Raw genomic sequence first — 72,089 nt, 5'->3', positions numbered from 1 at the left:
GTGTGAGCAGGTTGGTGTGTGTCTTAAAGTACAAGCTATTCCCAGAACAGTTACATGTGTGTGTATGTACAGTATACATGAGTGTTTGTGGGCGTGTGTATTTTCATGTGCATTTACGCGTGTGTGTGTGTGTGTGTGTGTGTGTGTGTGTGTGTGTGTGTGTGTGTGTGTGTATACAGTCCCTCCAGGCTGTGGTAGACTGTGCCGTAAACAGCCTACTTGGCACAAGGCAATTGTGTGACTAATTGGGACTGAGGCAGACTGCAGTGAATAAAATACTTCCCCCTCTTCCATCATCACCATCATCATCTCTCTCTCTCTCTCTCTCTCTCTCTTTTTCCTCTCTCTCTCTCTCTCTCTCTCTCTCTCTCCTTCTCTCTCTCTCTCTGTCTTTTCTGTCTTTCTCTCTCCTACAAGCTCAAACACACACATTCATGAATCCCTTAAATACACAAAGATGCATTTATATTTTTTCATTCATTAATAGTGCTATGTTTTCAAAGTCAACAGAATAAAACAGAACCCTACTGAGCTCATACTTTCAGTAGGCCAACCACACTCAGTGTGTGCGTGTGTCAATGTGTGTGTGCTTGTGTGTGTGTGTGTGTGTGTGTGTGTGTGTGTGTGTGTGTGTGCGAGAGAGACCTCATGTCCCACTTCATTTATGCCTCTGCGTTTTTCTTTTCTTGATCATTTCCACTGACACCAGGAAAATAAATCCATATTACATATCCCTTTACTTCATGATAGCTGGTCATTTATTCAGCAGCAGCAGCAGCACAGTAAAGACTCGCTGTGTTTTGTTTTTCATCTCTGCATGTTGCTGTATGTGTCCTGCATACCAAATGCTTTCCCTTGATTTCCCAGGCTCTCGCTCAGGTTCCTTTTGTATTCAATATACCTTACTGGACAGAAAAAATGGTTTGTTGCTTTATCAATATTACTAATCAAACGAGAATATCAATATCTTTCTCTGCCTCTATCACTCACTTTGTTTTTTTCTCTTTTTCCCTCCTCCTCTCTCTGCCTGTCTCTCTTTTTAAAAATTTTGACAGTAGAATGCATTATGTAAGTGTAAAATGTACTGGCAGGGGTTCTTGCGACCAGATGCAGAGTGTTCAAAAACACACAGAGAGGAAGGGAGCGAGGTGAAACAGACTGAAAGAGAGCAGATGCATGTATGCGTGTGAGGAATGCTGGATTGGTGTGTGTGTGTGTGTGTGTGTGTGTGTGTGTGTGTGTGTGTGTGAGAGAATGTGTGTGTGTGTGTGTGTGTGTGTGTGTGTGTGTGTGTGTGTGTGTGTGTGTGTGTGTGTGTGTGTGTGTGTGTTTGTGGTGGCCAAGGTGCAGATGGCGGATGTCAATGTTGAAAAATTCATGATGCCATGTTTCGAGATTCCTGGGGGATATCTTGTTGTTCAACTGGCCTTACAGAGCAGGCAAGCACCCACACACAAACACACACACAAAAAACACAGACACACACACAGACACACAAACACACACTCACATACAATACATACTGGTACTATGAGTCCTCTGTGCGTGTGTTAAAAGATATAGAATCAACGACAGAGTTGGATTTTAGAAACCTACAGAGAAACACTGATACAGAATAGAGAAATGAAATATCTTCTTGTTATTTAGATTTTTTTTCTCTTTGTTTTTCTCTCTAAGCTGAGACGTTTTCCTCAGCCTCTCGGGGATCTCTTTGTCTCACAAAGTTGCTAGATCCATCTAACTCTCAACATTTCCGCAAGAATAATATGTGAGTTTTGTACATTTCCGACAACTATAAATACACTGACTTATTCAACTAGTGGCAGGATGTTTGAGTATTTCTTTCCCTAAGTATATGCAGATTGCAGACCTCTATTTGTATCAAGTTTTTGAGTATTGAGTGTTCACCTTTCAGACTATGAGAGTGCAGTTCATGATATGCCGGTATCAAGTGGTAATTAAACAATATTCATCATTATCTCTGCAAAATATTAAGAAGCCAAGTACATAAAACTGATAAATTATGAGATCGGTAAATGTTTTTACATACCTTACTATGATAACTCTTTAGATGCTGCATGTGTATTTTTACGGTAAATACACAAAACTCTACTGGCTCATATGTATGTTGTATCGTGACAGTAGCAGAAATAAGAAATAAACTGGAGATCATAAACGTACTTAAATCAAAATGCAAACAAATATTCAAACTAACAGGTACTAAAAGTTGTGAAACTTAACCAAACTGCAGCAGCGAGTAACAACCAAAGGCTAACAAGCTAAAAGACTAACCAGCAGCACTGAGTTTACTATGACTCCAGTACGCGATCGAATCTGCGGAGCCTTGAAGCTTCTACTCAGGCTCTTCAGCATTCTTCGGTGTACGGGCTGCAGTTCAGCATGTACGGGAAGTGCTGAGTGCAGAGTCCGTCACCACCTGCACTGCTTAAAGCTAAACTTTGTCGCACAGTACTCAAGTGAGGTTTTAACACCAATTAAGATTGTCATTTATTTCATTTGTATGGCTGGCAGTTAGTTTGGTAACAGATAAAAAGCCATATAGGCAGGAGAAGGTAAAAGATTTTGTCGGTGTTGGACTTTAGAGAAGGAGCATATGGCTATTTCTAAAAGACTAGTTCAGCCACTTTTAGCCTTATATTCAACTTCAAACAAAATGTATATAAAGGGAAAAAAAGCAAGTTTATCAGTTCTAAAGCAGATGATTTTGGCTAATGTTGGTGACAGTAGATATGGTATGTCCAAAGCCACTTTTACAGCTAGTGTGTGTACCACAGGAGAGTACCATTGGAATAAGTAGAGAATAACATGATATATAAGTAGAATTATTAATTGTAACAATAAATAAAGTAGGTAATCAGTCTTATTCATAATTTTAAATGTAGTCTATAATTATTCCAGCTGTAAACTCCATATTTCTGATGTATAGTATCTTTGTATAAACAACAATTTTTTTGAAATTCTGCTCTTTGGTACCATGCTACCGTGTTAACATGCTGATTTTTAGCAGGTATAATATTACTATGATCACCAACTTATGTTTACCATGTTAACATGCTAATATTTGCTAAGTATAGCTGAGGCTGATGGGAATACCATTAGTTTTGCAGGTAGGTGCTCAAATATTGGACAAATTAAAATTTTGACCAGATGATGGCTCCATATGGAAAGTCAGGTAGGCACCAATGTGCATACATTTCATTCTGAAGGGGACATGAATGTGTATAGCAAATTTTGTGGCAATCCACCCAAAAGTTGTTGAGAGATTTCCTCCAAAAACCGCAAATGTCAACCTCATAGTTGCACTAGGCAGATCTCCAACATCATCAGGATTCATCCTCTGAATACTAGGAACGTTTGCACCAAATTTCATGCCAATCCATCCAGTAGTTGCTGAGATATTTTGGTCTGGACCAAAATGGCGGACTGACAAACAGACCGACACTGCCATCCATAGAGTCATGTCATTAGCGTGGCTAAAAATCAGCAAACAAACAAAAGAGGTACAAAAGAAGGGACAGAAATAGAAGAGAGGAAGAGGCAGACAGAGGTGCTTTTCTATCGTAATGCAGAAGCTCAGCGACTTTGAGCAATTTCCTCATGACATTTCATTGTTTACAACCACAACACATTTTTTCCTTATGTTTGATATTTGTATTTATACGCATGTAAAGGATAGAGAGCCAGTGAGAAAGAAGAGTGAAGCTGGGAGGATAAGTATACATGCTTTCCTTGCGTTTGAACAAAGTGATCCTAACCCCCCATTACACACATTAGTCCATGGCTGCTCCCTTGACACAGTGTTTGTTGAGTGAGGTGTAGTACACTTTAGCGTGCCAGGACCATTTGAGCAAACAGAGCGATCCAAGCCCAAGTGAGCGGGTTCGGACTCTGCAGTAGGTAATGGAAACTGGCAGTGACCGGCGTGACAAACCCAAAGCCTCACGCAGAGCTGAATATGAGCCTGAGTTCTCATTACAGCCCCAATTTCTACTTTTTTTCTACTTTTTAGTCAGCCACTTCAGCTTAGTGTGTTAAGACAGAGTAGTTTATGACAACATGGCACAGTAGTACCTTATAAAAGTCAATGTAATGTTATTTGCTTTGGATCTATTTGGCTGTCTTCTTGACTTCTTTATCTCAGTGTATCTTGGTTCTCAGTTCACAGATCATCAGGATGTTTTCTTTGTGTAATGAATATATAAAAAGGCATTTTTATGATAATGTTTTGTCTACGAAAATATAGGCTCCAATTGTTGCTCAGTTGTTTGGTGCTGTTCTGGAATAAAGATTTTTTCTTTTTTTTTTTTTTTTAAAAAGGTCCCCTGGTGATCATGTCATTTTCCCTCTTTCTCTAGTGTTTGTTCTCAAAGGATGAATGTAACTTAAAAGAGTACAGCTAATAGGGGTTCAGTGTCCCACATTACCTTTCAGCTGACTTGCATGCTCTGATCTCTCTGTCCATCAAATCCTTGCTGGGTTAAAGGCCCAATTCGTTGTTTCTGACCCAATTACCAGAATCCATATGGTCTTCATTCTAGCTTTGAATGAGATATTCATCCTTCAGTGTTGTGGTGAGAAGGGCATTATATGCTAATCAACAATCAGGCTTTTCACCAAGCTGCTGCACCTCATCTCAGAAAAATTCCAGTTTAATTCAACCTGGAGCATTTCCCATAAATGTGGCCAAAATTTACACTCCAGGCGGCTACTTTCTGCATTTGTTGGATTCAGAGACAAACATTTGTAATGATTCATGTAAAAATCCGCAACTTGGAAAAGCTGTAGGAGGTTTGTGCAGTTTGCCCCAGTTTGTATATTGTTCTGCACGAGTCCTCGTTTCCCTGAATCTCTACAATGGCAGTGATAAATGCAAAGTTGTCAGGATTCATAGAGCCACAGTAGCCACATTCATAGGAAAAATGCAAGGTTGAAATAAACTGGAATTATCCTTTAAAAAGGAGAACCAAAGTGCTGCTGTGTCCTGTAACACCTTCACCTCTCTGACAAAGTTCATTCTCATCTTAAAGTGGTCCATCGACCTCAGTGCGTCACTGGCATCCTGAAAGCTGAGTTTGGCCCTTAAACCGGAATACTGCAAAAATACACATAAACCTCCCCGCGGAGAAGCCTTTGGCTCGTTCTGAAGCTCTTGCACACGTGTTATCAGCTTCTCTTTACATTTACTTTACGTGCAAAAAACGCTCACGCTTTCCAGTTGTCTCTCAGCTTTGAACTTAATGGAGGTAGAGATAAAAGACACAAGATATTTTTTCTACTTTGTGGTGCCTACGCCTTGATATATCCTGTCATGCACGTCTGCACCCAAACAGGCACACATCCAGCAAATCTACACATATACACACAAACTTTTGCACATATGTGTGAACGAGCATAACTGTACGCACACAAATAAATGCACTTACGTAAATAGAGGTCTAGGTTTACACTATAGAAGTAGCAGCACAAACATGTACACACACGCAGACAGGAACACATACTCCATGTCTGTGTCACTGCAGGCAAATGCTCACACATCACTTGTCTATTTACAAACAGGTACACACAACACTACACATATGAACAAACACTCACACGCACTCCACACACACACACACGCAGAACTTGGCACAATGCCTGGGCCATGTCATGCCAGTTAAGTTCAAAAACTAAAACCACTCCACCTGGGCTTTCCACCCCAACCCACAATATTTACCCTGTCCTGAACTGAGACCAAACACATAGACACACACACACACACACACACACACACACACACACACACACACACACACACACACACACACACACACACACACATACACAGAGTTTAATCCGCCCACACTTGGCCTCACACATACCTCTGACATTCCTGTTCTCTGTGGCAACCGTATCTGTGACAGTGTAAAATGAAAGGAGGAAACCGGTATCATCAGGAGCTGACGGATATGAAGTGAAAAGAACATGAATACATGAGGGAAGAATGAGGTAGTTGGAAGTGAGGAAGGAAAGGATGTAGAGGGGAAGGAGGGATGGGGAAGGGAAGTGCAGGAGTCAAAGTGTCTCAGAGAATTGAAAGGAAACACAGAATTTTGCATTGGGTCTCAACAGAGCCGACCCGACGCATATGCGAACTAAACACCTGCTTAGGGCCCCCCATGGCCACCAGAGGGCCCCCAAGAGCGCTTGAATCAGAGCCAGATGGCCCTACACGCTCACTAGGCAAGGGCCCTGCCTCCCCCGCGTGTCAAAGCAATGTTTACAACTTTGATGAGAGGATGCAGGGGAACTATCCTTCTGGTCATGAGAAGAGAAAAAAAAAAAACACCATGAGGGTGAATTACAGGAACAGCAATCAGGTAAACTGACTCTTCAAGTCTGATGTCAGCAAATAGCAGTAACGTTAAGTGGATGTGCTAGCTTGCGTTGCATCGCTTGGTCTGCCTTGCTGGCCAGCCACTTCCAGGGCTGTGTTCTGTGACTTTGTGCCTGACAAAAGTGAGAGTGAAATACAGCAATTTATAAGATTTGAAAAACGCCAACGCGTAACGGTGTTTATAATCTGCAGTTCAGAAAAGATAACAGCGTCACGTGTGAACATTCATCCATATGGGTGTGCACAAAATGAAACTCGCCCTTTCCAGCAGCAACCTCTGTGGGGAGAAGCCCAGACAATATACAGGTGTGATGGCACTCCTTATAGGCACACATAATTTTAAAACAAGACAATGATTATCTAGTCTCTCAGTAAAGGTTTAGTTACAACTCTGGACTGATGTAAGATGGAAAGCGATGGATTGACATGGACTATTGTTTAAATATTGAATTTAAAATGTTAGTTAGCTGTGCATACTGGGCAATATGGGTGCACGTCTGTCAGTAAATAATAACCATCAAATTTATATTTATATTTGAAAATAGTTTGCATGGCTCCCAGGTCAGGCAGGAGGGCCCCTTAGCAGAGATTTGCTTAGGGCCACACGGAGGTCAGGACCAGCTCTGGGTCTTAACGACTAGCCATTTCAAATCCATTAGTGGGTGAAAAGTTTTCAGTTAACTACCAACAGTGAAATCTGTGGATTATCCAAACACATTTGCCTGTTTGGTTTTTTTTAAATGTACTTTCCGCAAAATGTCACAAACAAAATTCAGGCACACATGTTAGTGGCAGATACGTCACATTTTTCAGCAAATTAAACATATCTGCATCTTGGAAATCTCTTTTTTTTTTAAATATTTTGGGTGAATTGACCCTTTAAATAACCTGTTGGAATAGACATTTTTGCAGATAAGTGGAGCAGAGCAACCTTGTCTGGCCAAATGACACCATCTGGCAGGAAGCTGGGACATCATGGTCAGCCAGGGCGAGTGTGTGTCGAGTGTGTGTGTATGCATGAGTATGTGAGCTTCTGGATGTGTGTGCATCATAGAAATTGTGTGGGAGCGGTGTGTATGCAAGAGTGTGTGTAAAGAGAGGAAGGGTATTAATGTGTTAAAGATTTTTATGTGTCTTTTTGTATGAGACTTTGATAGGAAGCGATGCTGTGTGCCTGGCCAGATGAGTTTCTGGCAGCAGACATGGGATGTGCGACTAAAAACGTTTGTGTAATGTGTTCCACATCCATCACTTTGAAAAGTGAAACTCTTAACAGATCTTAAAAAAAGACATAAACTTTGGATTTTTTTTCAGAAAAACTGAGTCCACAAATGAAAAAGTATGTGTTTTATATTACTGCATTACTGTATGTGAATACTACTGAGTAAACCTGTATAAAATTTGCCTCCATTTTATGACACATCGTCCTCAGTGACAGCAGTGTTCCCTGGGAGAGTAAATGTCAAAGTGACATTGAGCGAGCATCAAGCCAGTCTGGGCTCTATGTGTGTCTTTGTGTGTGTGTGTGTGTGTGTGTGTGTGTGTGTGTGTGTGTGTGTGTGTGTGTGTGTGTGTGTGTGTGTGTGTGTGTGAGAGTGAGTGTGTGTGTGTGTGTGTGTGTTAGTGTGTGTGTTAGTGTGTGTGTGTGTGTGTGTGTGTGTGTGTGTGTGTGTGTGACCTAGTCTGAGCGTCCCTTGGGACTGGAGCTGGCTGGCTGACTGTTCCCAAGCTGTCACCAGACATTGACTCAGAACGCTATACACTCACCATCCACACACTGACTCACCGAGCCCTATGCATCCATCCATCAAATTCATAAACACATTCAGAGAAACTTTGAATTCCACACTCAACTGGATTAAATTGGTCTCAGCTCCCTCCACTGAATTATGTTAGAAAGCAATTTTTTTCAAATCTCTTACATGGTATGCCCAGAATTGGATTTGTTTTCGGGAAATATTTGCTTATTGAACTCTCTATCAGGAAGCATTTGGTCCTATTTAGGCCTCAATGATTTAACTGGCTACACTGTGCATTCAGAGCAAAGCAACCACGTCGCTGTATTACTGTTCTCTTTGCCTGCATCTGCTAAATGACTGGCTGTTGTAGTTTGTCATGGAGTTGCAGAGTAGAAGGGATATTGTGTAACACACACAAACTGAATGGCTGCTAACTGCACTGCTAACACTCATCATTAACAGCATGTCAACATGTCTTGGATTTTCAGCTCTCTGAGCTTTTTTCAGCCTCCTGTTCTGCCTCCTGTTTTTGGGCAACAATACTATGAGCGGCTGCGATGGCCTCAGTGTGCTTTAAATGAGGTGCTTACAGTGTTACATTGTTTCAAGGATTCATGCTGGAAACAAAACCAGTTTATACAGTGTGTCCTCCAACCACATCTGTAAAGGAAAAGTGTTCAGACATGCTGAGACAACAAAAACACTGAAATAATTTACAAAAACTAGGATTTGATTTGAACAATTGAATGTCAGACTCGCAGGCAGAAATTCAGCACACTCCTACAGGTGATTCAACAGTAGATTCAAACCAGATATACCAGTACTTTACTTGAGTTTTTCCATCGTATGCCACTTTACTCTTCCTGTATATAAAATAGTTCAAACTAGCTTCACCTCCAGCAGGTACAACAGTAACATGCTGCTACACACTGATGCTTCAATATTAACTAGCTATTGGTGTCACACTGTATATGACAATATATCCGAGGGACAAAACCAGTACTTGTGCTTTAATACTTTAACTACATTTTGCTGCTAATACATATTTACTTTTCCTTAAGTAGGATTCTTCTGGACTTTTACTTGTAATGGAGTGTTTTTTTTTATATTGCTGTATTGGGAATTTTGCTAGAGTAAAGGATCTGAATGCTTCTTCCAACGCTGAGTGTTCTACATTGAGTATCGGCTGAAAGCAACCCAAATTAGTCTTGGTTTGGAGCTATAACAGTGGGTCAACCAACAGACCATACTCCAACAACATAAGACCGATGAACTAACACACATACACATACACCCAACTGTCAAATTTAGCTGCCACATAGCCAATCAGAGAAAGAGATGAAAAAAGTTGTCCTTTGACTTTTTTAGGTTAGCATGTAGAGGTGGGGTCCATGGAAACACTAGATAAATTATTCTAGTTCGTCGTAGTTCAGTTATTTACACTGTGTCAAATTATACAGGTTAATGTTGATTCTACATCTCAGAAGGCGTGCTTGTCTGCATTCCTGGCAAGCGAGTTCATGCTTTTCAATGCAACTCTTGTACACAGCCACAGACATCCAAAACATCAGCGTGTTCTCGGAGGATCATATGTTCCAGACCTCCATGCTAATACTTCAGCATCAATAATGTGACTGCGCTAGAAGGCGGTTATTACCTTTTGGTAGTTTCCCCCCACCCCACATTACAGGTAAGCAGCAACATATTACTTCCTCTGCTTGGCCTTATGTCTTTTTTGTGTATGGCTGTTTATACCTCCAACAGATGAAGGAGTGGTCATTTGTCTGTCAAATTAACATGTTATTTCTATATCACTTTGTGTAAATTTAACTGGTCTCTTTAGCACGGCTTCATATTCTTATTTTTCCAATTTGTGATTTTGCTAGTCGTCTATTCATACAACATAGTGTTTGTTTAAGTGTTAACACTGCGCACAGAACCAAACCAGGGACATGTGGATTAATTTTGTATCAGTGGCAATGGATAAACCATAAAAGTGACAAAAGGAGCTAATCTCCCCAAAAACTTGATGTATCCTTTTTAAAAGTGTATTTCAGAGTCTAATCCCAGGCCTCCTGTTCTCCCAGAGATCTGTATTGGTGTTGTTAAAACTCAGCAGACAGCACTGTACAAATATAGCTGAGTAACTAGGCCTACTGCAAATAGAACAGAACTGAATTTAATCAAATCAACACAGCATGCTCTATGTTCCAACATTCACCCTCTGGCAGCAACCCTCCTCCTGCTCCCTCTTCCTCTCTCCCTCTCTGTCTGCTCCCTGTCTGACTCAGTTTCTCTCTCTTGCCTCCTCGCAGACTGTGAAACACACATGAACAAACACACATTTAACCACAAAAGCATTACCTTATATCTACACTTTACCCCCCCGTCTTAACCAAAATCTCTAGCCCAAACTTTCCCTTTTTTTTTTCCTGGATATTTCTGACTCATTTCTTTGTTTCCTTCTCTCTTTCTGCCTCCCGTTCCTTGTCATCTGCTCTCTTTTCTCTCATTAGCCAACTGTACTGTGTGGAGATCTATCTGTCTAATAGCTACATGCAGCTAAACACACACTCTTACACACATGCAGACGCAGACTGCGCCCTCTGCCTCCCACAAATATATCATAGTCCCCATCAGCTGGACTAACACATAAAGTGCCATGAGTCATCACGTTAATCATTTTCAGCTTTATCATCGACCAGCTTTCTGCAGGTTGTAATTATCGGATGATAAATGGTGTTTGGTGGTATTGTCAGAGTATTTAGACAAAAGGGAACATTAAGCTGCGAATAGAGCAGCAACGGGACGCTGATGGCTGGTCTGCGTCTCCAGCGACACACAAGGATAGTTTATGACAGGCTTGTGGTAGTGGTAGCGTGTATATGTGTGTGTGTGTGTGTGTGTGTGTGTGTGTGTGTGTGTGTGTGTGTGTGTGTGTGTGTGTGTGCGTGTGTGTGTGTGTGTCTGTGCGCCCGCATGCATTTGCTCTACCGCCTCAATTACGCAGTAGTCAGTCAGTCAGCTATCCGACCGGCCAGACGGGGTGAAGCAGCAGGCTGGTAAGCAGAATGAACCGCAGTGGCAGTGCAAACAGACCACAGTCAGACCACATCACAACCACACAGCACCCTGCCATTTGCAGAGCTGCATATGGCCGTCTGCAGGGAGGGAGGGAGAGGAAAGAGGGAGGGAGGGATGGAAGGGTTGGAGGACTGGTCGGATGGCGGAGCCAAAGACTGAAGAAGGAAGAGTGACAAAGGAAGGGGATAAGCGAGGTAGGATGGGAGGAAAAGTCAGGGAGAAAGGACAAGAGGAATAGAGTTGGCAATAGTGATGAAGTGCTGTTGAGAAGGTAAGAACAGACTGTCAAGGGAGAAAAAAGAGGAAAGATGAGCAGAAATGCAGATTGGAAGGAGGCAGTGATTTACACAGACCAAGAGCCCAATTTGAGCATTTCCTAAAAAATTTAGCTTTCCATCTTCATCCCATCTGTTTAAAACCTGCTATTTTTACTAATCAGAACTGAGTAATTCAGCTGACAGAGGATTCACTGTGGAGAAACAATTTTTCCTAACAGCCACCCACATGCAGTCCTTAACGTTACATTGTACAGGTAACCACAAAACGCTAGCTATCCGGGCATGCTACCAGTACATCATTTTTAGCTCTCTGTTTAGCCCTCACATTGAAACTATGTGTTTTAAAAGATGTGTATCTAAAATGAAAGGCTGAAAAATACAAAACAGGTGGTTTAGATTTGGTTTATCGTGGATTTAAAAATATATGGTGCAGGGTTGTGTTTATGCATTTCTCTCCCTGTTGGCGTCATCGAGAAGCCAATCTGGAACTTCCTCTAAATAACCTCTATCAAAATCACAATGACATTTGTAATAATGAACAATGACTAAAGATGCAGCTTCAAGGCATAAGCTTACTCAGCAGTGTGTTGTATCTAGATAAGGGTGGTAAATTTTCAAAAAACAATCAAATAACATTGTTAATAGAATGTTTGTCTTTTTAGCGGGTTTTAACAAAAGTCATTTCCAGTGGAGTGGTTGCGGCAAGTTGGCTCTCTATTTGTTCCATACTAACCCCTGCCTGTGTTGCAGGATATGGCAGTTTTCCACCCAATTTGGCTTCTTTACCTTAATTGGGCAGGTAGAAAGTGATCTGAGCAGGTTGTTATAATTTGGGCTACTTTTTGAACCATTAAGGCGATTTCGACCAACAAAAAGTTAAGCAAGTAATTGTAAAACTGAAAGGGAGTTGCGGAGAAAGAGGCATGTGGTAAAGATACCGTGTGAGATGAAAGGGACGGCATGCAGATGTCCTAAAAACTACGGGAAGTTAGTTACTCTAGTTTGGCCTGCTGATTTGGGCACTTATCATCATAGTCAGCAGTAGCTCAGGGGCAGAGACACAGCTCAAACTGACAGATTACACATATTTTTAAATTCAGTGTGTCTTACACTTTCCGACAATATAATTATCTTTGATGTCCATTGCAAACAAACGTCCATAAACCCGCTTAGAAATCACAGAAAAAAGAAACTTTTCATAGAACTTGCCTGAAAATCATCAGATTCAAAGGTAAAAACATATACCACATTTCATGGCAATCGATTCAAAAGTTGTCGACATCTCACTCAAAACCAAAAATGTCAACCTCATGGTCGTACTAGAAGAAAAGTCAGATGAATGTTTGTACAAAATTTCATAGCAAATCTATCAAATAGTTGTTGAGATATTTCAGTCATAAAAAAGTGGTGGATTGACTGGCAGACACATTGACATCCCTAGGACCCCGGTGCTAGCGTGGATAAAGACCAGTGTGGACAGACACAAATGGATTTCTAACTGTTGGGATGTGGGCTGGCAAGCTATCACTGGGTAGCATATCACAGATGACAGCTGAAAACACTTGTATCACCAGAGAATCACGATTCCAGCAAGTGAGCAAGCCTAACATTTTAAAGCCTGACAACCATGTATTTACGAAGTGAATGGTTCCCACAGACCACTGCTGGAGAAAAAAATGATTCAAAAACACTAGAAAAAAAAATTCTCCTGGTGTAAAAAAAAAAAAAAAAGTCTAAAAACCCATACATGACTAAATACGTTCCACTGAATGAGCAGCAGTCCAGACTATTTGTAACCTTGATCCATGTGCAACACTGCTGGAGAAGAGTCGTTCGTATTTTCAACATGAACAACAAAGGAAAAAAATAGAAAACCAGCAAAATTAGAATTCTGAAGTACATGTTGGCAGGAATACATTTATGAAGCACACAGAGAGGCTGAGAGGATCTAACATTAGCATTACTGTATTTAGGAGACTAACTACAAGCAGACCATTATCTTGTCATTGGCACTTGCTGTAATGTCTGCTTTTAGGCGTGATCACGGATAAATGCAGCTAGAAATGAAAAGCGGAGAGATGGACAAAAGAAAGCAGCAAGAGAACAGTTTAAACAGATAATATAAGAAACAGAAAAAAAAGGAGGCAGAAACAGAGAAACAGAGATGTGGCTGAAGAGAAAATCGAAGAAAAAAGTCAAAGTGAGATAGGGAAAAGGTTTTTTTTTAGATATATCAGAGTAAAGGAAAAGAAGCAGAGTGGATTTCATGGCATGATGAGGAAGCCAGGCCACTATTGTAGTGAGACAGCCTCAGGTGTTTTCATACTTGAGCTAGCGCTGATGGATGGAGGTTGTAAGCGGATGAATAAGTGATGAGGATCAGAATGAAAAGTGCTTTTCAGAAACAACAGGGCCGACCAGACGGGGGCCGGGGCACATGGGATATAGGTAGGCCCAGGGTGTGAGACTGGAGTGACAGAAGGGACAGGCCCGGCCATGAACCCATGAACTGTCAACACATATCATATATACCAACAACACTTCAATACAATCTGTAGACCTGTCAGTGAGATTGCATTTTTGTGCAATCTGTGTTTTAGATGCAAATTTTCACAGTTTTTCCTTTCTCATACATTCTTATTCCCCAATTCATGTTTTTCCTCCAAAGTTTACAGCTTGATATTCGCAAATTGGTGCTACTGGTGGCGGAGAGAAAAATTAACCAACTGCTAATGAACTGGGTGTACTAGTAGCAGTAGTAGTTTTATAGGTTCAAAGCACAGGTAAGATATAAAAGAAATGTCAAAAAGAATCAGTGTTTGCTGAAACAAAAATCTAATTCTTTAAATGGGAGTTTCACAAGTAAATTTAAGAATTGACACTCGATCAGGTCGTTGCAAAGTCTAAAGAGTCCCGATGATCTCTAGTGTTTAATCTTCAGTTTGGGGCTGGCAACCTGACCCATCAACAGCGAGTCCTTTCAGCCTTGCGTGGCCCCAAAGAAAATAAACCTTTCTCCTAACAGGAGCTATTTTGGTGAGAACGCTTTGGTGTGCTCAGTTCACAGATAACAGCAGATAGAGAACAGGTGAGAGGCATCCTGTCACCTTGTTCTGGTATGTATTTATAGTAGTAAGGCCTTTTACTCAAAATGCTTGTAACTGAATTGCGTTCTGGTGTACTGAGGCTACTGTCAGGGGAGATCCCGGTATCTGGCTCCTCTATATTGGATTTTCCCCCATATGATTGTTAGACAGATCTCAATGGCAACCTTTGTACAGTCGTTACTTAAAAGAATATAAGCATATTTGAAAAGAAAGCAAGTATGGGTCACACAAAGATGCTCAGTTCGCACACAAAATTAGGTGGAAATACAGTATATGGATGAAAATGAGCAAACAAAATTATGATGAATGAATAAATAAAGCAAGAAAGAATCCCTGCATTATGAAATACAAAACATAGCTGTGGTTGTGTTTGTAGTAGCAAAATGAGGCTGACACAAGTTATGTCAAAGGCCTTTATGTATAAAGCACATTTAAAAACAACAAAAGTTGATCAAAGTGGATTACAATGTTGAAGGCAAGGTTAAAAGTCAGCTGTGCAAGAAAAAGCAACTCAGACATAGAACAAACGCTGGAATGTAACAGATAGTTATGCAGGACCAAAAGCCAAAGGAGAAAAAAGGCTTTAATTTTGCGGACACTCCTAAAATTGATTTTATTATTATGTTCTATGATCCAGGGGTCTCAGCGGCAGAGGCTCCATCCCCCATGTGTTTCAGTCTAGACTGAAAAACAGCCAATAGCTTTAAAGGCCTGGTCACACCAGCATTTAAAACAGCAACATTTTATTACTAGTCGTATCACTTGCAGGGGAAAAGTAAATCCATGCAAATTTTTCACAGAGTTCAACTTTGGCGAACTCTGACATGCAATTTATGTACTGACCTTTGAGGGGGCAGAGAGCCCAGAGGGTCCAAAATGGGGGAAGTTACTGTATCTTATTAGCTGTGTAGCTTCATTCACTTTTATTTAACCTCCTCTGTCCGATTATTTACTGCTACACAAAACAGTCAGTTATGAGACAGGAGTGGATGGTACAAATATGTGTTTTGACTAAACTGTGTCAGCAAGTTTGCTAACTAGCCAGTTAATTTTGCTGTATATGTGTCTGGTGTGACCAGGAATTAAGTCAGAAGACCTTAGAGACTTAATAGGTATTATACAGATAACAATACAAGGAATATGTGACTATAAATATATTTATTTGCCTTGACAAAAAAAACCCCCAAAAAACTCATGTCCCACTTACTAGCTTGTTTATGGAACTTTCAACAACATCTCATGATCTTCCTATATTGTCATCATGTACTGTAACCTAAATCTCCATGACCAGTGAGCAAACCCTAATCCGAGAAGATCACGAGATGCAGCTGTAATCTCCAGATACAGCTATTAAGTGGAAGATCCACTGAGATTCTGTCAATATATAGCCTCTGTGGTTGTAGCCTGCAATTGTTTCATAAAGATTGTTAATTGTTTCACTGTGAGAAACACAAACACAAGAAAAGGCTGAAAAATAAAGAAAAACAGAGGAAGAGAGGAATTTACAGACAAATGCGAGGGAAGAAGGAAAATGATGAGAAAGAAACAAAGACAGAGGATAGAGGAAGAGAAAAAGAAGACCAGTTTTCACTTCTGGCAACCAGGAGAGGAAGAGGAGAAGGAGGATGAGGAGGAGGAGCAGTCAGGCAGACTGCAAATAGAGCTGGAGAGAGAAAGAGTTAGGGCACTTGCTAAATGAATTTGGCTTTCAGCGATGGGGAGTCTTCTCCACTGCTGTGCCAGTAAAGTGTGTGCGTGTGCATGTTTGTGGGCAGGCATTGTGTGTCTGTGTGTATGATATATATATATATATATATATCATACACACACACACACACACACACACATATATATATATTTGTGTGTGTATATATATTTGTAGCAAGTGTCATCTATGAGTGTGTGTTTCCCTGCATGTGGGCATCTTGCATCTGCAGCTGTCTTTGTATGTCTGTGCGTGTCTTTGTGTGTATCCTAATACACAAATAGTTTTTTGCAAGTATGTGTGTGAAAAACATTAGTGTGCGTGTTTATGCATATCCGTCAGACAGGCGACTAAATAATGTTAGATGGTGTGTCAGTAAAAGACAAGGTGTGTGTGTGTGTGTGTGTGTGTGTGTGTGTGTGTGTGTGTGTGTGTGTGTGTGTGTGTGTGTGTGTTTTAGGCGTGTTGTCACCAGGATTGGAAGTGACAGGCAGGAAGTATCAGAGGCAGCTGGGTAACAGCCCACTAACCACACAGGGGAGGGCTCTACACTGAACAACATTACCAGTGGGGGTAGAGAGAGTATGGAGAGAGAGAGAGAGTGAATCAGAGAGAGAGAGGGGGGAGGGAAAGGAAAAAAAAAAATCACAGAAGAAAATCAAATAGGAAGAAAAAAGAGGTCATGGAATTGCAAAGGAAATTTGTTTTGCCGTTATTAACCCAAGAAAAATAACTTTTGAGCATCCTTACACGTTCATTATTCGAAGAATCAGACAGGAAAATTGATATCAATGTCATGTGCTCTTCAAAGATACTGTGTGTGTGGAGTCTTTGACCACTAGTGGGTACCGTGGAGCAATGTTTGAGGAGATACACATTCCTATTGATGGTTTTGATTGACACTTGTTGGTAGTGTGCAAACATCCATAGCTATGTGCTAGGCAAAGCAAAGGCAGGAAAGACAAGACTAATAGCTGGTTAAACGTGGCTTTTTTAAATGTTTGACGAAGACAGACATGCAATCGACACTTTTGTCAGGCCTCAAAGGTACATACAATGTGTTTTGGTGAGAAACACTGAATGTAAACAATGTTGTATTTGTTTACAAGACAACTACAAAGGACAACATTAAGGAAATAGCTTCACATTTTTGGAAACAGGTCAGTTTATTTTTCTTTCTTGCAGAGAGTTAGATGAGAAGACTGAAAGCACTTTCAAGTCTGTACAGTAAAACTACCACCATTAGCCGGTCAGCTTAGTTTAGCATTAAGAGCGGGAAAAGAGGGGAAACAGCTAGTCCCACTGGTAAACATGTTATATCTTGTTTGTTTAATCTGTACAGGAAATGAACAAAAAACTTAAGACAAGCAGAGACCAACGCGTCTCCACTGTTTTTTTTGTTTTGTTTTGTTTTGTTTTTAATACAAATGAAATGTAAAGTTTTAATTAGCGAGCGTTAGAGTTGTTGGTAAACAGATTTTGTCACATTTTAGAGCCAGGCTAGCTGTTTCCCCATTTCCAGTCTTCATGCTAAGCTTAGTTAGCTGGTCACTGGCCGTAGCTTCATATTTACCGTACAGACATGAGAGTGTATCAATCGTTTCATCTAACTCTCAGCAAGAAAGCAGGTAATCATACTCCCCACGCTGTTCTTTTAGGTATGGAGTAAGGAGACGTTTACCCTAGCATAGCATATTTGTTTTAAACGAGTTTCATACTGGAACTATTTCTTGGCAAAAAAAAAAAAAAAAACAGCCAGGCACAGTGACTGTGCTAAGCTTCCTGAAGTCTTGTTATCATTGTGAGGTTAGCAAGTTTTGGTAGCAAATGTGCCTGTATAGTCAGCAAAACCAAAAATATGTGCTCATCCACTGTATCTGGCAAACTAAGGTATAGCTAGAGACGTTACACAGAAGTGCTGGGAGGAAGGATAAACTGGTGTGTGTCAACATATAGCTCCAACACTAAACCCGAAAATACCGTGTTGGTTTTTTTTTTTTTTTAATTTCTGTTTATGTGTGTCCTAAGCAAACATCATGCAATGTTAGCTTTAGAGGTGCTGGTAGGTGTATTTTTGAACTTTGAAAAGAGCCAGGTTAGCTGTGTTCCACTGTTTTCCTTCCAAGTTAAGCTAAGATAAATTAAACTAAGCATTTCTTTCTCTCTCTCTCACACACACAGACTTGTTCCACTATCAAAGTGAGGACACTAATTGACATAATGCATTCCCTAGCCCCTTACCCTAACCTTAACCATCACAAATAAATGTCTAACCCCAACCCTTACCCTAAACCTAATTCTAACCTGAACCCTAAAACTAAATCTTAACCCTCAAGAGGCACTCTCTAACCGTGGGGACCTCAATTTATGTTTCCACGGTGAAACGAGTCCCCATGGGTCAGTGTGCATTCAGTTTGAAGTCTCCACTGGGTGATAAGAACACACACCCACACACACACAAACTCAGAGGTATCTGCATGCCCACACACAAACGTGTATTAACTTGTGCCCACTTACACACATGCATATGTCTTCCAAACATATAAACAAACACACTGAGAATGACGTGTGTGTGTGTGTGTGTGTGTGTGTGTGTGTGCGCGCGTGCAATGGGGAACTGTACAGAGAGAAGACAAGATTTGAAAAGCAGGCCAAGAGACGGTTTCTCATGGTGCATCTCTGGAAGCATCTGTATTGGATGGGGCTGTGTTAGCACTGACTGCTCCTCCAGCTGAGGCCAAGAGAGAGGGAGAGAGACACAGAGACAGACACAGAGAGAAAAAAAGAGAAAGAGAGAGAGAGAGAGCAAGAATGGGAAGCAAAATTTGTATATTTACTTTTTTCCATTTCTGTCAGTGTGCCCGACATACACCCAGGGAACGACAGATCACTCTGAATGCAGAGGAGGGAAAAAAAACAAGAAAAAAGGGGATGAAGATAAATACAGGCAGCCTTTGAACAGAGAAAGAGAGAAAATTTATATACAAGAGTCTCAAAGTGGCAGGAACGAGTGAGACAGAGAGAAAAAGAGGAACGAGAGAGGAAAAAGAGTGACAGTGATGGATAGAAGAGGTAAATGGATGGATGGAGGGATGGATGAGGAGATGTGCAGCGGGTTACAGGATGGAGAGGCGGCAGACGGAGATTGACAGCCTCCTTTCCCGGGAACGGATGAATAAACTGGCACAGCGGGGGTGGGGGGTTGAGAGAGAGAAAGGATGGAGAAAATGAGTGAAGGATGGAGGAGGGGAGGTAATGAGAGATAGAGTACATCTCCGTAATCAAGCCATAAAGGAGAGAGGGAGCGAGGGAGCGAGGGGGAAAAGACGAGTGGGCTCTGAATGAGTCAATCATGATTAATCAAGACGCTTCTCGCTCTTTGTCACTCTCCCCTCTCCCTCTCTCTTTCTGTCTCTCTCATTTTGCTCAGATTCATCATCATCATTGCACAAACACAAACACACACAAAACCTTGTTTTCCACTGCCGCCCCCTGTGCATCCCTATCAGGACTGTGTACACAGTGTTCATGCATTCAGGCCGACAATCACTGTCAGTCAGTTCCCAAACTTTTTGACTTGTGTTCCTTTAAAATTTAGGTTCAATCAGCCACCTCGCATGGAACGGGTTATCATATCATAGCAGAATATGTACAGAAGTGACATCAGGGGCTTTGACCTCGTCATCCCCAACAAGGAGGCATCAAACTCAGCAGAGCAGGGAGTGGGGAGTTATGATAATACTCAGAGCCTAAATGTGGACGTTGAGGTGGAGGTGAGGCTTTTGCAATGCTACTGTGTATGAAAAGCAGCAGCAGCATAGGCAGCAGGTGACAGCGTCGCTTTCAGGTGAGTGGTGTGAGGTGGTCAGCGGGAAAAGGGGGAGCAGAGAGTGAGAAAAATGTGTCACGTGAGTGCAGTGACTCTTGTTGACTGCCTGATCTAGCTCGCAGGCTTTGCTTCATTAGTGTCCAATTGTGGCCTTTCATCACAGGGTATCTGTGAAAGTGAGCTGTGAGCAACCAAGCGTTTTTCTTTTCTTTTCAGAGTTGATTAATTTGTTTCAGCTTTTAGAGGCAAACGGGCTAAATTATTTGGTATTTCACAAGATTTAAAGCAAAAGTTGCAGAAACGTCTAAAAAAAAGTTATTTTTTTTTCTCATTTCTTCAATAATCTAGTGACCTGTCAGATTTATCTCGGTATCCCTTAGGGGTCCTGAGCTGCAAGTTGAGAACCGCTGTCTTGAAGGATGAGGGCCGGATTATGATCAAAAAGCACTAGTTCATTACAGTACTCCCTACTTAATCAATCAATGCTGGTTACCAAAGCGTAAGAAATAAATACCAATTAAATAAAACATAGATTAAAAACCTAACACATATAAACTATCACAGTTGACAATATTGTTATTTGGCACATGTCCCCCAAAATGACCTTATGCAACCATGCAGTCTCTCAGATATATTTACTGAAGATGTGCATCTTTTAAAATAAGTCTCAAACATGTACTATCAATTTTTAAAAAGTAAATAGGTAACTTTCTAAAACAGACGGGCACTGTAGTTTTACGCAAGCGTTACTCAAACAGGAGTAAACAGTGCATTTGTTAGGGACTATTTTCAGCGGTGGATTAATACACATTTGGTGTCCTAGGGAGAATTTTCCACAGCAGGACGTTGTTGAGTGCAATGATGTGGCTCACTGATGTGTTTTTTAAGAGCTTTTTTGACAACAAAGGAGCTCTGTTGCAAAGAGGAAGAAGCTACATTAGGCAATAATTACTGGTAGGATCAGTTCATTGTCAGTTTTGGTCTTTTCATGGGATTTGTTGACAGGAAGAAAAATATAGAATGTCACCAGCCTTATCCTTTAAACCTCCACTAATTAAACAACTTGAATGTGATTGTGGCACTTTATCATTTTTCTGCAGGCTCTAATGTGCTCAATGGAAAAAACTGGATGAGAGAAAACCTCCCCTCTGCTGCTGCCTCTGCGTCGCTGCTTGTGAGGAGTGTGTGAATCCTCAGACAGCAAGAGAAAAAAAATAGGGCACTTTCATATTTATTTAAGTGTCAGATCCAGAGCTGTCTGTAGGGAGTGGGAGGAAGGGAGGAAGGAGGGCTACAACCACAGGAACTCTGAGGTTTCATAAGCCTTCCTCTTTCTCTTTTCTATCTCTGAACACACACACACACACACACACACACACACACACACACACACACACACACACACACAAACACACACTCACTCAGGCATAGACACTCAACTGCCTGCATGGACACACTGGGGAAAGGCAAACAGAAGGAGAGAGTGATGGGGAGGGAAAGAGAGTGAGAAAAGGACAGAGGAGGAAATGAGGAATAAAAGCCAGGACCTGCTGTCATTCACACACAAACACGCAGAAAAAAAAAACCAACAAAACATCCACTGCCTGGGCATCTATCAGTGCGCGCGTATGTGTAAAACAGGAGGAGCTGTGAATGCAACAAAGCGAGTTATGTCTAAGAACTAACAGACAGAGTGTCTAAATGAACATTATATGAAGGTGCCAAACAGGCCGTGATCCACCGTCTCAGAGATGTCACATCAATTCTGCCAACATGCGGCGCAGAATAGATAAACCTCCATCAAGGCAGCCAAAGGAACAGGAAGCTCCCCTTTCCAAAGTGACACACAAACACTGAGCACATGTGAGAATATCTCCCAGCAATTACCTCCTGGTTTCACCTCAGAGTACAGGTGCTGTTAAACGTAAATCAACACTTCCTCCTGGTGGATCTACTGTGTACTACAGAAACCCTCAGGCAGTGGGACGGCATCAGTTCCTCCCTATATCAGAGTCGTCCTTCCTGTATTTTTTTTTTTTTTTTTTGTGAAAATCGGTAAACTCATGGATCTGAAAACACTAACTGAGCCATCTTTAATCTAGACTTTGATGTCTGGTCTTATAGTAAATTTCAGCCTCGCCAAGTCAGTCTTGTAAGCTAAGATTCATCTGAGAGTTGTTAAATCCAGATCACAGGAGTATCGGAACAATCTGCCAACTGTATGGGGATGTTTGGATGCTTGTGCTACACAATCACCGTTGATTCCAAGAGATATTTTAATCCTTTTTTTTTTTTTACACATGGACATTTTACCCTATTAACTTCAAATATTTGGCATTTTCTAAAGCATACCTTGAGTTTAATTCAAAGGTTCATTGTTTCTGTGATAGTGAGTCACTGTAGCGTCCAGTCCGCCCTCAGTTCTGCATGAGAAGATGATGAAGCAGCGCTGCCCAGAGGGCGTATTCTAACCTCGTCTGGTAAACGCAGCAATGGCTGAAGCTCTTGACAAGCCACCATTATCGCCACCACCACCCTCTCAGCAACAAACCACATTTGACGGCAGAGAAAACTTACATATAGGCCCTTTAAGGAGACATGCTCTGAAAAATAGGAAGTGGAATATCTACAGTTCCATGACAACTGGGCAAATTCCTTCTGTGAAAATGATTGTGTGACTCGAAAGCTCCAGAACAGCTACTAAAGGGACCTTGTGTGAAGACTATTCTGTCACACTTCGAGTCTTTTTTGGTTGTTTTCTTACTTTCCAGATAACCTTTGGTTTCCAGTCATGTTCAGTAGGCAACAAAAATAAAAAATAAAATAAAATAAAATAAAATAATTGCATCTTGTCTGACATTTTTGCCAAAGCTTTGTTAATGTGTAGCTGCATGGTTGTACATCCCAGATTTGTTATTTGACTGCCTAAGGAGGATTCCATTCCTGGCCAGTTTTATTTGAAAAAAAAACCCCCAAAAAACAAAACCAAAAAAACAGAACTTACAAGCAAAAATAGATGTTTTAAGAAGGGCAGTGTATTTTGGCAGCCACAGGGGCAGACTTTTACAATAGACAAGATGGTCAACTACCCAGGGCCACCAACAGCTCTAATGTTAGGATGTTTTGGATTTAGTATATAACAAATATGTTCCTATTTCTTTACTCTACAAAAACTTACAAAATGCCCACAAAGCGTTTACTTTATCACTTTCAAACAATGACAATCCCGAAAACACCACTTGGTGCAGCAGCAAGCTGGTATAGGGAGCAGTTTATAAGGAAAAGCTTGAATCTAAAACAAGCCATAAACTCTGTAATACCAATAACATTCTTTTTTTTGGAAAAGGGAGAGAATAAGGCAAACTCCAGGCTACAGCGCCTGGAGTTTGTCAAAGATCCACAAATCGCTAAATGTACCCCACTTTGCCAAATCTAAAATCTAAGATGTTGGACTGTTCTTAAGTTTACCTGCTGTATCTGCTGGCAACTGCATTACCACGATCGCACAACAAAAATAAATAAAATGAATTTTAAAAAAATTAGGAAGAGGAACTGTGATGGATCACATACCTCAGCCAAATTTTAGATCTCTGCAAGTTGGTTTTCAAACTGTGATGAAATTAACTGGAACCGATGCCTGCCTATAAAAGGTAAGATATTAAACAATCTTATTTGTTCTGCTTTGAAAAACAAAAAGTCAGTGTAGTCAGTTTAAACATGCAAAGGCAGCAGTACACTCACCTTTAATCTGGGCCTTCTGCCTGGACAGTCACCTGACTAAAGTGTGAGTGACTTAAATTTACTGTGCAGGTACCTGTCTTACTTAAAACTGGGAAAAAGCAACAACTACAACAACAACAACAAACCTGCTAGAGGAACCAAATGCGATTACTCAGTCACAGTAAAGGCTTTCTAACCACGAAGCCATCCACCCCAATCACGAGACAATCTGTGGCTTCTCAAATTAAAGATTTACAGTTCAAAATGAGTCAAAGAGGAGGAGAAAAGTTTATGATTTGATTGACTTTATTTGTAAGGCACCAGAAGTCCTTCCTTACTGCAGAACATTTCATATTATTTATAGTAAATGTTTGTTGTACTTTTTTATAGTTTCTTTTTTTTGTTTGTTTGTTTAAATGAAGCTATGATCTCAGACACAAAACATTTTTTTTTTCCCAAAGTACACACTTTCAGGTTTTACGTTATACACAAAATAAGTATTTAAAAAAAGACCTTGACAAAGCTCGAAACGCTTACAATGCTTCACGCTATGGGGGCAAAAAGTTGGGAAGGCGGGATGTGGCATGGGATTAAAGGGGATGAGGGTGTCAGAGAAGAGGAAAGGGGTCAAAAGGGCAAAAGGTCAACGTACTGCAGTTTCCCTCCTGGTGTCACATCAGTTTTGTAACACAATAGCACAAGAATCATCCAGGACAGACAAGAGAAGATGCAGTCATATACACATAAAGCTTTCTATGTATAACTGTATACAGAGGCCAGCACCTCCAACTACTTTAACAAATACATAGAATTTCATTTGTATGTTTATAACATCAGCTTTGTATTTCTGGTTCTAGTTCATATCGATTAATATGTAAAAACAAAGAAGAGAAAAAACAAAACAAAAGCCAAAACAAACAAAACAAAAAAACAAGTGCATTGATCACAGAAAATTTGGACCAAACATTCTTTTAAAAAATGTCTCCACTAGAAAGAAATCATTCTCAGTTCCCCTGCAGACATGCACTGATGGGTGTGTGTGTGTGTCGCTTTGCCTACATGCTCTGCATATCACTACGACAAGTACAGTATGTAGATAGATACATACAGTATGTGGGGCTAGATAGGAGGATGATGCGCTGCGAGCTTAATTCACGAGCAGAATAGCATGTTAGCGTTTGTAGTAAGAACAGCAATGCATTTCATCTCTGTGGTTTATCACTGACGACCAAACCTGTACAACTGTTTATACACATCTTGTTCACATACATACACAACAATGGGCATCATTGAATGATTTAACAGTTTATCATCTAAACCTTTAGACACATGAAGGGTTTTATTCTAAAATTCCTTTATATGTATTTTTTTTTTTTTTTCCACTGCCAATGTATCAAACTTGAACATGAATCAGCAATTTTGCGAGCAAATGTCTTAGGGTGACTTCAACAATAAAATGTCCTTTATCATTATGCCAGAGATCATTTTGATAAGTGTAAAATTAAGAATGAAATCAAGAAATTAAGAATGAAACTCTTCATATCTATTCACTCACACAGTGTAGCCATTAAAACAGAGAGGGGAGGCTAAGAAAGGGTGTGTGTGTGTGTGTGTGTGTGTGTGTCTGTCTCTGTGTGTGGGGGGAGTTTGTATAAAACATAACTTCATGCACGGGCTGTCTTCAGATCATACAATCATACAAACACAGGTGGCAACTAGACTCAGAGTCAATCAGATAATCTTGGTAGACCGAAAGTGTTAAGGTCAGAAGTTTGATTATCACTGGAAATGTATGTGTTTGCAAAACACCCTAAAAAATCTCAAATGGGGGGAACATGTTGAATTTCAAACTTTCTCAAATTGTAAAAAGCAAACATTCAATGGAGCCATTTTGGCTGCCTCAAGCCATGTTAAAGCCCCTATACACAGGTGTCCAGCCACACATGTGTTTTCACTTATGTTGCCTAATTACACCTCCTCCCAGGACTCTGTGGGTGAGTATGAACTGTGCTCGATTGACATCTCCCTCACACTTCTAGTAGTTTTGTTGCACCTGTTATGCTGTGTTCATGTCATTTCGGAGTTCCAGTTTGGGAAACTGGGAAGGTCAGTTTTTTTTCTGAAAGCTCCGATATGTCTGACTTTGCCCTTAATAATACAGATGTGCCTGAAAGCCAAAGGAAACTGGATGCCTCACATCTGCCAGAGTCAACAGTTCTAAGTTATTAAACCCAAACATAATGGAAAGAGTAGTATGTTGTCAGTTCACAGTGTTTTTAACCTTCACACAGCACACACAATTCTTAAGTCCTTCGACCGTTTTAAGTTGTCTAATGACAGCTTCTATTCACAGGTAGACAATAAAGAAACAACAGGAAATAAGGGAAGAAAAGTTCTCTGCCGAAATCAAGCTGGGGACTTTGTAATTATACTGTATGGTTTGCGTTTTAACCGCTGGGCTGCTGAGGGCGCTATAAAGTTAACAGAGTTCTGACACTCAAATAAAATGGCAAAGGGAACACTTAGAGCCGGAGACAGCAAATGAAGCCAGAGTTTAGAGACAACACATTATTCTCAGCATAGTTTCACCCAACTTCCACCTGACGAGAGGTCAGGGTAACTGATCAGACAGAGTAACTGAGTAATTGACAACACGTGGGTAGGTGTGCAGGGCCTGTAAGGCTGAGGGGGAGTTGTTTTTTGACTCATCAGGGCTGAAGAAGCTTCCTGTGCTCCATCCGTCTGATCTGAACTGATATAACGGTTAGATCTTGGAGATTTCCCACTCAGTGTTGTATGCAGATGTTAAATCACCTGTATAATGTAGTGTTAGTCGAATATGTGACAGACCTGCGCGTGCACAGTGAATCAACATGTACAGCATAAATCTGAATTTACAGAGGGACAATATTTCCGTATAAACGCGGGGGCAGAGATGTTCCTTTAAATAGATCAAAGAGTATTCAGGAAGAACCGGATCGTGACAGAGTCCGGAACTGACCGCATGCTGAGATTAATGTCACCAGTCTAGTCTCTGTATATTAAGTTTGTACACTCAGTGTGGATAAACAAGCCATTTCCCTTGTGACCAAGCCTGTACTCTGTCATTGTCCTGTCCTTGTTTTGCTAAGCCCTGAACTCAGCCAGGAAGGTTCTTCAAAGACACACGCTGCCCTCTGCTGTCAAACAAACAACATGCAGCTCTCCCCCCTCAGTCTCTGCTGTGATATTAGTGCACATTAAAGATGAAAAAGGTGATGGAAGGTTACACGAGTCAACTGGCATCTCTGTTTTGTTTGTTGCTACCACAGCTCCCTTTAGCTTCTGGTGAAAACGCTGCCTTCAGTTAAGGTGCCCGGCGGATTTATCTGACTTACCTTGCAGGGTCAGAAAGGATCGCAAAATCGGGGGGATAACTTACTAAGGTGGGTTTGTTATCTAGTCTGACAGCTCTCAGCATGACGTTTGCTCTAACAAGATGCTTTTCCTTTCTCCATATAAATTTAGGATTATACACAAAATCTCTAGTTCGACTGGAGGTGTCGCCTTATTACAACAATTCTGCTCTAAAAGCAGCAATTTTTGGTTAAGACGTGACTGTTGCTGTAGAAAGCAATAAAAGATGAATATTTCTCTCTTTAGCTTGGGAATTAGGGCAATGTTTAACCATTTTGCTGATCCATAGCAATCCACTGCATAAACTCACAGCCAACTTTTAGCTTGGGATGAATGCATGCTTGAACTGCCAAAGGAAAAAAACAAACAAACAAACAAAAACAACACTACTGATCTCTGTGAGACCTTATCTTAGGAAAGTGAGTTTGTAGGAATCCTGTGTTGTGTGCGGCAAGTTTTACAGCTTGCCAAGGAATCCCTTTGTTTAACATTTAGCTTGTTTTGACACCTACAGTACGGTGCGTTCAGTCTCACAGATCAGTCCTGCTTAACATCGACCCGCTTAGAACAGAGGCAAGGGGGGGGGGGTTAGAGAGGCATGGAGAGAAAAAAAAAAACAACAAAACAAACTAAACAGGAATAACAACTGAGAGACAGAGAAACTGGATGGCAAGAAGCAACAGAAATAGAAAGTACTCCTGATAAAAAAATTATACAGTGAAAAACAAAGCATAATCATATACAAAAAAAGGTGTTTGAAGAAAAGACACAGGATATATGAGAGAGAGAGAGACACTGATGGTGATAAACAGAAGGGAGGATAAAGAAATAATCTAAGTATGGTAAATATGAAGGAATCAGGACTCGTCTGGAAGAGGGGCAGGTTCCATAGCTCTCCCAATTATGGGAGTTAGTTAGGGGTCTGTGGCTGGAGCTGTGGTGATAGTGGAGATGGGATGAGAGCCCATGGTAGCTAAGGTCAGATAGAGGGAGACCAGGGGAGAGGCTGTAGGCCAAGGGGGGTTGGATCTGGGGTTTCGGGTCTCTGGATTAAAACAGAACTGAATGGGAACACCATCTAATCAGACTTGTCTCCGTCCTCTTCGCGGTGGCTGTCGACTCCATCACGTGACGCCTTCTCCTCCTTGGCCAGCTGGGCTTGGGAGGCCAGCAGGGAGGAGAGGGAGAAGAGGCCGGAGGAGGTGGTGACAGCGGGGAGGGTTGGCTGGCTCAGGCCCAGCGGCAGGGGGGTCATGGGCAGGGCCAGACCCTGGAGCTGAGACAGCTGGTGAGCCTGGAGCTGCTGCTGCATGAAAGACAACCAGACACAACTTAGACACAGCAGGACGGATACAGCACACAAATCACCGCAAAGCACTGACAGTGCAGGATATTCAAAATCTGCAAAGCACAGACCTAATATACATCGCAGCTTGTGTTTAATATACATAACGCCTGAGGCACAGCACTAATGGCTTAAGCATAATAGCACAGATGGAATGCACACATCAATGCTAAAATACATGCTCGGTAGAAAATGGGAAATCTGCAGCACACATAACTTGTTTATGATAGCTGCAATTTTCAATATATAACCTCAAGAAAACAAATCAAACACCAAGAAAGAAGTGACGCATATGCAGGGGGAGAGGGTGATGTTATTAAAAATGAAAAAGACTTCCATAATCCAGCAGAGGACAGACATAATCAAAACATAAAATCACACAATATACACACAAAAATACACACAAAAAAACCCACCATGGGAAACACGCATTTCATTTTAATATAAAGACAAATTTTTACTGCCAGGCCCCTGCACTTTAATCACTCCCCACTGTGCCCAATATGATGACACATCAGTAGGTTGATGTTTACGACAATCCTGACTGACTTTTCATAAACAGCATCTAACCGCCCAAGCTTGCTCAGGCTACACCTACAAAGCCAACAGCTCTGCTTTACATTCACACGTGGAGCTGAAATGCTCAATATCCTGTAGGTTTATGAAGCCTATATGGTGATATTAGCAGCTATCAAAAGAAGATAGTGATAGTAATCAGAACATTGATAAAACTGTGTGGCTCCAGGTACTGAGGAAAACAGGCCCAATCCTAAACACAGAGCTTCGCAGAACTGTATCCTCTTTATCTAAAGCAGCAGACACAAAGACAAAGGCAAGGCACCTCTGTGAATCATGAATCACAATGATGGAGTGGCTAGGCTAGCTAATACTAAACCTCTGGTGAAATGATGGAGTAGCTAAGCTAGCTAGCACAAGGCTGATAATGATAAAGTATGTGTAGCGGGCTAACACTACAGGCACAGAGATGAAGGATGGTGGGGATGGTGACTAGCTGGCTAACGTACCAACCATAACCATTCAGTATTTGAGCTAGCAGGCTAATCATACTTTTTTTTACTTATAAAATTGTACTCAAGTATCGGGTGGAGGATACGACCCCATCCATCCTTTACATCGGAAGGTACCACAGTATTGATACTTTGATGTTCAAAATTTAAAAAAAAATGAAAATAAAGTAATTTAAGCCAGAATGATGATGTCATTGGGGTCAACTTAGCTTGGGCTTAAGAGTTTGAAAGACTTGGGCATTTAACCAGGAAGGTAGGGTCTCATAAAAGATGCATCTAAGGTGCAGTATGGGAAATGTCCGATCCAGCATTTTTGGAACTCCACAATTAATAAAATCAGTTGATTGCACCAGTTTGTCATTAATTAAGATTTGTCCTTTCTTAGGCCTATGGGATAGTAAATTCAATATTTGTTTATATTTTGGACTGTTTTTCAAAGAAAACAGGCAATGTGATGACATCACCGTAGGCTTCAGGAAATGGTCACAGACATATTTCACCATTTTCTGACATTTTAGAGACAGAAAGATTAACCGATAATGGAAATAATCGTTAGCTGCAGCCCTAAACTCCACCCAAATTAGGAATTTAGAAGTCAGGATAATTCAGCCTAAGCTGCATCAATTTTGACTATTTTCTGTCTCTTACAGGTTTTTTTGTACATGAAATTTTGCATATGAGAGGCGCTATATACAGCCACTCCCTGGCTTTTCTTCTGGATTGCTGCGGCCTACAATGGCTTATTTCATGGCAGTTTTTCTAAAATATTGCAATGCATGTTGCAGTGTTTTAAGGTGTTTTTTTGTAATTAAACTGCGGGAGCAAGTGAAAATTGCAAAAATAGTTGTGATTTTTTTTGGTATAATTAATTAAAAAACACATCAAACTTGATATTTTGAATAAAGCATTCACACAACGTTTAAACATTTTATTTGAGACTTTTTATCCCTAAACTATTTTCTTTATCACACACTTTCATGCAGAACATCAGGGAACTGCCTTGCACGGTCTTTAGCAGTCATTTTTGAGGGTAAACGAGAGACACATGTCTGCATCTTCACAACCAGAAACAAGGAAGTTTTAAACAGGAGGCTGCTATGATTGCTGAAACTCACAGAAAACTATAATGATTCTTCAAATTTGTTGAAAAGTTGCGGTAATTAGACAAATTGCAAGGTTGCACAGAATACATGGGGGTTAGTTGAATTTGCGTTAACTAAAGCGATCGCAACATCCTGGAGGTTCTGTATATAAATAAATATTATTATTATCATTATTAGAATACTAAAATCACTTAAGTAGTCCTATACAAATTTCCTTTGAACGGATTTGAATGAACAAAACTTCACTGGAAACAACTGATAAATGTTATGTTTAACAAAGCCAATATTTATTACAAGACTGTTTTTTAGATTGCATTCTGCATTCTTAAGGATGGACCTATTAAAAATATTCACTCAATAATGAATAAAGTCTTTTTTAGAAGTTTTTTCCTTATTGTACTATTTTGAAAAAACTAAGTCTGTGGTGTGAGTGTCACAGATTCTTTCATTACCACCGTCTGTTCTTTGGCACTAACACTTGCTATTTAAGTGCCTAAATCAGAGAGGTGGAGACATAAATAAGAAAACCCTTTTAATACTTTTAAGAAAGTAAAGATACCACATGAGTATCAAATTATCAAATTTGCCCACAATTTCATTAAACACTACACTAATGATTATAGCTAAACAAGCAGGGTAAACTTGTCCAGCTCATTTCAAAGCAGAGATGTTATACATTTCAGAATTAGCCAATAATTAAAGGGCATTAAAGAAAACAACAGAATTGACATTAATAATCAATAATTGTGCTTTTCTAGCCATCACAAGACCCTCAGGCAGGGCTGGGGGCTGGAACATCGTACCCTTATGATGGAGTTCATCTCTGGGGGGGTGACCTGCTTGGCCCTCTCTATGGCTGCCAGGACCTGCTGCTGGTGCTGGAGACAGTGGGTGAGGGTGGGGAGTGGGGGGTGGGTGGGGGCAGTATGTGCAGACGAGAGGAAGAAAGTCAGGGAGACAATAAAAGTGAGGCAGAAACAAGAGGAAAAGAGTTTGCGGGGAGAGAGGTGGAAAGGTTAGATCAATATCAATAGTCCCAAAGACAGACCCAACAACCCTCTCTGGTGATACCCCCCCCCCCCATTCAGCAATTCATCCACCACCACCACCACCCCCCACACACACACACACACACACACACACACACACACACACAAACACACACACACACACACACACACACAAAAGCCTTGTGTGACACTTGTGAATGGATGGCCGGCTGGTGTGCTGTAATAGGTGGAGGTCAACCTCCTGTTGGGCAGATAAGAGCATGGCTTATCTGAATCACACAACCATTTATTATGCTGACACACACAAACACACACATGTATAAAAGGAAAAGAGGAGTGGGATGGAGGAGGCTGCAAGTGGAGGGAGGTTGTCAAAAAGGGAGGGGGAAGGGAAGACAGAAGACTGAGAGGAGGAGGCAGATGGAATATGGCAGAAAGTCAAGGTGGGGGAGGGAGGAATAAAGTGAAAGTGAGGTGGAAAGGAACACAGGAAGCGAGTGATGATGAATGATGGGAGGAGAGAAGTGTGGGGGGGGGGCTGAGTGAGGGGTCACCGAGGTGGAGAGGTAATGAGGCGGGAATGAGAGTGATCTCATTCCAGGATGTAAGGAATAGGGCCGAGGGTCAGGGGGTTAGTGACGTCTTTGTGTCAGTGTGTGCATGTGCTTACCTCCTGAGACAGGTAGGGGAGGACTTGTGCGCAGATCCCGTTCAATCTCTTCACTATCTCAGCCTGTGGAGGGAGATTTATTTAGTTAAAGGATTATATTGGCACTATTCGAAATTTTTTTTACTGTCAAAAAATCCTACGTTAAGACCAACATCAACAATTAGTTAGTCTGTCTCTCAATATATTTCATCCTCCCTTCACTGTCTGTACCACTAAGCTATATACCCATTTATTCCTTCTTAAAATGTTAACCTTTAAAAATGGGTCACAAATGTAGAGTTTAACTTTTTAAGACGGCTACGTCATTTACTAAAGCAGCTGAGTAGTTGTAGCGTTTAGCAAACGTTACTCAAGCAGGAGTAAATCATGTATTTGTTGGTAACTATTTTCAGATACTGATGAATACACGTGGTGCTCTTGTGAGGTTTTACAGCAGCAGGATGGTGTGTAAATTACTGACTCAAAAATAAATAAATAAATTAAAAAAAAAATACGTTGCCCATGTTCATCATCTTGAAGCAACATGTCATCCAGTGCAGTTGTGTGGCTCATTGATGCATTTTTAAAGCAGGTCAATTCTCAAATAGGACCAAATGTGTCTTGCCCTTTTCAACATAGAAATGAATGGGAAGCGAATTTTCGTCTAATTTCACCGTCTGTCCACCTACACAGGAATTTTTACGTAAGATGCCTGATTAGATCTTGTCAAGACTGTGTGGGTGTGCACAAACAGTAACTGACTGACAGCTCCCTCACTCTCCTTTTAGATTAGTTGCACATGTTAGGGCCAGAGGATTTACGCGTTATCACTAACTGTACTTCATTTGACTGTGCCGGCATGCAGGTTGTTACGTGGCAGCAAGGGTGGGGAAAACTGCTTTAATGGAGTGCAGACAGCAAATTACGTGCAGGATATGACATTGAATTGTGGCGAAGATGCTGTGGAAATCCTTAATTTCATTTTTTCTATACAGTACATTTTTCCATTTGTATTCAACAACGACAAGTGATTGGAATGTATTTATTGCTCTATTTACAGTGAGTTTTGGTACATGTGATATTTTGTTTAGGTTTCACACAGAGCCGTTCATACTCTGCATAGGTAGCATTTGGTGTTTTGTGTGTCAAACGAAGATACAGTGGAAACCACACACACTTGTGCTCTCACCAAGACTGTGCCAATCAGGTTTTCATGAGCCTTTTTCACAAAATACATTTCAAGTCACAGTCACAGTAGAAAAAGCAAAGATGTAAAAAATAAAATCAGTGATGGCTAAATTCTATTTGGCTTCTTTAGTTTCAGGGTCAGTGTATTGTTCATTCTGGCTCATTGTCACACGGCTTTACAGGGACACTTGAGTAGAACAGAGCTACTGTTAATGTTTTAAACCTTTTATTTCCTACTATGACAAGTCAAAATGTCTGCTGTGAAAAAAGCCTATTGATCAAAGTATCTAGTTCATACTGGCATCATGTAATTCCCAGCATAGCTCCACCCAACAAGCTTTGAATACACAGACATCACTTGTTAGTGGGATAAAATCATTGTTGGTTTGGTCTTGTTGAAGGATTTGTTGACAATAGTAAAAATATATATCACCAGACTTATCCTTTAAACCCTCATTAAATTTAAACTGTCATTCAGAAATTCAAACCACACTCTATGATATGAGAAACATCTGCTATGACCTTCCCAAACTAGGGCACACATATCTTGCATCTCTCACTCACACACACACACACACACACACACACACACACACACACACACACACACACACACACACACACACACACACACACACACACACACACACACACACACACACACACACACACACTTACTTACACATATCAGCCATATCAGAATCCTTCTATTCACCTCATTAATTAAGTTGCTTGTACGTAATACTCTAAAAACTCGAACACACATGCAATCCCTCAGACACACACACACACACACACATGCACACACACATACACACACACACACACACACACAAAGTAACAATCATCCAAGCAAGCACACACACTCTCGTCATGCACACTCCCTATCTTTCTCACATGCAGGTCTATTATCACATTTGGTTGGTAATCATCCAATCCGTCTGAGATATGCAAAGCAGCAGTAATTGTGTTAGAGACTAATTCGTGGCACGATGAGGAGAGAGGGGCCCTCCTAACAGTCATTAGACATGCAGAGCACAGCTCCCCATCAAGCGCTTCACTCCTATCCGCTCATTACACGTACACACTCCCTGACATCTCTAAAATGTCTCTCTAAAATGCCTCTGCGGGTCTCGCTCCATGCTAACTATGACTCTTCCTCTTTTCCCGTGCCCTTTATGCTGTCTATCTCTTTTTTCCAACCGCCTGTTTCTTTTTTTATCCGTGCTCTTTATCATCATCCTCTGTGTCTGTCCCTCAGCTTTTCTTCATTCTGAATGCTTCTTTCTCTCTTTTGTCTTCTCTTTACATTTGTCTCTAATTCTTTCTAGCCTTCCTCGAGTGCTACTGAAGCACATGTTGACTGACAAGAGAATGTGTGCAAATATATAAAGATGCGTGACAGGGGCAAAACCAACACAAAGGATCTTAGTAAGGAGTTGGGCAACCACAAGCCACCAGAACAGATCCAGTGCGAATTGGCATTGATTCTACAAGTCTCTGGATCTCTACTGGAGGGATGAACATCATGTTCCAGAAGATATTCTCTTATTTGGTGTTTTGACGATGGTGGTGTAGAGAGTTCTGTCTAACACATCAGTCCAAAATCTCCCATTGGTGTTCAACTGGATTGAGATCTGGTGACTGTGAAGGCCGTAACATATGATTCAGATCATTTTCATACTCATCAAACCATTCAGTGACCCATCCTACCCTATGGATGGGAGCATTGTCATCCTGGAAGAGACCACTCCCATCAGGATAGAAATGTTTCATCATATGATAAAGGTGATCACTCAGAACAACTTTGTATTGATTTGCAGTGACTCTTTCCTCTAAGGGGACAAGTGGACCCAAACCATGCCAACAAAATGCCCCCCACAGCGTAACAGAGCCACTGGTCCCGCTCACTGTGGGGGTCAAGCATTCAAGCCTGTACTGTTGTCTTGGTGTATGCCACACAGGCACTCACCCACGTGTTGAAAATCTGGTGAAGAATGACTTATCTGACCATATCACTCCTCTCCATCTCTGTAGACCAATGCCCATGGTTTTTGCACTACTACCTCTCAAATGTGCAATCGTTTTTGTAATGAGGGGTTTATGCACTGCTGCTCTACTATATTATCCCTCTCTATATAATTGTCGACAGACTGTTCTTGCAGACAAAGTCTGATCATGTCCTGCATTGACATTCAATCACCTGAGGAAGAGTTGCTCTTCTGTTTGTCCTTACATATTGCACGATAATGGACGAGCATTACAGTCATCAAATGTGTGCTGTCGACCCCAGTTTCTGACTCTATTTATTTACGTTTTTCTCGTAGATCTAAATGCAGATATCACTTCAGTCACTGTTCCTATTGAAACACTAGCCAGCTGAACAGTCTTTGTGACTGAAGCTCCTGCCATCTGTGTCCCAACAATGAACCCTCTTTCAAAGTCACTTAGTTCTTTTCCTCTTGCCATCTTGATAAAAAATCTGATTAAAATGGAGCTGCTCAGTAGTTTTATACATGTCACAGAGCAAGATTGGATGTTAACTGCTTAATTGTACCATGCAGAGCACCTGTGTGGAAGCATCACCATTCGTTATGTTTCTTCACTCATTTATTGTTTTTTTTCTTTAATTTGTCACCTGTCTGTATATACAGTGAATTCATAAAGTATTCAGAGCATTTATTTTTTTCACATTTTGTTATGTTTCTGCCTTATGCTAAATTGTCGAAATTCATTTTCCCCGTCATCTATCTACACTCAATACCCTGTTATGACAAAGCAAAAACAGAATTTTCTAAATTTTTGCAAATTTATTAAAAAGGAAAAACTGGAATACACAATATAAAACTGGGCTGGGAGACTGGACAAATACATCAAGGACTGGCAACAGACTGAAATCATTGCTGTTGGAGATGTCAATTTAATGCAAATTTAAATAAGCTTTATCTTTTGTAATTTGAAAATGTAGGCTCAAAACGGAAAGCAAACACAGAGTCAAAAATGTGTTCAAGTTGATTTAAAATGTCTTTCAAGAAAGCGTGGAAGGCAACCTAAACAACCCTAACATTTCACAGACTTCCTCGGGGTATCCTGGTTTTGTCCCTGTATGAGCTTCGCTATTTGAGTGTCTTGTGTTATAGCTTCCTGCCAGGAGTACACCAGGACTTGATACTTAACTCATAATGTTTTAAACATCTCAAAAAGATTCAGGGCCTAAAAATGCGTCATACTTGGACATTTAAAAGCTACATTTGTATTTGAGCTATCACACATTTACATCATGCACAGTCACAAATCCTGACATGCAGTGGTGGAAATTAATCACGTACATTTACTCAAGTCCTGTTCTTAAAAACTATTTTGAGGCCCTTGAACTTGACTTGAGTATTTACATTTTATACCCATTTTGTAATTCTACTTTACTACTTTTCAGAGAGAAATACTGTACTTTCACCTCCACTTCAATATTATGACAGTTAAAATTACAAGTTACTTTGAAAATAAAGATTTTGCATACATCTTAAGAGCTTGAAAAATATAATGCATCATATTAAACTATCACCTCCCCCTAAATTTTCTTTAACACCAAGATATCATCTTTTAATTTCCTGTATTGTCTGACTAAGCGTCTAAAACCGAAAATATATTCAGGTTATGTACATGACAAAGAAAAGCATCAAATCCTCACAACTAAGGAGCTGGGAACCGACTGGGCCTAAAAAAAAAAAACAAACAAACACTTAAACTAATCATCAGTTATCAAAATAGTTGCCAATTAATTTTCTGTAGATCAACTAATCAATTTATGGACCTTATTTCAATGATTAATGGACATTATTTCAGCTCAACCACTTTCACTTAAGTAAAGGATCTAGATATGTTTTCTCCTACTTCTGACAAGGATAACTAGTCCAGAGATCTTCTACAGTTCCATCTATAGGTACAAACCCTCTCAGCATAGATGAATACACCAGGAACTGGCTATACTGTATTGTGTAATGATGACTGCTTGACAAGTGAACAAGAGTACATTACTTTAGACACAGAACGAAAGCACCTCCACTTTATACTATGCAATCGAAATAGAGATATAGACCAGAGAATGCCGTCAGGTAGGACACAAAAACATGGTGAAAAGGAGAACAACAGAAAGACAAAGGGGACCCAGCAATAATACGGCTCCATTCATCATATTCCCAGTTCAATCCACAACTCAACCTTGGTTCTCCTCACCAACACAAAACAGAGAGAAACAGAGAGAGAGTGAAGAGACAAGAGAACAGAGCGTGAGGGAGCGAACAGAGTGGAGAGGCATTTTTTGAATTGAGTAGGACAGAGTGATCAAGAGGGAGCAATTGAATGTGTGAGTGTGAGAGAGAAAGAAAAAGAGGGAAATAGAGACAGAGAGGAGGAGGAGGAGCAGAGGAGGAGGAGGAGGGGAGGGCTGGCTCTGCACAATAGGCCTAGACATGAATGCTCCTCGACACTCGTTTCCACACATCCCCTTCAATTTCAACTCTCTAATGGAACTAGCGACTCTCCACACCCACTCCCATTGTGCAAAAAGAAAGCATGCACATACACACACAGGCATCCAGGACAACAGGAGCACACATGAACAATAACACACAATCGCTTATGAACATGTGCCAGTAACACACACACACACAAATATATAAGCATGTGCGCTAATAGAGATGGGCACATTCGCACACATGTACAGGCACAAAAAACACACACACATCCATGCTTGTGCAGTGAGGCTCAACCCAATCACACAGACACACACATATTTAAAAATCTGCAGACAGTCAAAAGGAAAGTATCAGCAGATACACACACTCACAGGAAACAACGCAAACACAAACACACAACCACACTGACTATAAATTTCATCCTTGTCAGATAAAGGAAAAGGGTTGTGCTGAATTGCAGACATAAGGCTAAGTGTGTGTGTGTGTGTGTGTGTGTGTGTGTGTGTGTTTTCCCCGCATGTATCACAGTGCCTGTGTTGTGCTGCCTACCTCAGAGTTTGTGTGGGTGCATATATGTAGGGTCTTTAAATCATTGAAGCTGCTCCTTCTGTGTGTGTGTCCATTTGTCAAAGCACACTTGGTTCTTCCAATATCCAATATGACTGTCAGCATGCGCCGTCAATCATAAGACTGTGTGTGTGTGTGTTAGTGTTTGTGTGGACGGCAGCGTCAGACGAGGTCACTGATAAGGGCTGGCCCCTCGGAGGCCCATCGCTCTCTCCCTCCTACAGACTGAGCATAAATTACTCCTCCAGCTTCAGCCACACAAACTGATGTATGGACACCCGCTTCTCACCCCTCCCCTGCCTCGGTGAAGGCTTCCTTTTCTTTTCTGTTTTTCAAAATAATTTACGGGATCCACTTGCAGTGTCTTCACCTGATTTGGGCAACTGATAAATGGGTTTTTTTGCATATGAAAGAGGATACTGTTGCAGAAATGAAATGACTGTCAAATAGATAAAAACATTCCATTTGTTGCTAACATTAACATCTACATTGTAACAAATGACTGTGCGGTCAAAACTATAATGGACATTTTTGTGTAATCTGTAAACTTTTCAAGATTTGGAAATGATAATGTTCACTTCCTTGTACACATTTCCATACTCAGAGTTGGAATACTGTGTATAGAGTGGACTAAAACTGAACTGGCAACATCAAAAAAGCTAAACACCTTGGCGTATGCATTATACACATAGCCTCAGGTAACATCATTCAAACGTCTCTGAACACTCTGAGATTATCTCTGCAATTCACACCTGCCCATCATTGAGCTGCAGGTGTGCGGTGTGGGAATGGGGTTGGGAATGCACAGCTGTGCCTGAATCAACAGTGTAAAAAAGTGTAAAGAGTTATTTTGGATGTTCAAGGTTTTGGACATATAAGTCTTACTGTTTTTTTTTTTGTGCATAGATGACGTTAGATGACGGGCAGCTGGAGCGCCTCCAAGGTTTTGATGGCCATGAAACTCTCCCAGTTGAATCACAAGTATGAACAACAAGCAACTGTGATAACGGACTGCAATGAAGGACTGGTAGTCCTTGAAACTTCATCAATTCACAAGGTTTAAAAAAGTTCTAAATGGTTTCTCGATAGCACATCAAAGTGAATATTGTCTGACGCACACCTGGTAGACAGGTGCATAAGAAAAAGAAGTTATGGAGAGGACAGTAATGAATTCTTAGTCACTGTCAGTTCGTGAAAAAGCTTAGCAACATTTCAATCATAGACTCTTCTTTGGCTTCATGGGCACTGTAGTATTTACAGCCATTTAAGCTTGGGAAAAAAAAGAAAAAAAAAAGTTTTTCAGAAACAAAGTTGAAATATTTCTGATGGCCACAGCATAACCATAATGTGTAATGTAGCAAATGATCCAGGAGACTCCTGTGTTTGTAGAAAGCATTCAAGTACTTCCCCATCACCTGTAACTCTGATTACTTTGCTACTATAATGGGTAGAAATTGTTTACAGCATGCCGGGGTATAGAAATATGGAAATAAATAGATGAATATGGATCTTTTTATTTTATGGAAATTTTCACAGTCTACACTGGTACAGAGTACAATAACAGGCCAGACCAGACAACATACCAAAAGTCTTTACCAACTACAGCAACATAAACACTTTCAACAGAAAATTGCAATGTTAATTGAAATAGGCCTACGCCCTTCTTTGTTCCAGTATTTTTTGCACAAGCAATTGGCTATTCATGGACATACAACTGTTTCATATGTTATGTAATGGGAACAGAAGAGTTTTTTTCTAAAAAGATTAAATGTAGACTTACCTGTTTGTGCATCTCAATATTGAGCCCGTAGGACATCTCATAGTACTGGAAAAGGAAGGGCAAACAAGACAAAAAGACAAAAAGAAAAAAAAAATGTTATAACAACACAGGCATCAAAGTCCTGTATCTGCTCCCAGAAAATCTTCTTCACAGGAACTCTGTGCTAAAACTTTATTCTACACCATTTACTGTGCGTAACAAATCATGTGTCGTATATTTGATGAGCATATGGATTATACTGTAATGGTAAATCAAATTTAGTCAGATTTAGTAATTGCTCAGTGTTGTTAATTGAGACAAAAAATGTGTGTTAAAATTCACAATATAAAAAATATACTGTATATATACGTATATTTAAAAAATGTTTTTATTGACAATCATAGATGATAAAAATTTCTGATAATATTTCCCAGACATCCCCTCTGGATGTGGTGAGCAGTGCTCGCTGCAAACTAGTACTAAAAATATAAGTTTTTCATTCATGTAGATAAAATCTGGGAATTAAAGCCCGAGGTTGAAAATAAACAAAATTATCCTTTGACACAAAGTAAACCCCGAGCCAAACATGACACATCTTCACCATCTTAACGACTATCAAGACCCCAGATTTTGACTCTACAAACGTATTCCCAATCACAAACCCACCTGCATGCACACATACAAAGAGAAGAGAAGACACATGGCTACAAATTGGAAAAAGAACTGAGAGAGAAGAGGAGACAGTGGAGAAAAAGCCTCTGTTGTGTGTATGAGTGTGTGTGTTCAGTGTTAATGAGAGGGCCACCCTCTAGGCGTCAACCCTGTTAATCACCCACTCTGTCTGCAGGGGGACTGGCTCCATCACTGGAAAACAAACAGCACACAGATCTCTCACACATAAAAGTGCACAGACATGCACGCAAACACGCACCGTTCTGTTACTCGCTTGCTTTCTGTCACAGGCTCCCACAATTGTTGTTTTCTGTTCGATCTCACACTGGCACTATCTTGTACATGAATGCACGTGCACACTCGCACACATACACACACACGCACACAACAAAAACACAAACGCACTCTCCTTTTCTGTAGCTGCTTGGGCCCATGCGGAAGCTCCCTAAAGTAATTACAGCACTGGGGAAATTGAGGTGCTGCCGCTGGCCAGGGGAGTGGGGCAACCCGATATGCTATTAGAGGAGTAGCAATGGGGGCGGGGGCGGGTGCGGGGGGGTTGCGGGTGGGCGGTGGGGTTGGGTGAGTGGGTAGTTATGGGGATACAAGGCTGGGCCTGCCACTGATGGAGTGGAAGTGTGATTAAAACTGTGTGTGTGTACATGTATAGTGTTTGTGTGTGTGTATATACATGGATACTGTGTGTGTGTGTGTGTGTGTGTGTGTGTGTGTGTGTGTGTGTGTGTGTGTGTGTGTGTATGTATGTATGTGTGTGTGTGTTTGTGTGTGTAAGAGAGATTGAGTGAAGGAGGCAATATTGCATTCATAGTTCAATTTTATAGCAACATTTTGAGCCATATCTGAAGACAGTTTAAACTGAAGAAAATCCTTCCGTACTTTTGAGGAAAATATAAATTGCAAATCAAAGATTTGATGACCTCAGCTAAAGCAAGCATCCATGTACAATTTGATTACAACAAGTATAAAGCCTGGTTCATACCACTGTGTCAAAGTATCACGGTCCCAATTAGAGCTGTCACTTCAAACATAAATAAATAAATAATATAATTTTTTTTTTTAAATGAAGTTTGAACAAATGGGAACAAAAATGTAGTTTGTTCTAATGAATTTGAAAGCAGGGCACAGTTTAATCATAAAACACATTTGCAGAAATGACTTTATTCCATCTATACCTGGTGCCTCCACTAACAAACTAATGGATAACTTCAGATTTGTTGTCGTTGTAACTATGCCGTCAGCAAACACTCATCTTTATCCACTTTTTTTGAATCTATGGTAGGGTTGAAACTAATGTTCGCTTAAAATGTCAGAAAATAGTAAAAAATATGGTCTATAATTTCCCACAGCCCAAGGTGATGTATTCAAATTGCTTGCTTTGTTCAACAAACCTATTTGAAAAGCTGAAACCAGCAAATGTTTGGAATTTTTGCTTGCAAAATGACTGTAACAATGAATCAATGATCAAAATGGTTGCCAATTACTTTTATTTAAATAAACAAATCGCTGCAGCTCTGATCTGTGGTTAAATCCAAAATGCTTCTACACATTACTTCTCAGATGGTTTGGTGTCATGTGAATTTGTTTAGCGTCTCCCTAGTTTCATCTATTTTGTGTTAATGACAACTGGCCAGTTCCCTGTTAAGGGGACATGGCATGCACTGTGCCCCACTGGAGGTCACACACTTATACAAGATCTATTTTCCTTTTGGTCAAATCATTATAGATCAAATGTTATATTTTTTCTCACATTCGAACAGTAGTTTGAATTCCAAATAAAAACTGACAGCCCTAGTCACCTATACAATAGGTGTGTTTAATGTAAGCCTGTATGTTCTGTGCGTCTCCCCTGAAAAATGTGATTACAACTACTCAGTAGGCTATGTGAACACTGCAAGAGTGGTTGGTCTCCTTGGACTATTTCGTAATTTCTCTTACATGTTTCCTGGACAAAAAAGACAACGAGCAGGTTGGTGAAAAAGATAAAAAGGGTTAGCATTACTGAAAAGCCTTTCCACTAATGTGAAGACAAATTTGCGGTTACTCATTTCTATGAATGGAAAAGTTATGGCTTACAATGCATGCACTGTGAGGTGGTGCTACAACATTTCATGGAATAGTCCTACACAGAACAGGAAAGAGGTTGACAGTACTTCTCTTCAACCTTTAAAATTATTTTCTCATGTAAACAGCTTTGTCTGGAAGCAAAGCAGTGTTATTAAAAAGTAAAAACACATCTAAGGCTAGTAATAGGAAAAAAAAAAGTTTGTGGGCAAAAACAACACAGCTGCAAGGCTCAACGCACTGTATGGTGCTCTGCAAACCGATCAATACAAATAACAAACATTAATGAAAACCCTCCATTCTTGTTTCTTTACTTTGTGGTGATAATATCAGCCTGTAGGCTACCAAAAATCCTGCTGGACATTTAGCCAACCATCAAAGAAATCATGTAAATTAGGATAACTGAGGAAGCGGTGTTTCTGCAAACCACGTAAATGCTTCATTCAATTTATACCTTAATCTAGATAAAATAATGAAACACACTAAACACAAAAGAAAATATAAATGTGAATGTCGGAGCCTAGATATTACAACACATCTTAAACTAGACATTTTTGCACTTCAAAAATTTGAGCCATCATTTCTCCATCACACCTTTTTGCACGACTTTGCTCATGTGTCAATGTATGTGTGTATCTGTGTGTGAGCAGCTGCTGTCGGGCTGACAATGCCTGAGTGAGTGTGTGAGCACATATGCACTCACGCCTGCCTGAGACACACCAAGAGGAAGTGTGTATGTGAGTGTGTGCATATGTGTATGTCTGCTTTGCTGGCTGATGGTGGAGAGAGCAGTGCAGCAGCACAGATTAGATGAGATTAAAGCCAGTCAGAGGATCAATTAGAGGCAAAACATCAGACGGCTACACAGCCACGGCCAGCAACAATGAGATTAGCCCCAAGGTGGAGCAGAGAGCGGGCGAGCACATCTGTGTGTACGTGTTTGTGTGTTAGCTTTTATGTGTGGAGAGAGAGACAGAGAGCGAGGGGAGAGAGAGAGAGAGAGAGAGAGGGAAAGAGAGAGAGAGGGGAAAGAGAGGAAATGAAGGGGGTTGGGGGGAATCAGACATACAGTAATCCCAGAAACAAAAAGGAAGTGAACAATAAAGGATAATTCCAATTTATTTCAACTATGGTCCATTTTTTTGTAGTGGGTATGTTATGATATTGGTAATGATATCACTGTTCTGACCAAATTAACTACTGAGATCTCAGTACACTGTGACATTGCTAAAAACAAATCCAACAGGGCAACGTACAAGCAGTCAAACAATCAGACTGCTTTTAAACATTTTTCACATATTATCTACGTTTGTTTATCGATAGAACCAAATGTGAGCACAACCAAAATCAGCAAAAATCTCTCATTGCACAGGACTGTGTGTTTGTACAAGTATGGCGAGTACAATCAGCTATAGTTGAAACGGGAGGTCTTTAAACTGTGATGGATGTTTATAACAAATAGTGTGGGTTCTAATTTTACTGTGTGCCTTAGTTTTCTCTTCGAAATAAGTTTGGCTAATAAGAGTAGGGGAAAAAATAGATCCACATAAGAATTTTGATTCTCATCTTCAACTGTTCTGAATCAATTCACACATTTCATTAATCAATTCTTACATTATGTTTATGACATTATGGTTTCTCTTTGCTATGTTGATGGAATGGAAAAAGATCAAAACAACAAATCTTCAAGACCAAATTACAAATGATGTCATTTGTACCGCCATCCAGGACAACACACAGGTAAGGATAAGGATATGGATGAGGTCTTGTTCGGTTTAGGCAGAAAAACGACATGGTTCAGTGTAGGGACATTGACCATCTGTAGGAAACGAGAAACGAACAGCAGTCTACTGTGGCAAAGTCCAATGTTTCGTTCGCCCACCCATCCACCCCAACCTCTTCCTCCTGCAGACTTTGTGGCTCTATAATAACATTACCCAGCTTCCTCGTTTGCTCCCAACAGACAACAGTCACTATTCTTAAGGCTGCTAGAGGGCTTTGTCACTTGCACTTAAACAAATGTTGTTTTAGGACATTTGTGAAAGACGGACTGATGCTGTTGTTTTATTGGAAGGACAGTCTTGGTATATCTGTGTCAGGAGAGCACAGTTGAGCTTTTGACACACACTAAAACCATCTAGGGCTCATTTTCAATTAAAGAAACTGTTCCAGAGGCATCTGGATTTATTAACTCATTAACCAGCTTTGCAAGACAAAGGTGAGCTGACCAAACACCGCACACTGCATCACATAACAAAACTTCCAGTCAGATCTGATCAGTTGATAAAAAGAAGCAGCGGTTGTGGTCAGTAAAGTACACTTTGATTTCATTATTCTCATAAAGGCAGAAAACTGTAACATACTTTTAAATTATTACTATTTTCTTCAAATAAAAAAAAAGCTGCAGACACCCATGCACTTTTCTCTGCCTTTTCTGTTTGGTTAGACAGCGACAAAGCCAGTTAGTTGAACTGCCAGCTGTGTTTTATATTGCAATTTACTGAACTAAAACCCAGAGTAAACGGTTTGGCACACAGCGATCTAAAGCAAGAGCATGAAAATAGCGACCTCTCTCTATTTATTGAATCATCTATGTTGAATTGAGATCGATTGTGACTCAACAAAAAGAATCAAAACTGAATTGTAAAATTCCCACCCCTATTGTTTAACCAATTGGATTTGTTTAAAAGGTGTTTGACTGACTGCTGTTGTTTCTTGCCCGGTCTGACTTGTGTCTTTAAGTGTCACTGCATTACAAGATCTCAGCAACTGTCTTGGTGAGTACAGTTTATGGGAATACATAGAATGGCCAAACCTTTGAAAATAAGATCTGAGTTGTAATAAACCACAATGAACTTTTAAGAGATACACTTTAAAATGAGCAGGAGGAAAAGAGACATAAGAAAACATCTGCATTGCAAAGGGACGGGGGTGGCGGAGGGGGCTGGGAACAGGAAAAGAAAGAATATTAATTAGCACACTGGGTGAAAACATCAAAACAACAGAAATCATTTCTTTGCATATAAACATCAACATCTGTAGTGCTGTATTTGCAACAACCGAAAGGGAATTTACACAAGAATCAAATGGTGACAAAATGACATTTAAGAATACACAAACCACCACCTCTGGTGCACAACACGCACACACGCACGCACACACACAGACACACAGCTTCACTCACCATGATATAATGGCGCTGCATCTCTGACTTTTCACTGGCCAACTTGTCACACTCAAGCTTCAAACTGGGGAAAGATTGAGAGGAAAGGAGCACAGAGTCAAACCTTGTTAGTCAGCTCGACAGTCTTCCACCTAAAGTGCTGACACCAGGTGACCCCCCCACCCTTCATCATCATTACCTCCACTTTCACCAACAGCACTGTCATCACTTTCATCACCACTTCAACCCTCATCACTGTCTCCACATTCATCATCATCAGCATCACCTCCGTTGTCATCATCTCAGCCACCATTACCATCTTTATAATCATCCCCACCACCTCCATCATCATCACCACCGTCATCATCCTCACTTCTACTAGTCAGCAGCAGCGTTTTCACCAAGCTTGGCGAGTTGTCAATTGACAGGAGGAGGTCAAACTCGTTCTGAACTCCAGAGATGTGTCTAGCCAAAATGTCTGCTTTTTAAATCAGAGAAGAGGCAGTGAAGTAAAAAGTCTAAATATAGTGTTGGAGCATTTCCTGTGACCCAGTCCCTGCGACAGCCATTAGCTGTAATCATGTCAGAGCTGATGTTATGCGAGGCGACAGGACAAAGGAGGACGCGTCCACAAGTCAGCCTGATCATCGAGTGAAAAAAACAGAGGTAAAAATATAAGCCCCCTTGATGCCTTTGATTGAAACCGCCAGTTACAACATGCCGGTCTCAGAAGGCATCATCCGATGTGAGGACTGGATAAAACTCAGATCAAATAAAGATATGTGCAGGCACACAGTGAATAGGTTCATATTTAGGTGAAGTCTGAAACCTGTTTGATGGTGTGTGTATATTTATGCTGGGATGTTCTTCTCAGCTGCCTGCAGGAATGACAGCCCGATTACAGGCTGGCTGAATCTTCATCGCTGTTAGTCTTAACTGGCAGACTGAACACAGTGTTGCAAACGGCCAATAATGCGAGCTTATTCTTACAAACAGCATTTTGCTTCTGCTATAAGTATTGCAGCAGCTGCAGTGTTGTGTGGCTAGAGTTAAATTCAGTTTTTGGTTCGGTCTTCATCCCTTTCTGAGTTTGTTTCGTTGTTGATGCATATTATGACACTCAATATAAATAATTATGGTTCTTATTTGATATGTAAAGTACAATTCCAGCTTTAGCTTTGTTTGTGCTTATATTTTATATATCAGCTGATCGTTTTTGGTGTATTGATGACATACTGTATTGTATGATATATTGCTGTTTTTACTTTATCTTAATGAGGAATGGGAATAGAGAACCGGTTCCAAATTGTTGGAACTGGAATTGTTTGCCTCCGAGCTTATCAATTCCTTTTATTGATGCAGGCATTTTTTTTCTGACAGTTACGCATTGCAAAACAGTGCTGTCAAACTCATATGTCTACATTGCTGGAAACTTGCATCAACAAGGAGTCATGGTGGAGAAGAAGAGATGGTCCAAAGTGTGGCTTCACTTCATGAACAAAGATGACAAGGGTGTTAGTTGTATTGTCTGTAGAACGGTAATGTCAAGTAAGGGTGGAAACACAAGCAATATGCTGAAACACCTTCTACACAACATGGGCCTAAATTCCAGGAATGCAATGTACTGTATTTGACACAATGCACGAGTGCCACTGCTTCCAAACCAAGGAGCACGTCTGTTTCCGAGGGTAAATATCCTTTGGAGATTTTTTCTTTTGCTAAGAAAACCTAAATGAAAATTGATGCTGTACAAATATTCTCTCATTTCATCCATTTTAGCTAATGACAGACAGAGTGTTGCTACAGCTAGCTCAGAGATAATAAAACGCCTGTACTGATGCTGAAAACGTTTGTAGGCCTACTTTTTTGCCACAAAGAAAATCGATCAGGATTCGTTAAGGTAATTGATAAAGAATCGGACTGACAAGCAGAAGCGATAATGGCACTCGCATCAGTTCCCATCTTGAATCTTGATAGTTCTCCAGCACATACTGAAATAATTTATCCATCTATTTTCTGGACTGTAAACAAATATAGCATGCATTGGTAAAAAGGCAGGGAAACACCCTTGAGGCTGCCAGCCCATCATAGGGCTAACACAACACACCAAGGGGCAATTTACAAGTGGACCTGAAGGATTTCCTTATAAACATCAGATTAACATGCAAACTCTAAAAAAAGAAGATCGGTGTGAAGATTCAAACTTTGGACCTACTTGGTGCTTGGCCCTGCCCCCCAGTTTAGAAACTGTTGGTTGAAATATTTATTTTGGAGCACACAGAAATCAGTCATGTAATGACCCAGAATCTGTTTGTTTGTTGTTAGGCAGAAACATCCCCTCCCGTCTCATCTCAGCTCTCATGATGCTCCCAATTACACTCAACTCTCAGTACACTCAACGCAGAGAAACCTTTTTCCAAATGTAAAAGTTAATAATCTAGTATCAGCATCACAATGTAAATGAAATTACCAGTGTGGTAATGTCTTTACTTATCGTTTATTCATTAGCCTGTTTCTCTTTGTTGATTTCAATCAAACAGTTCTTCCTCTGCCGAGAGCATCTGAAAGATTTTACTCTAAAGCAGCACGACCGATATTTGACTCAGTCGCCGAGGCTAGCATCTAAATGCTAACGCCTTTTTCAATAGACATCGGTCTACACCTAGATATGGATCAGCTTTCATAATGTAAGGAAGGCATGGAGAAAAAGTGTCCAAGGTGAGGACGTGTCCTGTTGTATGTAAAAACTGTCAGTCCACTTTACAGGTCAGATAATCATGGTAGTTCACACCATGGCACGCAACAGATACCCAACCTTATTAACCGTCCAGGTGATGGGCCATGCTTTTTTCGTTGGCGATGAGAGGCGATTTTATTCTGCCGCCTTTTTCCTGCGTGTGAATGAGCAGCCTCCACTTATCCAAAACGCTCCCCTTCCCTCATACATAAAACCCTTGCTCCTATCCCTGTGTTCATGCGTAGGCTGTGTGGTGGGTTGTCATGACGACTGGCCTCCCCGCTGCCAGCCTACCTGGGATTGGCTTTGTACCTCCTCCGATTGGTGCTCACCAGCCCCCGGGCCTGCACCACTGCTCTCAAACGACACTTTGATGGAGTTTTATTGCCGATTCTTCCGTCTCTAAATCGCTCCTGCTGTCATCTTTATTTTGATTTATGTATTCCCTGATCTATTTATGCATGTGAACGAGGGGAGGAGAGAAGATGCGGGGGGAGAGGAAGGGGTGGGAGGAGGAAGACAGCAACAGCTACAATGCTTGCTACTATACCCGAGGGAACGCCTGCGGTACATTTGCCTTTTAAAGGCTTCAGCACCAGACAAGCACAGCGCAGCAGCACAGTGCTACAAAGCCCCGTCTGTGGTTCCCAGGCACCCCACCCCATCCCAGCCCCCCTCCTGAGTAAATAGGCACTGTATGCATGTTCTGTACGCTCAGACAAAAAAGGTATTCTTTCAACTGCGCCCTGCCTCTCTAAAGAGGGTTAAATGGTGCTGCTCACCGTTGTGGGAATTACAAAAACCAAAGGCGAGGAAAAAGACACAGGGTATTATTGCAGCTTCAGAATCTCCCGCAAACAAGAGCGATCAGACCAGAGCAGGGATTTTGCACACAATATGCAAGGCTTTCATCTGCCTTCGCCTGTCTCGGCAGAGGCAAGCCTCTGGAACGTTCTCCGAGAACAGGTACAGAAGAACAAACCGACCTCCTCAGGAAGGAAGGCGGGCTTCAAAGACTCCACTCCCTCAAAAAGAGAAACTTTCGCTGAGATGCAGACCCTCTGGCGTCCCCTCTCTTTATAACTACTATCAAACAGATCAGTTAAAGTCGGACCAGGCACTTCGGAAGTGCCTCAGACTTCTGGCACTGTAGCAGTATTTAAGCAGTAAAGCAAGATTGATAGCCGAGGTCAATGAGATTGACTTAGGTATGAGTCAATAAAGGATGTTTCAGTGTGCAGTATGGTGGAAGAGCTCAGGAATAAAGGAACAAAGGCAGATATCTTTATTTTATCACAGTCGACTACTGAGATGTCCCTCGTTTTCAAGCTACATTTTTTGCAAAGCTTTATGTTACAAGTCTGGGGATTTTAAAGATATAATTACTTACTGCAATTAGGTACACAAATAGGGGAAACAGAGACTCAGTTCTGGGACTCCTATTTTAGTTATTTAGTTGTGTTGAGCTGAAAAGCAACGGTTGATTTCCAGAGGAAATTTCTTGAAATAACTTGTCCATTTAAATCAAAGTAAATATTTATTCATTATTAATTTATTATTGGAAACATTATTTTTCATACATGTAGAATATTGTGCTTGCGTGTAGACATACATTTTTGCATGTTCGTCTGCGCTGCTGCACACTGACCCAAAGTTACAGCAGCTTAGCATTTAATAGGGATTAATGAAGTGGAAGTCTAGGCTTTTTTTCAATTGTAACTGTATATGACAACATGATGAGAAATTAATTCTTGAAAAAGTCTGGCTAAAATATGGCAGGTTCTTGCAGCCACACTGCAGTTCATTTCAGCAATTCAACATTGTAGCTACTGTTACAAATAGGTGTTCTATAAAGAAAAACACTGAGTGACATGTATAGCCTGGAGATATACTCATTATTACAAAGAAGTATGCTTCTCAGGCTGCCATATATGCTTCGACTTGGTGTTTCCCTGTGTTTATGTGTCTGTGTGCATAAAAGTGTTTGCACCTGTGGTATTGTGCTTGGAGGAACTGGAACTCATCCTTGATCCTGTCACAGGAGTCAGAGGTTGTGAATTTCAGCTGCTGCGATGAAGCCTGCCAAGGAGAAAAACATGAAAAGAAGAAAAAGTAAGAACCAAGTGGAAAGAGAAGGAGTATGAGTAAGAGTAAGAATGGGAGCAGAGTGAGAGAAATAATTAAAAACATGAACATAAATTCAAGCAGTTTTCAATTTGACGCAGTCCAATGAGCAGTGGTATTACTAAGAAATTGGTTGCCAAGTATGTTTCCATACACAAGGGGCCAAATGCATAAAACCCTGTGAAGATTCAAGACTAAAACCATGCATGCAAAAAGCAGGAACATACATACCCATTATTTCTGCCAGATTTTTAAATCCCTGAATATATGCTGTTCTGTTACATATCTCAATCACTGTGAAATTATATGCCTGCACAGAAACCTAAACCACACATAGCCACAATTAGCCATAAATTGTTGTTGACACTCCCATTTTTAACCTTCTATAAACATAACTCAGACTCTTTCTGTCCTTGGTCTGGCATTGGCAGTGTCTTTACAGTGCCAAAGCAATCTTAAAAGTTATTACCCACAGCCGTTACGAACAATAGCATATGTTGTGAGCCACAACAGCCAATTCATTGATGCCACATGAGTGAGTCAAATTTATAATCTAACGTGTGCTATTGTTTCAATATTCTTTATTTTTACTCCAATATTCAGTTTAGGTGGCAACATGTGAACCTATTTACTCAAGCTAGAATAAATCATGCTGGTAACACACATTATAAATATTATTAGAGGGAACTTGGGTGAGACTGTGTTGAGCCCTTTGATGTGTTGAAACGATTTAGCTCCAAATAAAATGCCTCTTAATTTCTCTATTTGACGTCATCCTTCTCTGTGCCACATTGCGACTTCACACAAGCAGTGCTCGCATGCTTGTTGTAAAGCATGTTTTGAGCAACAGTAGGTGATATGGTAAAATCTTCCAACAATGGTATAAATATGTATCTCTATAGTGATACATATTGTGATATAGTTAATTTTCTTCTAAGTCACTTTAGAAACATTTTTACATGAAATAACCAAATCAGAATGTCTACTAGTAGCTAATCCAGGGATTTAAAACATACCTGAAGAATCAATGTACCAGAAAAAATTACAAAAATACTCTAAATCCAATATTCCTATAAAAGCAGTTCTGTTCAATGATTTGCAACATTTCCTGCAATAGCCTGATACAAACAGAGACATTATACCTCCATATTAAAAGGTATAGGAAAACCTCTCTCAGGTGTACAAATCTGTTGTCTCATAATATATATTGCAGAATCACCCATGTAACATTAATATATGTGGCTCCAAAAAATGGCAATAGGTAAATTGGCCCACCTGCCATAAGCAAAACAAGAGACACAGACACAATACATACAAAGATTCTGGTTTTTTTCCTAACTAATAGCACTTTTTGTATCCCTGTTCTTAATAAATACAATGTAACATGTAGTCATTTGTCTCATGTTCTGCTTTGCTTCACCTGTTCTAAACAAATTTATGGGAACAAGTTTCTAGAACAAAATTTCAGCACTGATCAGGGGGTAATATTAAATGCAAGTTCCGCGTACTTTGAGGGGCTGCCCGGAGTGTTGCTGAATGTGACTGGTCAAGCAGATATTTTGTCACATCACAACAAGAATGACTACAAGAAACATTGTCAGGTATCTGGCAGAACTGAGGATACAACACACAGCCAAAAAGTGTAGGGAAAAATAAAAAGATAAAACAGCGACATAATAAAGGATCACAATGCGTGCAGTGGAGCAAACCGAAAAACTACAAAGTGGTTTGACAAGCTAGACACGATTTTGAGGCGCCACCAGCTTGTGATGACCCCAGCGGTGCCCTGGATTCAGCTTAAATGTAAAAAGAAAATCAACAACGTCTGCAACACTCCTCACTCTGCTGTCTGTCTGCAGCAGCTTTTGTCATTTGCTTACCTAACAGCACATAGAAAGTATAAGGTTTGTCCCATTGCTGCTATTTTAATTACTTACAGTATATGCAAATGTTCCCTTTTGTAAAAATGCAAAGGAAACACAAGGAGGAACTAAGTACCAAAGACTGGTCCTACTTCACAGCATTGCCATGATGTCCACTGTGGTCCTGTGCAGCCTAGCACTAGCCTGGTAAGAGTTATTGGTTTCATAGTGGACCCTACCATACTATACATGTTCATTGAAAGCGATATTGGATAAAACTCTGCACCAAATGCCACCCATGTCATGTCAAAAGACTTCTTTTGGGACTTGTACAGCCATCTACATCATCATTCTTTCACCTAGCCTGAATGTTGCTATTAGTCCTTATTGTAATTCTGTCCACACTACATTCCCCAGGCAGCGGTGGATGGCCTGGTTGTGTGTTAGAGCACGGCAAGCATCAAACCCAAATAGGGACAAAATCTCATTATTTCTCAGCAGGCTGCATAATGGGTCAGGTGGGGGGGGAAAAAAAAAAAACAAAAAAAAAACAAACACATCGACATTTTCCTACTACAATTGAGCAGGCATTAAAACCCCTCAGAAATCTGATTGCAGCACTTATGGGAAGCTGGCCCGCTGCTGTTGGGAATGACCTGTCGCTTTGTACCCTGCCCCCCACAGCATGTTGCTCAGCTTCATTTTTAACTACAAATAGACTGCTTCGCATTCACAGAACCATGGCCAGAGAATATGCTAAGCAACAGGATTGCTTCAGGTTGTAGGAATACACCTCTTGCTTCGAAGGCTGAATTATTTTTTGCTTTGTGGTTCAGTAGGCAGTTCTCGGCTTTTACATGCTTAGGGGTTGGGGATTCTTACTAAAGATTCCCTGGGTATAGACATACTCATTGTGTTATATATCAGTTTGGACAATAGATAAAGTATTTTAGATTATGTACAAAAACAACTACACTTGGGAAATTCAGAAACATTAAGGTTCATAGAGAAAGGCTGACAGGTCATTCAAAAAACAAAAACAAAAAAAACCCAAAAAAACACAGTTCTGCAAAACAGTATTGAGCCCAGTGACCCCAGCCATTAAACTTTCAAATATCATGAGAAGTTCTGACATTATCATGCTGTCACCACACACAGAAACCCCCAATCCACACAAACCTAGCTGCTGCTCGGAGACAGAGGCTCCGACTGTAAAGCAGAATAACCTTTTCCATTATCTCTCCAGCCAGTATGGCATGGACCAAACTCAGTAAACAACAGCTCGGGTATATGGGTCTGTGCCGCAAAGAGCCTGTGTCAACACAGGGCACTTAGCTACAGGCAGCCATGCAACTCACACTGCAGTAACTGCACCCTGCCCTGGCATGGTTTCTGAATACAATGTGTGTGTTTGTGTGTGTTTGTGTGTGTGTCTGCATACAGGTTGCCCCCTGTGCCAGAGGGTAGAGTTGTTGCCCTAGATCTGATTCCCTCCCTGTGTAGCACAGTATTCAAATGTTTAAAATACCAAAGTTTCTCTTAGTCAACAGCCCCAGGTCAGGCATTCTGTTCCATGGGGAATACAGAGGGAGGCAGAGAAGATTGACAAAAGAAGACAAAGACAAGGAAAGGGAAAGGAGGGCAAGAAAAAGAGAGCAAGAGCATTTTAAAGCCAGAACATCATAAAAGCAAACAAAGGCCAGGAAGGGCATACTGGGACTTATATGATTTACCCCAGTAACCTTTCTGAGTAACTTCCCCAACACTGTATGTCTCGTCCAATCCGTTAGCAATTCTGGAAGTGGCAGCAAAAAGTAAAATATTTCTAACTGATCAAATTCAAATTTGACAAAATATAGTGTCAAAAGCATTTGTAAACTAAGTGTTGGCTTAGTTTTCTGAGGACCTTATCACTGATATGATAACAGTCCCAACTCCTGAACAACAACTGTTATTGAGTTACACTTTGTTGTGATCTTTATAGTCATCATTTGGTTGGTAACAGGCATTTATATGATATTGAGAAGTTGTAGAAACCATAACATTAAGCTTTTGGTTGCCTAAGGTGACTAAATCATTACAATATTCTAACTATGTATAACTGGAGTGATGATAGCCCTGTGAATATAGTCAAACATAAGTTATTATTGCAAAACTACCTTTTTTGCTCTGTCTTTGTTAGTCACACAGACACGAACGCAGACACATAACAGTCTGCATAAAGACGAGTGGCTCAGTTTAAATAATTGGGCAAAAAATTTAACAAACAGAGACATACTAAATTTATATTTTGTATACGCAAAGAAAGGGCCTGAAAGTAGGGCCCAAATCCAAAGTCTGGCCCCCCTGTATGGTCAGTACTTAGTAATATCCCTTTCGGCAATTATCAGAGCTTGTAAATGCTTTTTGTAGCAGCCAAGAGTCTTTCAGATCTTGTTTGAGAGATTTTTGCCCGTTCTTCTTTGCAAAAGGCTTCTAGTTCTGTGAGTTTTGTGGACAATCTTGCTTGCACTAATCTTTTGAGGTCTATCCACAGATTTTCTATGATGTTTAGGTCGGGGGAATTTGAGGGCCATGGAAAAATCTTCAGCTTGCGCCTCTTAAGGTAGTCCATTATGGATTTTGAAGTGTGTTTAGGATCGCTACCCTGTTGTAGAAGCCATCCTCTTTTCATCTTCAGCTTTTTTACAGATGGAGTGATGTTTGCGCCCAGAATTTGCTGGTATTTAATTGAAGCCATTCTTCCTTCCACCAGTGAAATGCTCTGAGCTTGTGTTCCCGTGCCACTGACTGCAACACAAGCCCAAAGCATGACATGAGTCCGCCCCCGTGCTTAACAGTTGGAGAGATTTTTCTCCAAACATACCTTTGCTCATTGTGGCTAAAAAGGTCTATTTTAAATTCATCAGTCCACAGGACTTGTTTCCAAAATGCATCGGGCTTGTTTAGATGTTCCTTTGCAAACCTGTGACACTGAACTTTGTGGTGAGGACATAGGAAAGGTTTTCTTCTGATGACTCTTCCGTGAAGGTCATATTTGTGCAGGTGTCGCTGCACAGTACAACAGTGCACCACCACTCCAGAGGCTGCTAAATCTTGCGGAAGGTCTTTTGCAGTCAAACTGGGGTTTTGATTTTCCTTTCTAGCAATCATACGAGCAGTTCTGAAAGTTTTCTTGGTCTTCCAGACCTCAACTTGACCTCCACTGTTACTGTTAACTGCCGTTTTTTGATTACATTACGAACTGCAAAAGTGGCTGCCTGAAAACACTTTGCTATTTTCTTATAGCCTTTTCCTTCTTTTTGGCCATCAATTATTTTAATTTTCAGAGTGCTAGGCAGCTTCTTAGAGGAGCTGAGGGCTGCTGATCGTTGGGACAAGATTTGAGGAGTCATACTATTTATAAAGCTTTGAAATTTGCATCACTTGGCCTTTCCTAACAATGGCTGTGAACAAGCCATAGCCCCAACAAGCTAATTAAGGTCCGAGACCTTGGTAAAGGTTTTCTGAGACCTCAAATCTCTTGGGGTTACCAAACTTCTCTCTGGTGCTCCTTTCCTTTTTATCACTCTAATCTTGTACAAAACAGAAATAATAAACTAATCTTGCTTAAAAAGTTTCCCTTTTAACTTTATATCTTTTGGAGTTCAGTTCATCTTCTACTCAATTAACTATTCACAGTAAAGGACATTTTGACCAGGGGTACCCACACTTTCTGATGGCACTGTATTTTCATATACATATTATCTATTGTGTACCTGCTGCTTATCAGCCCTTCTATGACTCCAAAGTTTGATAATGTTTCTAAATGTTGTTTGCTGTGGTTGAGATTTTCTAGGATAGTTTTGTCTTGTGGATTATTTATTAATGCTCATCGGCTGTTGTTTGGGCTTTCTTTGTACTCTACTCTTTATTTTGTACTCTACACTTTCAGTTTACTACTTCTGATGGACTAAATCATTATGACAACAACACTCTCATTCAGGCAGAAGATTCTGCACTAAGGGCAAGTGGGGGAAAATAGATTTCTAACATAGATCAGAACTTTACAGTGAAAAGGATGTATTTACGGACCCCAGCTCATATGCGGCTATATTTGACTGATTTCTGGCATTAATTTTCAAACTTGGCTGGAGGTGATGTTAGAGTACACTCTAGCTTACAACCCTGCTAACAGGATGGGAAGGGATCAGGGATAATTTAAGACAGGACTTTGTTACTAAAAACACATCAAATATAGAACCCCTACACCCAGGAGAAAGGACAGGGTCTAAATCCACCATGGCAATCTTAAAACAGTAGTGTTAATTATTTTGTTTTGCTAATGATGTAAACATTTTAGTATAGTGTACCAGCAGTACTAATCAACACAAAATATCCTAAATCCTCGATGCAACATCAAGAAAAGTGCAGGAGTTTGAAGGACGATTCTCACAGTTTTATCTTGATACTTTTACTGCTACACACCCAGACTATGTGGGCCTCTTCCAGCTCCATGCAATATACACAGCTAACAATGTTTATTATCTCTCTCTCTCTCTCTGTCAGTGACCAAAACAAGGTGTTCTTTCGAGACCTGAGAACCCACAACAGATGGATGCCCATAATGTTAATGAAATACTGCCGTAATATTGTGACACATGCCATCTGCTGTGAAAAAAAAAAAAAAAGTGCCTACACGCTGTGTGAGTGAAAATGTGCAAGAGAGAGGCTTGGCTAATGTGTGTGTGTGTGTGTGTGTGTGTGTGTGTGTGTGTGTGTGTGTGTGTGTGTGTGTGTGTGTGTTCACGATTTTGTTTGTGTTACAGAGGAATAGCCTAGACAATGTGAGTGTGACAGAGAAAGGTACAGCATGTGTGTATTAAAGCAAAAGAGAGACAGTGAATAGGTGTCTGTGCATTCATGTGTAGGGTGTGATAAGCCTCTATGTATGATGCTTGGCTGCCAGAGGAACAAATATCCACAGCCATGAATCATACACAAGGATACAACGGCCCACACACACTCTCCTTCACATGCTAAATTTGCATAGAACGTACACACACACACACACACACACACACACACACACACACACACACACACACACACACACACAAATGCGCATGCATGCACACACACAGCACCTAAATGTAGGACAATCTCTAATTTGATTCTGCCCTGCTCCTTTGAGACGTAATTAAAGCATTAAAAAGCTTTGTGCGCTGGTGAGGCAATTGAGACAGTCTTCGGCGAATAAATGGGATTCATCGTTTCAGGAAATTGCTGCCCCACCCCCATCCCCCACCCACCAACCCAAAGCCCACTCATCACCCCCCCTCCCCAACACACACACACACACACACACACACACACACACACACACACACACACACACACACACACACACACACACACACACACACACACACACACACACACTTCCCCTTCCCGGCCTCATCATCTGGTCCAATCCATGTGAAATCTACTGTGAACCATAATGTCTATTTTAAATAAGAATCAGGCTAAGGCTGTTTCTGCTCAATAGATCAGTCGACAAAGGCGATGGGAAGGTATGGAGATTACCGGGGGGGGCTCGTCTTTACCCACACAGACCATACTACAGTGATTAGACACACCAACAATACATGAATAAAGTACATATATCCAGTTGAGTATTTAGACACACAAGCAGAGTACATCCAAATACAATACAAACTCAAACACAATAACAGCAGGATACGTTGGAAAACATCCTCCTCAGTATAAATCCTGCCTGAGGGTAGTCGCAGCATGGGGATTGTATTTCCTGGAGCACTGCCTGACTGCTTACATCTCAGTTGGACTGTGCTTGTGTGTGGTATATGTTTGTGTGTCTGTGTGTGTGTGTGTGTGTGTGTTTGTGTGTGTGATTGTGTGTGTGTGTGTGTGTGTGGAGAGGCTGAGGAATAGGATTGTGTCTTCAGCTGCTCTGGACAGGGGCTTTAGAGCGCGAGGAGAGCCTAATCCTGTTTGGGCCAGGAATTTGATTTTGATTATTATCTCTCACGAACCAAGCCAAGGCTTACCCCCATTTCTGCAGTGTTATCCCCACAACACACACACAAACACACACACCTCCCCCTCGCAGCCCAACAGATTTGACCTCGTTAAGATGCTTTAAAGGGGATTATTCTACTTTTATCACTTCAAGTGAAGTGCCCTTGCAAACATAGGCTTGGCATGGCTCGCCCTCCCTCCCCACTCTGCACAACTATCTTGACCCCCTTTGGAAGGCCAGCCAAGCGCGGAGTGCAAACACACACACAAACACACACACCTCCCCTCGCAGCCCAACAGATTTGACCTCGTTAAGATGCTTTAAAGGGATTATTCTACTTTTATCACTTCAAGTGAAGTGCCCTTGCAAACATAGGCTTGGCATGGCTCGCCCTCCCTCCCCACTCTGCACAACTATCTTGACCCCCTTTGGAAGGCCAGCCAAGCGCGGAGTGCAAACACACACACCTCCCCTCGCAGCCCAACAGATTTGACCTCGTTAAGATGCTTTAAAGGGATTATTCTACTTTTATCACTTCAAGTGAAGTGCCCTTGCAAACATAGGCTTGGCATGGCTCGCCCTCCCTCCCCACTCTGCACAACTATCTTGACCCCTTTGGAAGGCCAGCCAAGCGCGGAGTGCAAACACACACACCTCCCCCTCGCAGCCCAACAGATTTGACCTCGTTAAGATGCTTTAAAGGGGATTATTCTACTTTTATCACTTCAAGTGAAGTGCCCTTGCAAACATAGGCTTGGCATGGCTCGCCCTCCCTCCCCACTCTGCACAACTATCTTGACCCCCCTTTGGAAGGCCAGCCAAGCGCGGAGTGCAAACACACACACCTCCCCCTCGCAGCCCAACAGATTTGACCTCGTTAAGATGCTTTAAAGGGGATTATTCTACTTTTATCACTTCAAGTGAAGTGCCCTTGCAAACATAGGCTTGGCATGGCTCGCCCTCCCTCCCCACTCTGCACAACTATCTTGACCCCCTTTGGAAGGCCAGCCAAGCGCGGAGTGCAAACACACACACAAACACACACACCTCCCTCAAGCCCAACAGATTTGACCTCGTTAAGATGCTTTAAAGGGGATTATTCTACTTTTATCACTTCAAGTGAAGTGCCCTTGCAAACATAGGCTTGGCATGGCTCGCCCTCCCTCCCCACTCTGCACAACTATCTTGACCCCCTTTGGAAGGCCAGCCAAGCGCGGAGTGCAAACACACACAAACATGACACTTAAGGCACACTGCCCTGCAAACATCAATGCACAAAAATGTAGTAGACTCTACCTACAAACACACACATTCACATAGCTATGTACACAAACATAGCAGACACAAGGTGAGGGAGAGCATACCATAACACGACACAAAAACACACAAGAAAAGAGTGCAGAGATTGCAAAGCCAAGGGAAATGGGCAATTTTTCAAGAGTCAGGAAAGTGGTGAGGCCGACATGGCTGTGGGTTTGGAGACCGTGGCTGAGATTAAAGCCAGCTACGCAGAAGGGGGGCTTTAAGATTACACCCAGTACGGTTGTGCAGATGATTGATGCCTGCTTGTAAAAACCAAGGTTATTACTTACAACAGCCGGCGAAGAAGGGAAGACAGGGAGACGCGAAAGGAAGATTAGTCCCAAAGTTCGAAACAAATAAGTGGACAATGAAAGCAGAAAGCTGGATTCCGGTATGTGGCTGACACAGTGGAACTTCTGTTTAATTTGTTCAACTGAGGTGACGCACTAAAGTTCTTGCGTGTGCATATTAAAAGTTTTAAAAGTAAGTACTATTTTTTCCCCTGATTACGATCCAAGTCATTTAATTTTGATTATTTGCTAATGACTCCCAATGTAATCTTTACCTTATGATACAGTATAATGAAATTTCAGCGTGATTTATGCCGTGTTTAGACTGTCAATAATACATAAGCCCCCTTTCCACCAAACCTCTCCTAAGTCAGAATAAGTGCAAACGCATCCCGCATTTTTTAACTTTCCAAAACAATGATGTCCACATCACACAGCGACTGGCCAGGAGTGCAGTAGCGAGAAAGTAAACAGAATTTTAACTTCTCCCTGGCATTATCTTCTTTCATTCTACACACGACTACTTCTGTTGTTATTCATATGTACAAGTGAGTGCAACACTATAAATGTATTCAAGAAAAGATGTTGGCAGTTATCCTGATATCTGAACAATTATCGCGTCTCGCCCCTCTCTGCAACAGCAGGCCTTTCACCTTGCCTTGGACTGTGCTTTTTGGAACAACTAGGAAGACTTTTGCCTTCAGACACAGTCAGACAATAAAGCTGAGGATTCCAGCCAGAAAAAACATAGGGTCATCTGGTAAACAACGCAATACTTTGTCATCCAGCAGCATACTGCTTTTTTTTTGCCAAATAAATGTGAACATTCCTGGCAGAATAGTTTATGACACGAACAGTGTAACTCTGCCGATTACCTCCTAATCTTCTTTGTGATATCTATAGCGGTATGCCCACATCAATGTAGCCCCTAGCATTTTTTAAAACACTGTTCTATTTTTGGTCTCAATATCCGCTAAGGTTGAAGAAATTTCATTTGCCTGAGAGTCACCCGTTCAAATATCAAGCATTTTTAATTGGGATGGGACTGGTTGCACTTGGGACTGGCAGGGCGCCGACCTCACAGTAGGGTGGTGCCAATACCTGCCAACATGTATTGGCACCAACATGAATGCAACACGATAAAAAGCAGCCCATCTCACAGTGCCCCTCCGAACAAACAGGCTGAGCAAGGGAGGTTTTCATGGCCTTGCTGTGAATCCTCATGGTGTCTGAATGGGATCTTGGTGGGGATGAGGTGATGTATTGTTCCAGTCAAGGCCTTACTGCTCTTATGCACACAAACAGAGCAGCTAATTCTCTTGTCTGAACTGGTGCAGTGCTTTTCGTTTTGGCAGGTCTAGAGGCCCTGGCCAGGCCGGGCCAATCAAGCAGCCCCCCATCGAGCTGCTTTGTTCCAGCCCATCGCACCGTTCTGCTCTGGGGAAGTGCTGTAACCCCCCCCCCAAACCTCCCTCCTTCCCGACCCCCACACACTCCTGAATACTGATGCAGCCACTCCACTCCACACACCCCCTACGTTTACTCCCACACAAAAACACACAAACACACACACCACCCAATGAGCTCTCATCTACGTGTGTTAACGTGCATATAGACACACAAGCACAAACTCATTAATATTCTACTTTTTTCTCTTCCCGCACAACATCCTTCAGTCATGTAGACACAAACGCGCACACACACACGCACACACACACACACGCACACACACACACACACACACACACACACACACACACACACACACACACACACACACACACACACACACACAAATCTGCACATTCGCTGAAAGAGAATAATGTATACAGACAACAAAAGGCCATCCCACACAAACAAAGCTGTCAATGGCTTATGAATTTATAAAATCACAGCCTATACAACATGCCACCCCCTCATCGATATGCACACGTTGTCTGTAATTGCCGCAGAAACACACACATACACATATTCACATCTGTGGCCCCTGCAGACTTGAGCAAAACCAAAAACCTGGTACAACTCCTTTGACATCTGTTTTTATTTATATTCACGTTCTCTCTCTTGAATTTGCTCAGTACTTTATGTAAGGCAAAGTTGCCCAAGAGGACAAACGGGTGGACATATAGTTCAGTTTGTAAATCATATTTTCATCAACGTTTAAAAGGAGACACCCTACTTGCTATGCTATATTTACATGAAAAAAATTTAAATATTTTTAATATTTAAATTTTTGTGAAAACCTTTCAGCTTAATTTGTTTTTATAGTATGTTTTATCTGAAGACAGAGATACACCACACAATAAGCTATCCTGTATTTGCTTGGCCTGGTCTGCAACGTATGATTTTGTCACTCCTTGTTTATGTTTTCTTATAATCTCTTAATGACATCTACTCTGTACATTTCTAAATAGTTCATGAAGGTTTCTCTTCAGTTATTTCTGTCCAACACAATAAATAACCACAAGGTGAAAGTTCTCTAACTGATTGGCCCAGCAGGGGACTACATCATTCATAGAGTGGTGACATATTTTTCTGTCGCCTTGATTCAGTATTTCCATCAAGTCAGAGGTTGCCCTGGTGTACGCTGTGAACTCCAAAGGGCTTGTGCAGAAAGTGTGTGTGTATATGTGTCTGCATGTGTGTCTGTTTTGCTTTAGCTACTGTAGATCCACACTAATCCATCTAAAGCTGTATAATGTGGTGCACCAAACACTGGACTTTGCGAAAATGTTCTCAAAAGAGAATACTTTTGAAAACATTTCAAAATGTATGGTGTGCATCTCTGAGAATCTTGACTGACTCACTACACTCATCATGTTTGCTATGTAAACACCTAACCAGAAAGCCACTCGGCAGATATGGCGTAAAGCTGCTGAATCAAATGGTGTATGTATGACAAACTGAACGGACTAATACCAAAGACCAAAGTGACACCATTTTCCTCCCAATCAGGGTCAAAACCTGGGGATGGGAATTTCATTTGATATTTTGAAGTTTAAACAACATTTAGTTTAAAAATTCGATAGAAAGAGAGAAAGGGCAAAAGAGATATGCATGACAAACAAGAAAGAAATTGAACTAAAACTGAGCATTATTCAGTACCTAGGCTTGGCAATATAGCGATATATGCTGTGAGATAATATAAATTTAATCAACTGTCTGAGATTTTTCCATACTGTTGGTAGGAATTCCTTTAATAACTCTTGGTTTATTAGGCTCTTTGGGCAACATTGCAATCCAGTGAGCAGGGCTGCTCGTTGCATTATTTTTTAGTGTGACGAGTACCTGGATTAGCCGAGAAACACATAGTTATTTCAGTTATTAAGAGTTTCTCTATTGATTTTTCAGATATTATACCATATCACAACATATACTGATATCAGACTATTAAAAAAAAAAAAACACATACTGAGATCGAAGATTTTATCCATATTACCCATTATATAATTCAGTTATTTGGCAGTGATGCACAGTATACAGGATGGCAGTTGCAACCTCGAGTGTTAAGCTCAAGTCCACAAGAGGCGCACAGCCAAAACTTTTCACTACATTTTGGATGACCCGTAACAACAGTCTCATGTAATAAGTCAAACACAGGTTGGAATTGGATATACTTGGGGCACCCTGTGGCTTAGGGGTTAAGACACTGATGATGAGCTGCAACTTCCCCTGGGACCTTTGTAGCATTTCTCTCCCCAATTTCCTGTCATCTCTCTACTGGCACTATCTAATAAAGGAATAAAATACCCACCCCCAAAAAAAATTATAAGAAGAAGTACATATACTGGGGTGCACAGGTCTTCTGTATAAAGAAGGTATAAGTCAAAGTATTTGAATGTGTATTCATATGTATCTCTTTGAGTCCAAGTCAGTGCGTATGTGTCTGTTTAACAAGAGAAGGGCTTCACCAATCTACACCCCTCCTTCTTAAACAACCCCAAAGCATTTTGACAATCATCCACTGCGGCCCCTCACAAAAATCAACATCACCTGTGAACCATGGCCTCAACTCCACCACTCAAAAGCAGGGCCTCCTGCTTGGTGGGAGTGTTTTCTTTTTTTTTTGGGGGGGGGGCGTCCGTTTGTCATGCTAATCAGCTGGCCTAACCTTAACGACCCAGACATCTGCCGGCCTGCGTGTGTCAAGCCCCACATTCAATTTGTTCCCCAGATACAAAAAGCAGATAAGACCCTTGAGGCTGGTAAGAATGTGTGTGTGTTTGCGTGTGTGTGTGTCCTTGTTGTTGATGTATCAGTGAAAGGGAAAATCCTTTTATTTCTATGCATGTATTAGAGTAATAATTACCAGCAGAGAGGAGAGCCAAGGTGCATATTTGTGCGTTCTATGCCGTACTCATGCTTTCTGCTGTGTGTCTGTGTGTATGCACGCACTAATGTCAAGTACCCACACCAACAAATACACACAGCCAGGCTTGTTGCTTGCACACACACATGAACACGTGTGTGTTTGCAGCAGAGCCACATAGCGGAAGGGGGGGGGGGGAGTTTGTTTAATGGGCGAGACAGGGGACCGTGGGGATTAAGCTCCCCCCAGCTGGAGGCTTTAGAGGAAAGGCTGGGGGCTGTTCTTTTAATTCAAGTGGGCTTAATAATGCCTGTGCACCCTCTGCCCCTGACCCTCCCACCACTACATTAGATCTGGGAGGAAACGCATGATAAAGGGAGACAAGCAGTAGGAGGAGGGAGTGTGTCTGTGTGTGTATCAGTGTGAGTTTGTGTGTGCGTGCGTACAACCTGTGGCCATCCACAGTTGAGCATGGGCTCCAGGGACTCGAGAGATTTCACCTCCATATTACTTGTGTTACTCTCCAGCTATGGCACCAGGCCTTTCTGTTGCTCCACTTTCACGCCACAGCCAGCTTTGTAGAAGCTGCATTAGGATTAATCAACACCTGAACAATATGGGAAATGCTATGAACTGGGTCAGGCAATATGCCACTATCAAATGAGGCTTTTTCCTCTTAAACCAATGAACTGTGCCCATAACCCATAATGACGGTGGATTAAAATGCACCCATTGAAAAAAAAGAAAAAAGGCACATGAATCCCTGTTAAACCGTGGTCTTCTTTGTATCTAAATGGGACAACTATCTAAAATAAACAAAATCATTCTTTGTCATTTTTGTTTTCTAGATATAACAACAATATAGTTTAAAAAATATAAATCCCAGTAAAAAAGTAAGCACTTACACTAAGCATAACCATGACTTTTGAACACACAATATGCACCAATATAATTAAAACACAATGTTAAACTCAAGAATGGCATGAACCCATACTGTGCATCTCTGGAAATATAGCAGCAACCATCTAAATGGTGGTAAAATGGACTGGCCCAGTGATGGAAAGGAAAACCTTTTCTTGTGTCTGAATATGAAACAGCTAAAAACTGATTATCCTCTGCCATTAGGCCCTTTCACATACACTTTAGGTTAACAAAATAAATTGCCTAGAGTGTCCCACTAAAGGAAACAGCTTTTATGATTCACACAAGAATTGCTTCAACAGTACTTTAAAGCAACGTGACCACACATCACCACCACTGCCAATACAGCCTCCTCTGCAAGTCCTCCGCTGCTGTAAATTAGCATCATGCATGAGAGGATCCTTGATTGTGCATATCCATAGTGGAAATGTAATGCTTTTGTTCACTTCATATGCCAGTTTAGAACTTTAACGCTAATGTTACTACAGTGTGAACAAAGAAAAATAAAACAAAAGCATATTCAGTGGTGACTGAGTCAGTTTGAGAGATCCATCATCTGTCATTATGATGCAGTGCTGTTACTCTCTCATCCTCCAGCTCCTTATCTTTGACACTCATATCTATATGGGTGTCACACATTCTCCCAATCCTCAGGCCCCTGTGACAGCAGCAGCAGCAGCAGCAGCAGCTGAGAAGTGACAGTATATTTCTGTTTCAAGCCATGGCAAAAGGTGGGAAGTGAGTACACAGGTGTATTTGCGGGGAGGTTGTGGTGGGTTAAGACTGAACCAGCTGTAGCACCAATGAAGAGACATGCTAAATTCCCAAACCCCATTTTTAATCCTGTGTGTTGGGTGTTAATACTCCAATCGGGCTGCATAAAGGCACTCAATTGGATTAGATAAACAACCTCCTATCAGACAAGCAGGCAGGCAGGCGGACAGGAGTGGGATGGCCCAGCTGCTCTCACTTTGGAAAAGGTGACTGAGTTCTCACAACATCAGGAGGTGACTGCTTCGCCACTTCAACTGGAGGAAAGGAGGGCTAGCTTGGAAGCAGGGCGTCTAGAGTGGCAACTTGTCCCAGTAATTCCCCAATATTTTAAGTACTGCATGAACATAATTAAAAATGTGCAACTCTACTTTAGGGTTGTCAACGAATATTCTAAATTTACTTATATAATTAAATTGTTAAAAAATAAAAAATAAAAAATAAATAAAAAACAAACCGGACATTTCATTGTGAAAATCAATAGTCCATTGTGAAATAAAACAAACAAAAAACCACAGCACTACTCTGGCTGTGACCTGTGGCTGAGACACAGTGAAAGCCAACAAACCCTTTATTTTTGCATTACTGGTCAGTCTCATTTTACGTGTTATTCCACAATACTTACTGAGAGAAATAATTCACATCCCATAAGAAAATGAATAAGTGTGATCTTCGCCCTGCACTACATTCAGTGGGTCTTCACCATCAGATTTTATTCAGTAAGAGATATTTTATTGAGGATAGACGTCAGGGGAGCACCACTAAAACTGTAGTGGGCTTTTGGATTTGCAGTTGAGGTGCTCTAATAAATAAAAAAATAAATATCCTTTTAGATAATCAGCTTCAAACTTGTGGGATGCACCGCTAATACAGGATTTCACTCCTCTGACAAGCCAGGCTGCGACCAAAGGATCCTAAATCCTCGCATCCTGCTCCCACATATCAGCAGCCACACAGACTAACTGCCAAAGGGCAAACCATTCATGTCACAAAAGACATTCAGGTTCTAGCTTCAGCAAACAACTCTTCCCCTTTCAACAGTAAAAGAACTAGTGGAGGCGACAAGATGTTGCCAAGGAAAAGCAAAGGGCACAGTGCCTGGCAACACAACAGCCTTCTTGCTGATGTGTATACCTGCTCAGCACTTACACAAATACCTCTTTGTTATAGTTGCCCTTGCAGGAGAAAAGTTAAATGTCAACCAAAACTAGGAGGTTTAAATACAGTTAGGCCGCCAAATTTGAGTTTCAGGCAGGTTTCTTTTGGGACCATGCATGATGGAGCTGGCTCCGTTTGTCATTTTAAGCCTGTGTACCAGCCAATAACTAAAATTATTTAATCTGAGTCCTTGGCTGCCAGTCACTAAACATAAATGTTTAACCAATGGGCTGAGAGCCCTCATCACTGATGAATGCGTGCCCTGGACTGAGTTTCTGTTACCATGGAAACTTGAGATTTAGGGGAACAGAGATGTGCGCTTTTTCCAGTCATAAAAACACCCACCTGCACAGGATAGTGTACAGTGCATGCTGAGTGGTTCAGCTGCCATGTGATGACCGTAACAACCACACTTTGGTTTTGTTTCCCTTTCTGAGAAATGTTATAAGGGGACACCGGCTAATAAAGATCTGGTTTTGGCAATTTGGAGAATGCAGCCAATTGAAACTAAACTGACACAGGGGTGTAAATATCAGATGGTTGCGAGTTAGGACAGCATTCATTAGAGCTGCTGGATTTGGAGGATGGCTTCAATGCCATCATCTGGGAAAAGTTGGGACAGTGTAAAGCCAAAACAAAAATATATTTTCTCTCTATAATGTCATGTGACATCTTCTGCAGAACTTGCCAGGACTAAACACTGCAGTTAGAAACCAACATTAGTTACTATTGTCCAAAAATCCCCGACATTTCATAATGGCTCTGTCTGAATTAAAGCATGCTGTCAAAAAACAAGTTGCATTCGTAATCTCCCTGCCTAACTAACCTGCGTTGACAAACCAGCTGGAGCAAGCACTTAATTTCTTGATAAATGTCACATTAAAAAGCACTTACTGAGTGTCTTGATTGTGGAAACATCATGTCAGTTCCTTGTCTGTTGCTCTCCTTCCCAAACACGATTAACTGTGTGCCCTGCGTTTGTATTTTTTCCTTGCGTTGGTCCTTTGTCCAAAACTAGCCCAGCCTTTAACAGGAGCTGTCCAGCGTTAGCAGGATGACTAGCTAACGGTAGCTAGCGACCCCCACTCCCCCCCCAAACCCCCCCCCCCAAAAAAAACAAAAAAATTAAGCTTAAGATAAGAGATGCACTTTGCCGCCGTTAGAGAGGTGAAAGAGTCGGTGTCTTCTCCGGATGATTCAAGACCATTCAGCTGTACCTGTCCCGACCCCGTATTTACTGTATCTGTGAACAGGAAACCACCATCAGTGTCGGCTCCTCACTGGCTAAGCTAGCTAATTCTTCAAAAGCTGTCCGTCAAAATGATTCATCGCTGTTGCGAGCTTTCCTTCTCAACGCACCAGTGGCAGCGGCAGCGATGCGAGCTAAACGCGGGTAAATTAATAACGTTATGCACACAGCGGTGCTTCGGATGAAGCTAGCTGGCGGAAGGTAATGGTTTCTTCCTTCGTCTCGTGCTGGCCCTTCAAAGCTTTCAGTTTGCGCTCCTCGGCCAGCTGCGACTACACCGATGAGAAAGTAAGAAGAAAAAAACGGTGTAATTCTCAGAAATAACAAAATGTCTGCGGGTTCGTCTACGTTGAATCCCGTTTCGTCCGACGGCAGCAAATAGTCTGTGTTGTCGCTCAGACGGCAAAAAACAAACAAACTTCTAACTGAAATGTTCCCAGACTCTGAACGCTTATCCTTTTGAACACAGGAGTCCTGGAGAAACAGAGTGGATTTGTCAGTGTTGGTGAAGCCAGAAAGTCAGTCCATTCCTGGAGCTGGTGGGTAGGTGCGACGCTGCTGAGATGAACGCCCCACACAGAAACACGGCGGGTAGATGCGCGGTGGGCGACGCGGTGCCGAGCAGATCTACACGCCGCAGATCTACCTCGACGGCCGGCTGATGTCTGAGCAGCTAGCGCCTCCTGTGGACAGGTCACCACACGGTCTCACAGGCACCGGAGGCGTAGTGTGTGGATGACAGTGCACCGGTCTACTGCTTCCAGCATCCAGGGCAGCCATAACTTCACCCAACCCTTCTCTCAAACCCACTGAAGCCAGGTCCCAAGCCGCTATAAAAAAAATCCCATCGCCCTTTTTCACAATTTGTGGCTGTAAAACACCATGGTCAGCTCTGTCAAAATGGTTCTGAGAACCCCTCAGACACAACTTGGTGCTGCTCTGGGGAAAGTATTTACACTACAGTATTGTTGCAGACACTGTTTGTGTCATTTAGTTAGCCAGTTAGCAGTATTCATCAGCAACTGGAGTATAGTCAGTCATATCCTTATCTGGCCTTTGCCAGGATTTGATAAAAAGCCCAAATTTTATTAAAAGACTATTAAAAGCAACTTTAATCAATATTTGTATAATAATGTATCAAATGACAATGTGAAAAATGTGTCAAAGGAGCAGCTGGTAGTGATGATTATTCGTTTAACTGTTTAATTATAATTGCTGTAAATTTAATTACATTTAAATTTAATTGGATTTTTATTTGTTTCAATGTCTTCTCTGTGCTGCCAGGTATAAAATTCTGGTAGAAAATAGTAAGCCATTTTATTTTGATTTATTTCAGTCACATTTTAAGATATTTAGCATTAAAATGTATTAGAATGAGGCTTTAAAAAAAATAAAATAAACACATGTAATGTATAAAAGTGTAGAATTAAACTCCTCTTTATGTCATTAAATCCCCCAGTTCTTAGAAATATCACCAAGGACATAATCTCAGTGTCCTCAGTTGGCCACAGCGCTGTTGTTTTGTTGAATTTATAGCCCTGGTTCCTCTTTGTTGATGTGGTGTGTCTGTTTTCCCTATGTTGCCATGATGTTAAAGATGGCTCCTCTTGACATATACATTATTGTATGACATGACTGCGATTTGCCCAAAGATGATCCTGCTTAAATGGAGCTCTGCTGGTTATCTTATCTTGCTTTGAAACTCAGTACAGCCATAACTTCACCCAACCCTTCTCTCAAACCCACTGAAGCCAGGTCCCAAGCCGCTATAAAAAAAAATCCCATCGCCCTTTTTCACAATTTGTGGCTGTAAAACACCATGGTCAGCTCTGTCAAAATGGTTCTGAGAACCCCTCAGACACAACTTGGTGCTGCTCTGGGGAAAGTGTTAAAATTACAGTATTGTTGCAGACACTGTTTGTGTCATTTAGTTAGCCAGTTAGCAGTATTCATCAGCAACTGGAGTATAGTCAGTCATATCCTTATCTGGCCTTTGCCAGGATTTGATAAAAAGCCCAAATTTTATTAAAAGACTATTAAAAGCAACTTTAATCAATATTTGTATAATAATGTATCAAATGACAATGTGAAAAATGTGTCAAAGGAGCAGCTGGTAGTGATGATTATTCGTTTAACTGTTTAATTATAATTGCTGTAAATTTAATTACATTTAAATTTAATTGGATTTTTATTTGTTTCAATGTCTTCTCTGTGCTGCCAGGTATAAAATTCTGGTAGAAAATACTAAGCCATTTTATTTTGATTTATTTCAGTCACATTTTAAGATATTTAGCATTAAAATGTATTAGAATGAGGCTTTAAAAAAAATAAAATAAACACATGTAATGTATAAAAGTATAGAATTAAACTCCTCTTTATGTCATTAAATCCCCCAGTTCTTAGAAATATCACCAAGGACATAATCTCAGTGTCCTCAGTTGGCCACAGCGCTGTTATTTTGTTGAATTTATAGCCCTGGTTCCTCTTTGTTGATGTGGTGTGTCTGTTTTCCCTATAGTGCCATGATGTTAAAGATGGCTCCTCTTGACATATACATTATTGTATGACACGACTGCGATTTGCCCGAAGATGATCCTGCTTAAATGGAGCTCTGCTGGTTATCTTATCTTGCTTTGAAAACTCAGTACAGCCATAACTTCACCCAACCCTTCTCTCATCCCACTGAAGCCAGGTCCCAAGCCGCTATTAAAAAAAAAATCCCATCGCCCTTTTTCACAATTTGTGGCTGTAAAACACCATGGTCAGCTCTGTCAAAATGGTTCTGAGAACCCCTCAGACATAACTTTGTGCTGCTCTGGGAAAAATGTTAAAATTACAGTATTGTTGCAGACATTGTTTGTGTCATTTAGTTAGCCAGTTAGCAGTATTTATCAGCACCTGGAGTATAGTCAGTCATATCCTTATCTGGCCTTTGCCAGGATTTTATAAAAAGCCCAAATTTTTGACAGGCCACCTTCTGAACTGCACTTAATTTTTTGGAGTACAGAGTGCCAGATGTCCTATACAAAAAAAAAAAAAAAAAAAGCTGACAGA

General features: G+C 41.0%; 1 protein-coding gene across 3 annotated transcripts; it reads right to left on the bottom strand.

Moving 5' to 3' along the window:
- Positions 1–24,144: 24,144 nt before the first annotated feature.
- On the bottom strand, positions 24,145–68,863 carry tle5 (TLE family member 5, transcriptional modulator). 3 transcript variants are annotated; one of them, XM_040128274.1, is made up of 7 exons: positions 68,681–68,863; positions 51,021–51,109; positions 46,315–46,378; positions 40,398–40,442; positions 32,409–32,471; positions 31,532–31,606; positions 24,145–28,558 (listed from the first exon to the last, which is right to left on the bottom strand). In XM_040128274.1, the coding sequence occupies exons 1-7, from the start codon at positions 68,705–68,707 to the stop codon at positions 28,331–28,333; spliced, it is 591 nt and encodes a 196-aa protein (XP_039984208.1). In that variant the 5' UTR covers positions 68,708–68,863; the 3' UTR covers positions 24,145–28,330. The 3 variants fall into 3 exon arrangements, with proteins under 3 accessions (XP_039984208.1, XP_039984209.1, XP_039984210.1); XM_040128275.1 differs by having other exon boundaries at positions 24,145–28,555; XM_040128276.1 differs by lacking the exon at positions 31,532–31,606.
- Between the last annotated feature and the right edge of the window lie 3,226 nt (positions 68,864–72,089).

This window comes from Xiphias gladius, chromosome 6 (genome assembly GCF_016859285.1).
Source record: "Xiphias gladius isolate SHS-SW01 ecotype Sanya breed wild chromosome 6, ASM1685928v1, whole genome shotgun sequence".
NCBI lineage: Eukaryota > Metazoa > Chordata > Actinopteri > Istiophoriformes > Xiphiidae > Xiphias > Xiphias gladius.
The sequence above is the reverse complement of the archived record's forward strand: the minus strand, read 5'-3'. Positions and strand labels throughout refer to the sequence as shown.

Coding starts and splice junctions, on each gene's coding strand:
- tle5 (XM_040128274.1), bottom strand. CDS start 68,707: ATGATGTTTCCACAATCAAGACACTCA. Junction 32,472..40,397: donor ATATTGAGATGCACAAACAG/GTAAGTCTACAT, acceptor CTCCCTCCACAG/GCTGAGATAGTGAAGAGATT. Junction 28,559..31,531: donor AGATGAACTCCATCATAAGG/GTACGATGTTCC, acceptor TCTTTCATGCAG/CAGCAGCTCCAGGCTCACCA.